We start from the raw sequence: 69,770 nt of genomic DNA on the forward strand, positions 1-69,770 counted from the left end.
AAGGGAAATACCATCCAGATGAAAGATGGATGTAAAATTAGAGCAAATAAAGCACCTTGATCTGGTGACAAGAGCTATTCCTGGCTTACAGTCAGACTAGAAAGACATATACAGAAGGTAACCACATGAAAATGGTCCTGGCTTTCATACTATTCATTGCTTCCATACTGTGGGTCAGAAGTCATGATATACTGTCTTAGAAATATTGTGGATAATGTTAAAAAAAACAAGGCCAGAGGAATGCCAGAAAGTAGATCCATCAGACAACCTTAAAGACCTGGCAAAGACAGAATTTTATGTAATCCAGATGAAATTCAACAGAAGTCAGGTATAAAACACTTTGAAATTGGATCAATCCACCCCAAGGAGAGAAAGGGATGTGGGATCTGCTGGTAGGAAGGCTCTGGAAGTATGAGATGTATTCTGAAGTATGAGAAGGCCAAATACTGGGTCCTACGTCTTGGCCACAACAGACTTTGGCCTCTTCAGGAATCTGCTTTGCAGAGGCCTGAAGGGAAGAGGGACAGAAAGATGTCTAGTATTCAAGGATAACCTACAAGCTCCAGAGTAATGCATCCCAATGAAGAGAAAGACTGGCAAAAACGCCAGGAGGCCCATGTGAATGAACATGGAGCTCCTGGACCAATTCAAACCTTCATGTAGGGAGGCCACATAGGGTGGCAGCAAGGCCAAGCAGCCTGGGAGGAATACAGATAAATTGCAGCCAGAGATCAGGTTAGGAGCTGCCCACCCTGACAGAATTAAACCTGACCAAGGCATCAAGAGCAACAAGAAGAGCTTGCACAAATACATCAGTAATGAAAGGGAGGAGACTTGATTACCCAGGAGATAAGAAGGTTGAAGTGCTCAATGATTTTTTTGCCTCAGTATTCACTGCCAAGTGCTCCAGCCACATTAACCTACTTGTAAAAGGCAAAGGCAGGGATTGGGAGAATGAGGAACTTTTTGTTGTAGGAGAAATGGTTTGAGATCATCTCAGAAACCTGAAGTTGCACAAGTCCGTGGGACCTGATGAGATACATCTGTGGGTCCAGAGGGAACTGGCAGAAGAAGTGGCTAAGTCTCTATCTATCTATATTTGAGAAGTCATGGCAGTCTGGTGAAGCACCCACTGACTGGGAGCAGGGAAACATTTTTTAAAAAAGGAACTAAGAAAGACAGAGGTAACTACAAGCCTCTCAGTGTCGCCTTGGTCCCCAGCAAGCTCATGAAGCAGATCCTCCTGGAAACTGTGCTAAGGCACATGGAAAATAATTAGGTGATTGGTGACAGTCAACATGGCTTCAATAAGGGCAAATTGTGCCTGACAAATTTGGAAGTCTTCTACGAGAGGGTTACAGCACTGGTGTAAGGGAAGAGCAACTGACATCGTCTGCTCAGACTTGTGCAAAGCATTTGACACTGCCCCATGAAACATAGTTGTCTCTAAACTGGAGAGATGGGGATTTGGCAGATGGACAACTCAGTGGAGCAGGAATTGGCTGGATGGTGGCACTAGAAGACCTGTGGTCATCTGTTCAATGTCCAAGTGGAGACTGGTGAGGAGTGGTGTTAAGTGGTCTTGGCTGGGGCCAGAGCTGTTTAATGTCTTTGTCAGTGACAGGGACAGTGGGATCAGGTGTATTCTCAGCAAGTTGGCTGATGACAACAAACTGTGTGATGTGGTCAACATGCTGGGGGGCAGGGATGCCATCCAGAGAGATCTGGGCAGGCCTGAGATGTTCAACTAGGCTAAGTGCAAGATCCGGCAGTTGAGTTGGGGCAATCCCAAACACAGATACTGGCTGGGTAGAGAATAGATTGAGAGCAACACAGAGGAGACAGGCTTGGGGATTTTGGTGGAACAAAGAGCTGAATATGATCTTCAATGTGTCCTTGCAGCCCAGAAAGCCAACTTATCCTGGGCTATACTTGTAGCAGTGTGGGCAGCAGGGGAAGGGAGGGGATTCTGTGCCTCTACTCCTCTTTGGTGAGACCCTACCTGGAGTGCTGCATCCTGCTCTGGGACCTCCAGCATGACAGGGACATGGACCTGTTGGAGCAAATCCAGAGGAAGCTCACGAAGATGATCAGAGGGCTGCAGCATCTCTCTTTTGAAGACAGGTGAAGAGAGCTGGGGTTGCTCAGCCTGGAGAAGAGAAGACTCTGGGGAGACCTTACAGCAGCTTCCAGTATCTAAAGGGGTCTACAAGAAAGCTGTCAAGGAATATTTTACAAGAGAATGTAGCAGTAGAAGGTGTTAATGATTTTACACTGAAAGAGTATAGATTTAGATTACGTATTAGGAAGAAATTCTTTACAAGGAAGGGGTCGAAGCACCAAGCCTGCCAAAGTTCAAGAAGTGTTTGGACAATGCTCTCAGGCGCATGGTATGATTCTTGGGGTTGTCCTGTGCAGGGGCAGCAACTGAACTGGATAATCCTTGTGGTTGCCTTTCAACTCAGGATATTCTATGATTCTATGCTGTGGGGCTGGTGAGTCACTTAAACAGTTTGCCCAGAGAACTGGTGAATACCTTATCCCTGAAAGTCTTGAAATTAGATGGGGTTTTGGGCAACCTGCTCTAGTGTAAAAGGTTCCTACCTGTGGTGGGGAAGGTTTCCTCCAACCCAAAACATTCTGTAACTCAATGGGAGCAAGATGCAGCTATCTCTCCATCTGCAACTATTAGAGTAAATTGCCATAGACTAGAAGTTTCACCATTCCTCAGCCTCCAGAACAAGCACAGGGCACAGGTGTCTCCCACCCAGGGCTTTCTCAAGGGGAAAGGTTTAAGCAGGTCTTTTCTACTGTGGCCTTGGCCATATGTCCAGTGCTTTGGCTCACAAAGCTGACCAAACTCCCAGCAAATACGTAAAGGCACATGCATAAGCCATCTGCGCTTTGGTTTTGGGCGTTTCAGCCCAATGGGAGATCAAAGTCCATGCAGATGAGTCACATTTGCAGTGTAACGAGATGAACCTCCATCATGGAGCACGCTGCTTTTGCCTTGCCAGTTGCAACATGCTGTGCACCCACAAGCATTAGCTTTGCCCTTTAGCTTGCAAGATCTGTGGCCCAGAAGCTGGACAAACATGCAGCTTCCACAGGCAGACACAGCTTTAACTGCTCTCTTATTCCTGTCTGCACCTCCAAAACAGCACATGTCTAAGCTACTCTCAACCATTCCAGGACTAAGTCAGAGAAAAATAGATATAGCTGCAAAAATGCATTTATTATCATCATTCTCAGAACTGAAAGCAGCACTGGGCAATCTGGCAAGTCCAAGTGCAGCAGTTTAGAAAGTGAGGGAGATTAATGGATGAGTGAGTAACTGGGGGGCATCTAATAAAGCTTTCAACAACTCATTCCCAGGATCCAGTCTGAATTGTGTCCAGACTCACAGCTGGGCTGCAGAAAGAGAGCAGGAACAGCCTCAGTGCTCACTGATGGATTTACTGTTCCCTGCAGGCATTACAGGATGCTGACCCCAAATTGCAGCTCCCTCACATTTTGAGCAGGGGAACCAGCCAAAACTTTAATGGCCACAGGTATGTTAAGCCACTACTGGGTCCCAGTGACTCACTGGGAGTGAGACCTGCCAGTATGGGTGCTTGCAAGCCCTTTGATGCCCAACACATCCCTGTTCTCTGATAACCCCTCTGGAGTGCATCCTCAGGGCTGCTGTACCACCATGGTCAGCCTGGGAGGGGGGGCAGGTCAATGGGCAAGTGGAAGGCAAATAAATCTGTTTGTGGAAGTGCCACCACAAAGGCTGGGTAGCTGGGGCATGGAGCTGCCTGATGGATGCTGACCACTGCTGTCTGCGCTCTGGGCAGCACACACAGATCTCTCTTCCCCATTCGACCAGCCAGGGGGATCACAGACCCTGGCCTGCCTGAGGCTCATCCTTGGCCTCCCAGCAGGCACAAAGACAGCAGTGTGTGTGTCCAGGGAGGAAGCTGGGAGCTGGGCCCATTGCAACTGCAGCTGTTTGCACAATGCAGAGCGTGTTCCAGTTGCACTCACATGCTGCAGGGGCCATGGCTTGAGAGCAAGGAGAACCCTCATTTTGCAGTCTTAGAAATTGCCCCATGTGAAATGCTAGAAGAAAAGGCAGCAAAATTGAATGGCCAGAACAAAATCATTCAGCCTGGACACCTGGCTAAGGAGGTTTTCCTTTGGGATGCAGACTGAGGGGAGGCTTAGACAGCCAGGTCTAATGCTAAAAAGCACAGCATGGGCTGTTTGAGCCATCATGCTTTGCTCCCAGCCTGCAGGGCTTTAGGGTTTTGACTGAAAGGCAAACACAGATGGATAGTGGAGCTACTTAAGTGTCTAGACCAGAGGAAGTTGCAGCCCCCTAAGTGCAGGTCCTGCATGGTTCTCAGCCAGTTCCCATCTCCTACATCAGGCAAGACACAGGGGACTGCCACACTCTGCAAAGTGAATTCTCCTCAGGTGAGAGAGAGGACGAATTGTATACAGCCAGGGTCAAGTATTGTGCCTGCTGGCTACCTGCCAGTCACAGGACAACCCAGGGTGGCACAGCACATGTGCTGCCATTTGCCACGTCCACAGACCTGGCAGCCTTGTGGCTTGGTGTCCAGCATGGGCTGAGCCCACTTTGAATCCACGAAGGAATCAGGTACAGTATAACTTGCAGGCACCGTGCTGGTATGGGGGCACCTTGCCATATGTGACACAGGCAAAGCCCCAGGGTCAGTGGGATGTAAACAGGAATTACCAGCTGCTAAACAGCCCTGGCCTCAACTGTTCCCCACACAGCAAACAGGATGCTGAGAGATCCTGCTGCTGCTGAGGATCCTGCTCCCACAGCTGTGAAGGGAAGGGAGCCAGAGTAACCTCCTCATAAAGGACCCCCCTGCCCCCAAGTCTCAGTGCCATGATCTCAGCTGATGACAGAGGGGCAGAGCTAGCTTTCGTGCAGGGAAGCTTTTCTCTCCAGAGACACATTTTGAAAGCTCACTTGGGCCTAGAAGTCTGATCAGACTATGGATCACATAGGAAGCTGTGGAGATTGTTGTGTGCATGTGCTCTTTGGCAATTGCTGGCATCAGGCAAACTCTGCTCAACTGAGGTGACAATGGGGTAACCCAAAAGCTACTGCTCCTATCCACACTGACCTCACACTGTCACCTAAGAGACAATAGCACTTGTCCAGTCTAGGGTGACATCACCACCAGTGGCTGGAAGCAGACAGCTAGACAGGCAGGGAACAGGTTGAACACAGGAATATTGCCTCAAATTCATTCTCAGCCTTCAGTGATGCAGGTGTATCTGAGGCTGGAAGAAGCAACTCAACTAAATACCTCATCATGTTTTGTTTTTTTTTTAATTCTTCCTTGGAATCAGTCTCAAGTTCTGACTATCCTGCCCTAGATCTTTTCCAGGCCCAATTAGCTCAAGGCCTTCTGCTGCTCCTCCAGTTTACAATGGGGTGTTAAAAAATAGTAATAAAATGCAAGCCAACTCAGCCAGACCTGGATAAAGTTTCCATCACATTCTTAAAGAGATGACTATGACAATGTAGGGAAAACTAAGTCACAGCCTTGGAAAAGTAGGAAACACCAAGTAAGGTGGCTTTTCCCACTCAGTAGCTAGGGCAATGTGGGAAGGAAGGCAGTTTCAGACAGACCATTTTATCTCTGAGGCCAGATGGCTTTAAATGCTTCCCCAGAGCTTGGAAAGGGCCAGGCACTTCTTTGAATTGCTTTTCATACCACCTCATTAGAAAGTAAAAGGGAAGAAATGAACAATCTATAACTTTGTGGCAACGGGAAACAGCTCTGTTAATCCCATTTCCTTCCCCAAGCTTACTCAGGGCAGGTCGTCCAGCATCAGGGCCACATCACCTAATCTGCTTATCATTGTCCCACAGTCAGGAGCCTGGGCACCAGCCCAAAGGGCACATGCATCCTCCTGGGCATTATTGATAAATTGGAAAGGCACAGGTTTTTAAACCTACCCTGGTACACAACTGTGATACCCCTGGCACCCAGCTTCTACTGCAGCTGAAGATCCAAGGAGTGGCCACCTTCCAGACTCAAGCCTGCATGAACAAGGGCAAGAGGGGCACAGCACTGCTGGAGGAACAGATGAGAGAAAAAGGAAAGTGCTGCAGATAGAGGGATCCTAGGGCAGGCACTGCAAAGCCCAGGGTAGGCATTACCCTCAGATTTCTTAGCCTTTCTGGGTAAAATGTGGGCAAATCCAAAAAAATGGAGAGTTTCTCCCTTTCCATCAGGGTTGGCACACACCCCACCCACACATCCGGGATGGGGAGAAAAGCCCTGGCCAGCCATGCAGGACTCAGGGCTTGCTATCACCTGCTCACAGCTTGACTTGGCTGGTCCATGGGCAACCTGACAGCTCTGCCACCAAGCTGTGATTTGTCACCTTAGTAAAAGCCTCCTGAGCTGAGGGGAGGCAAAGGGCAGGCCCTCATCCATGGCACTGTGCCACCCAGCTTGCTACAGCCCTTTCCTTCTGCCCCACTCTCCCCCAGGAGCACTGCATCTCACAGCCAACTTCCATGTGGTGTCCAGATGGAAAGGTGTCCAGCTACAGCCTCACGAGAGAGTCGGGACTGTAAGGTTTCAGGGTTGCAGCACCTGCTCCTGTGCAGGGATCCCATGGCAGAAGGCGGACTCGGGAAACACATCAGTCCAGCAGTGTTTGGTGTGTTGGTTGGACACAGAGCTCCCAGGGCAGTAGTGAGTGTCTTGGCACAGAGTCAGTGGCCAGAGTAGGGTAAAAGTTACAGAACTTAATTGGACAGGAAAGGAATCAGCAACACCTAGCTTAGATTCCCAGACGAGGAGTGCCAAGTTTTAGCAAGCTACTGTCTGCGGACAATAAAGCCAGGTGTTCCTGTTCTGGAGCTGTGCTCATCTGGCTGCTCTGCAGGCATGGCTGGGGACATGAGCCTTTGGCTGAGTCCAACCCACTCCTGCCTTCCAGCTGGACTAAGATCCAGTCTTCAACAACTTCAAAATCCCTCCCAAGAATTATCTGGCACCCATAGAGCTGAAGGGCTTCAGGACTTGGGGAAATAGCTGTGGAAGCTGAGGAGAGGGGAAGGAAGCCAGGAGCAGCTGGTCCAGCACAGACCCACCCAGCCCTCCAGGAGCCAGCAGTGCAAAGGTGCCCTGGGGCACGCACAGCCAGCCAGCCTTCCAGCTCAGCCGGCGCGGCTCATCCCAAATTGATCCAGAGAGGATGCTGCCCTCTCCTGGGCTCAGTGTGACTGGCAGAAATTCAGGGAAATGTGGTGAGGCCCAAGACGAGTGCTTTGCGGGGCTCAAAATCTCACACTGGGGTTCTCAAACGTGGTGCTTTCCCGTTCCTGTCCCAGTGGACATCTCAGGGACTCTGCCCACCGAGGCTGCTGCGTCTGCGGGTGCCCTTTAAGGGCAGCCTGGGACGGGAGGAGCAGGGCCAAGCTCAGCAGCTCTCCCTGAAGGACAGGGAGATGGGGAGGTCTCTTGAGCCAGTTATCAACTTTGAGATCTGCCAGCACCTCATCTTAATTATTCTCATTAATTAGATAATTAATTTGATAGAAAAATAAGCTCGCATGCAGTTAATGAAGGAGGGTCCCATGCCGCCCCAGCAACCCGGGCACGGTCCCCATCCCTCCACCTGCGACCGGCAGCGGAGGCCGGAGCTCCGACGGCCCTGGGAGGCGCTGTCCCTACGGCAGTGCCGGCCAGCCCTGCCCGGGCCGGCTCCGCCTGCCGGCACCGCGTCCTGCCCGCACCGCCCCACGGGCGGGCCGGGGCGGCTCCGCGGGCTGCGCGCCGGGGGAGCTCGGGGAGCGCCGGGGGAGCTCGGGGAGCGCCGGGGGAGCTCGGGGAGCGCCGGGGGACCCCTTGCCCTGCCTGCACCGGTGCCGTAGCTCCTGTCCAGCGAGCCCCGGAGCTCCCGCGGACCTCGGGCCAGCGGGAGCCCTCTGGAGCCCGCTTCACCCACCGCCCCAGCATGCGGACGCCGACGGAGATGATCGTGGGGCTGGTGCTGTGCCCCTGCGGGCTCCTGCTGACACTCACGGGCACGCTGGCACCCGCCTGGAGGCAGGTGAGCCTCGTACCTGACCAGCCCATGGACGTCGTCTGGGAGCAGGGCATTTGGGACATATGCAGGGAGCGGCAGAGCACCCATGACCGCCTCTGCGGACAGGCTGACGAGCTGGGCTACTTTGAGCAGGTGCCCGTGCGGGTGGCCCAAGGGCTGATGCCCTCCTCGCTGGTGGTCACCCTGGTGGGCTTGGTGGTGGCTACCCTGGGTGTTCGCTGCTGGCAGCCGGAGCCCCGGCACCTGGTGGCCGGCGTGGCGGGGCTGGTGCTGCTCCTCTCTGGGCTGATGAGCCTCGTGCCCAGCTCCTGGTACACGCAGGAGCTGTGGGCACTGCCTGCAGCACCTGGCAGCACGCTGAGCGTAGGCTACAGCTTGGTACTGAGCTATTTGGGAAGCTGTCTGGAGATCCTGGGAGGGCTGGCCCTCGCCCTCAGCTTCCATCACTGCTGCAAGGAGCGCAGGGCTCCCAAATTGCCCCCCACCCCTGTGACAGAGGCTGGGTCGTGCACCAGTAGAGCTTACAGCAATCCCTGGGATGTGCTGGAGGATGAGCAAGACGGACGGCACTGGGGGAGCAGACCACCTTGTGACTCTGACTTGTAGCCCCAGCACTGGGACAGCAGTCACCTCCCTGGCATCAAGAGCAGTGCTGGCCCCTGCCACTACAAGCCATGCCCTTCTCCTGGGGCCCCTCTGAACAGGCTGGAAACAAGACCAAGGACCTGTTTTGAATATTTGTAATGTAACTTCATCAAAAGCCTGCTGTGCTCCAGGATCTACAACCATGCCAAAGCCATGCTGGATTGAGGGAGGACCAGAGGTGGCTCCAGTCCCTCCATACCACGTTTACCTCATCTTCCTGTACCGTGCACAGCAGCTTGGGCAGAGACAGCTTTGGTGCTCCCATGTACTTACATGGGAACAGACAGTTCAGAAGTGTGTAACCTTCAGAGCTGGCAGTAGGGGAGGGGAGCACCTGTCTCATGTCTCTGCTCAGCTCAGGACCGTGCAAACAGCGAAATAAATGCAAAGCCATGGGTTTGTGCTGTGGGATGGTTATGGGCTTTCTGCCAGGCAGGTTGGGCTGAGAGCCAGTGGGCACGGCTCACCTGACTTCCCTGTGTTTTGCCTGAAGCAGGGAGGAAAGGTTTGTTAAAAGGGCAGAGCTAGCTTTTATAGCATTTTCCCAAAGGACTTTCCCCCCCATGGTCAAAATCAGATCTAGAAGAGATTTCTGCTTCCTTGAGCATAGCCACTTCAGGGTGCAGTAGGGAGGGTGGGGGGAGGAAGATCACAGAGAAAAAAATAGCATTTATTTCCCCTTTCAAAAGTAGCTTGGTGTGAGGTGGTAAAACTGGTCTCACTGGTTTGTAAGGGACACTCAGGAGGTCAGAATTGCACTATGAAATCCTCCTCAGCCCCCTGCATTACAAGGTAAGAGCCAAGTGAGCTTCCTTGTAGAGTTATTTAGCCAGATTCTTATACCAGGCAAGCCCAAAGCACTCTGGTCAGCAAGCTAAGCCTTGCTACAGAGGGACAGTACTCAAGGGACAGTCTCAGAGACTTACTGATAAACCTCCCAAATGTTTTTTGTCTGTATTCTTATGTTCCCTAGGTCTTAAACATCTAGAAAGATCAAACCAATCTCCCCTTCCCAGCCCACACACAAACCACAATGGCACAAGAGATGCTGCACAATGTTCCTTTATGAAAATACGGTGTTCTTGTGAGATGGTCCTTTCCTCAGCAGGGCTGGCAGCTCCTGCAGAAATCAGAGATGGGTGTATCAGGGGCGAGCTTGACAACTCTAAGCCCACCCCACACCTTTGCACAGGGGGTCCAGCCACAGCCAGAGTGGGACAGCCCTCTCAGACTCTAGGCACCCCTGGTCTTGCCCCTCTCCTTCAGCAGGAGGGCAGAGCTTGCCTCAGGAGTGGGCACCATGGGGCACTGCAGGGTGGCTGAGGGGTCCCTAGCAGGGCCTGCTCCAGATGCTACTCACCTCTTTCCCTTCATAAGCTTCATTCACAAATGTATCACTCTTGGGGGGAAGCTCTTCCTCCTCTTCCTCGTCCTCTTCCTCTGGATCACTTTCACGGTGGTACAAGGTCAGCACCCGAGTGGAAGCAGTGCTCGAAGTCCTGGGGAGGGAAAAATGTACACTGAGAATGGCACGGCCAACTTCTAGAGATGGGGCAGATCCCAAAGTCCTGCCACAACCCCTGGTAATAACTTGCTGGGGTGACTGGAGCTTTCCATATAACTTAGGAGTGCATTAGGACTCCACACTGTCCCTGGGCAAGGAGACTCTGTGCCTCTCTGTTCCCAGTTGTACCTGGCCTAGCTCAGCCCCAGAGCTCACCTCCTCCGCCTGTCCCGCCTCCGCATGTAGGCCAGGGCCCCCACAGCAGCAGCAGCGAGCAGCAGGAGCACAGCCACCCCCAGGACAATGGGTCCTGCCAGGGGCTGCACCTCGGCCTCCTCGCAGTAGTCACCACGATAGCCCAGGGCGCAGTGGCACGTCACTCGGCCAGCCTCGATGGCACAGTCCCCGCGCAGGTTGCATGTCTCGCTGCTGCAGGGCACAGCCCCCAGCACCTCCTCTGTGCTGGGGGGTACCACGAAGGGCTCTCCATGCTCCTGCAGGCCAGGGGCTGCAGATAGGCTGGGGAAGGGCTGCTGAGGCTGGGGTGCCGCTATGGATGAGACTGGTTTCTGTTCTACGTGGGACGTTCCTGATGGTGCCACTGCAGGGACCTGCGTCCCCACCTTCACCGAGGCGCCTGGAGGGATGGGCATAGATCAGCATAGGCTCGGGTAAGACCCCCTTCCCAAACTGGGGGCAACTGGGCAGGCTGCCCTGTGCCCAGGACGCCCTGGCTGTGGGCAGGCACTCACAGTCAGACTCGTCGGAGCTGTCAGCACAGTCAGGGTGCCCATCACAGACCTGCTCTCTGGAGATGCAGCTCTGGAGGTTGGAGCAGGCCTGAAGCGGGGCAGGGCACGGCGGTGCCAGCGCACACGCTGCCCCGTGCACCAGGTGGTACCCGGGAGAGCAGCGGCACTGCCGCCCTGCAGGGTTGGGCAGGCAGAGCTGGGCACAGCCCCCATTGCTCTTTGCACAGCCATTGGTGCCTGCCAAAACAGCGCTGGTTAGCACGGCCACCACAAGGCACAGCTGAACCCTACAAACACCCTGGGCTGGGGCAGTCCCAGACCCACCTTCCTGTGAGAACTGGCTGTAAATCCTCATGGCTACCAGCTCCTGCTCCATCGGGAACCACCAGTTCTCAGCCTGCTCCAGCCGGCTGTGCCAGACCTTGCTGGAGCCTGGAGACACACGGGGTCAGCACCACTCCACCTCCTCCCACAAGGGTGCCCGAGATGGGAGGTAGGGGTCCCCTAGCTTGCTCTTCACCCCACAGAAGGGCAAGCCTGCACCCTACAGGGACTGTCGGAACCTCGAGTCCTAGTGCAGTAGGAGGAGCTGGGCAAAGCACAGCAAACAGACCTACCATTGGTTGAGGTTGTGCTCCAGAGCAGAAAGCCTTCTCCTATGGCAAAGAGCGAGAGACCATGCAGCCCTTCCCGCACCACCCGGAAGCGGGATCCATCCAGCTCAACACTGCTGATGGTACCTCTCTCTGCAAGGCACAGATGGAGAGGCTTCAGTGTGGCGACAGAGAGGGCTCCGGGGGCTGCCCCTCAGGGCTATGCCAGGCCATGCTTTGCAGACTGAGTGCCTGCACCACTGCAGTGCCCTGGCTCAGTCCTCACTCACCGTGGTCTGCCCAGTACAGCCTGGTGCCAGCACCCCCAAAGGCAAGGCCAGCGGGAGCCCGGGCTCTCCTCCAGACCGCTCTGCGGCCAGTGCCGTCCATGGCCGCACACTCTACCATGGCACCACGCCCATGGCTGCCAGCTGCCGTGACAAAGCACATGGTGGAAGCACGAGGACACAGCGCCAGCCAGGCAGCGCCCTGCAGCCCCTCGCTGAGTAGTGCCAGGGCCCACCGCCCCCTGGGAGCTGCCACATGGATGCTGGGCGGCTGGCCCCCGATCCAGTAAAGGTTCCCACTCAGCCAGTCCAAGGCTAGGGATGTCACCGTGCCCTCCACAGCTACTGCCTTCTTCCAGGACAGCCGTCCCCAGTCCTTCAGGCGCAGCAGTCCGATGGAATTGCCTCCCACTTCTGCAAAATACAAACTCTTGTCTTTCACTGCATAGTCGACAGCTGTCAGGCGGCTCACCTTGGCCAAAGGCAGGGCCCGGTGCGGGGGAAGCCCTTGGGATCCAGCGGATGCAGGCAAGTCCCTCAGGTAGACCTGGAGGAAGGAGGCAGCACTAAGATGGGAACCCCTCTTCCCTGACAGCTGTGACAACAGCAGCCCCCAGGGCTGGCTCCATAGGATGGTACCTGTGTAACAGCTGCCGGTGACACCAGGAGGGCAAAGGCCGAATCGCGCACGGGCAGGCAGGTGGTCTCGTTGGCGGCCAGCATCAGCCCGGCGGGGCAGCGGCACTGCCCAGTGTGCCTGAAGCTCAGCAGGCACAGGTGGGAGCAGCCACGTGTCTCACAGGGGTTGGGGGCAGTGGGGCGCAGGGCTGGGTGCATCACCTGTGGGACAGCAGGCTCAGGCTCAGCTCTGTCAGCACACACCGGTAGAGCTGAGCACGACTGACACCACACCTTGCTCCCACGGCCCACACACAGCCCAGCTCAGGGCAGGATGGTGAGGCAGAGATGCTCCAAGGGGACCAGAGACACTTGGCCACAGAGACTGGGATGGGGGTACAGCTCCCAGTGCCTCCACACTCAGAGAACAACGGGGCTGTGCAGGATGGGAGATCAGCAGAGCTTGTACAGCAGGGTTTGGGGCTCCCCAAGAAGGTACCTGGAGTCCATGGGGCTGCCCGTGCCGTTTGAGCAGCACAGTCCTGTTCTTGCCGCTGGCCTTGTCCACCTGCTGCACAGACCACATCTTCCTCTCCGACCAGTAGAGCTGCCCCTCGCACACAGCTGCCGCAAAGGGGCTCTGGACCCAGCGCAGCTTCAGGACCTGTCAGAGAAGCTGTCAGTGCTCACCCTGGTCCCCATCAGGGCCCCATCACCAGTGCCCCACCACACCTTCACGCTGCTGCCATCCAGATGTGCAGAACCAACACTGCCCAGCTTCTCATCCAGCCAGAAGATCCTCTGGGTGGGGAGGTCGAGGGCCAGTGCTGTGGGCCAGCCCAGTCCCTGGGCCAGCAGCACATGCCGCCAACTCCCATCCATACTGGCCTCCATCAGCCGTGAGTGGCTCCCCACCTCTGACCAGTACATCAGCCTAGTGGGAAGAGAGGTGAGGGCCTATGGACCTGACACAGCACCATCCCAGCACCAAGGCAGCCCAGAAGAGCAGCCTGGAGCTTCCCCTCTCATCATGGGTGTATTGAGAGCTCCATGCAGGGGCAGGGGCAGGTGTCTGGGCTCTTTCTTCCTCTGTCATGTGCAGTCCCCACAGCACCAATGTGAGGGCCATTCCACCTCTTCCCCTGCTTCTCCCATCCTTTCCTCCTTCATGGAGGAAAATGGGGCACGGCAGGGATGGCAAGGGGATACCCATGTCCTCTTGTCCCAGAGACTTACCCTGCCAGAGGCTGGAGCACCAGAGAGTGAGGCTGGTCCAGGTCTTCATCCAACACCACAGTGTACTCTGGTATCCCTTGCCAGGCAGCCCCCAAGCGAGTGGCCAGCACCTGCCCTGCTACCCCATCTGTCCAGTACAGGTTCCTCCCAAGCCAGTCCACTGCTATACAGTCTGATCTCACACCTGAAATGTATCCGAGAGGCAGCATCTGTGTGTGGTGACAACTGCACAGCCCTTTGGCATAATGCTCCCAGCCCAGGTCCCTCCATCCCAGGAGCTCTGGGTCCTCCTGACCTTGCTCCCACTAGCACTTCTCCACCTAAGGGATCACAGCTTGGCACCCCACTGCAGCCTGGATACTGCTCAGTGTGGGAGCCAGCCCTGCTAACTCCATGTTGTCACAACCCACCTTTCACCAGTGTGCCTTTCTTTCCCGAGTTCCCAAGGTCCTGCCAGCGGATGCTCTCTGTGGCCAGATCCATCCAGAAGACTTTCCTCTCCACCAAGTCATAGTCAAGTGAGAAGACAACGCGATCCTTGTCAGTGGCCAGCACCACCTCTTCACGCCCACTCCGCAGGCCATAGGACAACACCTCGGATTGCACGGCCACCAGCAACTTGGGCTCTGGTCCTGGGGCAACACAGAGCCATACAGACCCTGCTCAGCACTAGTGGTCCCATGGTCCCAGCACATGCAGACGAGGAACACACAGACTCGCAGGCATTGGAGCTTGCTGAGACTCAGCCCTACCACACAGGATGTTCTCAGTGCAGATGGATTTTCTGACCAGCCATTCACAGGACTATGAGGTTTCCCATGGGCACCAGACACAGGGGGACAAGTACTCACAGCCCCTGGTGTATCTTAGAGGGCCAGGGATTCTTAGCGCAGCTTGGCCACCCTGGGACTTACCAGTGAGTTTGCAGAAGTGGCCGTCGGGCTCCAGCAGGTAGCCAGGGAGACAGCCACAGCTGTAGGACCCTGGAGCATTGAGGCATGTTTGGCTGCAGGCTCCCTTGCCCCACTCCATGCACTCGTCTATGTCCTGGCAGGACAGACCATCCTCAGCAAGCCGATAGCCTGGGCCACACCAACACCGCTGTGGGGAAAGGGACCATCAGCTGCCTGCCCTGGGGACACAAGGCTCCCTTCTGCAGCTGAAGCAGGGCATCATGGCATGATAAGCCCCTGCCCCAGGGCTGCTGGCACTCACAGGGCCCTGGGGCGAGGGGTAGCAGAGATGAGTGCAGGACCGCTGGCAGGGCACAGAGCAGTTCCCCCCCTCGTCTGAGCCATCCGCGCAGTCCTGCCGGCCGTTGCACACCAGGGATGCATTCAGGCAGGACCCCAGCCCACAGGGGTACTCGTGACTCTGGCAAGGAGCGGGGTGGCCTGCAGGGACATGTGGGGAAGGCTGCCCTGAGCCTCGTCCACCAGCTCCTTTTGCTCATTTGGGGCAGATTTAGCTGCTCCCAGAGACTGCCCAGAGCTCACTGCAGCCACATTCAGAGCTGTGCCAGTAGCCTGACTTCAGGCTATATTAAAGGCCACTGGCTTCTGCAGGGAGAACAGCTACTCAGGACCTGGAGCCACCACAGCTGCTGGGAATAGGCAACCAGCATATGGGGCCCTTCACCTCAGCACAGACACCCATCTCCCTCTGTGCTGGGCACCCACCAACCACCCCTGGGTGAGAAATAAAATAAAGGTGTTACTCACAGCCAGCCTCATCACTGCCATCTGTGCAGTCAGTCTCTCCATCACAGCGCCAGACATCAGGGATGCACTCATGGCCACGGGAGCAGCCCCACTGCCGGTCCTCACACAGCTCCTCCTCCCCAGGGCAGCCCTGCAAGGCAGAGGGTCAAAAAGGCTACCCCTGCCCTCCCGGGCACGAGTAGGGACAGGCTGTGTCCCCACTGCTCCACTCACCTGCTCGTCTGAGCCATCCCCACAGTCAGCAGCACCATCACAGCGCCAGGCCTCCGGCACACACTCCCCACTGTGGGAGCAAGTCACCTCACCCTCACGGCAGAGCAGCGGCCGGGGCACAGCACAGCCCTCCTCATCCGAGCCGTCCCGGCAGTCGTGGTCACCATCACAGCGCAGGGCCAGGGCCACACACTGCCCACTCCGACAGGAAAACTCAGCTGGACCACACTCCTTCAGCACTGTGGGCAACGCCAGGGCTGAGCAGGAGCACTGTCCCCACCTCTCAGCAGGGACACTGTCCCCCATCCTCTGCCCTGGGCAGTGCCTGCTCCTGGACCCACAAGAAACCTGGTGCATCCACCTGTGGGGCAGGCAACCACAGCAGTCCATCCCATCCAGCCCCAGGGTCTTACCACAGCCCTGCTCATCAGTGTGGTCCAGGCAGTCAGCATGGCCATCACACAGCCAGCTCCTGGGGATGCAGCGGGTGGCAGCGTCACAGCGCAGGGCACACTCCTGCGTGGGGGTCCAGCAGCCCATCTCATCCGAGCCGTCGGGGCACTGTGGCACCCCATCACAGCGCTCTCCCGCCCTGACGCACACGGCTCCGCTAGCACAGTGGAAGGCCCCTGGGGAGACAAGGGGCTTTGCACTGCCTGCAGAAGGCAGCCAGGGTGCCCAGACCCTCTGCTAGCTCTCCAGCAACCTAGGAAGGCCCCACAAGTGACAAGGCTTGGTCCCTCCTAGGCAGTGCATCTCCAGCAGCATAGGTCCTGAGCAAGGCAATTGCAGCAGTCTCAACTCAGCTACATCTAGGCCACTATGAGCAGTGAAATCAACTCCATCCCTTTTCCAACAGCACTTCAAGCCCAGTGCCAAGCTCAGAAGGAACCAGTATGTTGCATCACAAGCATCAGAGCCCAGGACACAGACTTTACCCAAACCTCCCCACTAGGAAGCAGCCAGAAGCCCTGGCACAGGGGGACCCAGCTGCACAGGAGACAGAAGAATGGCTCCTACCTGGAGTGTTGCAGAGCTGGGCACACCCATCCTCATCAGAGCCATCTGCACAGTCCTTCTCCCCATCACACAGGTACTCCTGGGCCACACACGCAGTGCCATCACGGCAGGGCACGTGCGTGCGAGAACAGGACAGATGGAGAACTGGGGTCAGGGGGTGTGCAGGGCTGGACCAGAGGGGTGGGGTAGGTGTCACTACCCGTGCAGAACTGTTTGAGCGTGAGGTGGTAGTGGTTGGCTGTGGGGCAGTGATCTTAGTTATAAAAGGTTGAGTGGTGCTGGTGGCTGGCTGCACGGTGGTAGTCTTGGTCAGTGTGGTCCAGGCAGTGGTTGGTGCAGGAGTGGTCTTCTTTGTTGTAGACTGTCTGGTGGTGGTTTGTGATGTGGTAGCCTTGCTGGTTGGTGCAGGAGTAGTGAGTGCAGCAGTGGTCTGCCTTGGCGGTGGTGCTGTGGTGGAGGTGGTAGGCTGAGCAGTTGTGGTTGTCCTCATAGTGGTGGTCACAGGTGGAAGGAGTGGCATGGCAGACCCTTTGCTTGGTGGCACTGGCAGAGGATTTGGGATTTATTTGGGCTGTGCCCTTCCCACACTCCAGACACTTCCCAGAGCACCCCCCCATGACCACCAGTAGCCAGGTACCCTGCCACATCTCAGAGTAGCACGGGCCATCCAGCCCCATCAGGTATAGCAGCAGTGCCAGGCACAAGGCCATGGCCACTCTCACCTGCCTGCAGCTCTGAGCCCACGAAGGCCACCACTCCCTGCACGCCTGCTGCCGGCATGGACAGCACGAGGGCCAGTGTCCTCCGGTCCCACAGCAGCAGAGCTGTCCCATTTGCTGACACCAGGTATGGCTCAAAGGCGGCCACGAGGCCATGGGACCAGCTGGGTGCCAGCGTGACTGCTTGCCGCTTGGTCAGACTCAGCGCCTGCAGGCCTGTGAGGTAGAGGCATGGTAGGACCTGGAGCCTGCCTGCACCCCTCATGGCTCACCCTGCGCCCCACAAGCCACAGCTATGGCAGGGACCTCATGGCTGAGAGCAAGATCTCAGCCACTGGACAGAGTGTGCCCCACGAGCATCCCACTGCCCAGGCAGGGACCTGCTGCCTGTAGGGCATGGCTAATCACTCCTGCCTACATCCACCACCTCCACTCCCTGCTCCAGATACCATCAGGTCTCACCCAGGGCTGAGCTCCAGAGCACGCTGAAGGCTTTGCTGTCCATGGCCGCAGGCAGGTCTCCAGGCCACGTCTCATTCCAGACATCCCATGGAGCACCCCCCGCCAGGCTCAGCGCCTGCAGGGGCTGCCCACGGGCCAGCCAGTACAGAGCACCACGCTGCCAATCCAAGAAGAGGTGCTGGATGCTGCTGCGGGCACGGTGCAGGATGCGCGGGGACATGTCAGATGTCTGGGTCACGCCGATGTCCCTCCGGTTACACGCGAGCCAGTACAGGTCCCCCGAGCGGATGTCCACACGGGCAGAGCAGACTTGGAAAGAGCAGGCAGGCGAGCAGTTACGAGGCTGTCCTGTGACCCTGCACCTCTGCCTGGGTGCCCCTACACCCTAAACCTGGGGCACAGCTGCCCAGTGCCTCGACATGGCCTCCCTGTGGGCACCACCAGACCACTGTGCTCTGCACCCAGGAGATCCTCAGGCTTCAGGGAGTATCAGGAAGGGGAGTGTGCTCTCTATCACCCCATAGGGTCTCACCTGGCAGCCCAGTCACAATGGCCTCTCTCCTGCCAGGGTGGCCCACGACACGCAGCAGAGTCCCACGGTCATCAGTCCCATAGAGCACGGACCTCTGCCAGTCCACATCTTGCAGGTGGAAGGGCTCCTGCCACTCCTGCACCTGTTTGGTGTGTGCTCCAGGGCCCACATGCACCAGGGAGATGGCCTTTCCCGATGCATACACAATGGACAGCTCTGCAGGGCATAAGGGCAGTGTGTGAGCACAGCCCCAGGGACACTGGTCTTGGTCACCAGAATGAACCAAGACAGAAATGTCACAGCACTGGTGCGTGCTGGGAACTTCATCCCACCAAAGCCACAGACCCCTTATGGCCCTCCTCCAACTCCCATACGGATATATACCATCCCAGAGAGTGGTATACACCCTACTCACCTGCACACTTCCCCGAGGGCAGGAGGAAGAGGCCCTCTGGACATGCACACTTGTAGCCCTGAGTATGCACAGGGGACAGGAGGCAAAGATGACTGCACAGGCCCAGAGCACATGCAGCAGTGTCCCCTGGAAGCAAGAAGGTGTTAAAAGCTCAGGCAGTCATGACCCCAGTATCTCTCCCAATCCCCAAAAACCACAGACTGTCCTGGGGCTGGAAGCAGGACAGCGATGTCACATGAGTTAAGGGGGCTCAGATCTACCCAAAGCCGTGGGCCTTGGTAGCTTTTCTACAGTTTTATAGGTCCCTTCTGTACCAGCCCCTCATCACAGAACCAGGCAAACCATTGGGCATGACTTGGTGAGCTCCAGGACCAGTGAGCCTTCCCTAGCATCCAGGGATGTAGTGAGGGCTGCTGCCATGCTGCCAGCCCTGCAGCAGTGCAGCACCTGCAGGGTACTCACTGGGAGGCTGCTGCAGTGCATGCAGCACAGTGAAAGCTGAGATCGAGGCATGGAGCAGCACTGCATGCTCCTGGGGAGAGGCCCAGGTGGCTGACACCAGCTCTGTGCCATCAGTCCAGAAGAACCGGCTCTCAAACACGGCCAAGCCCAGAGGCTCCGCGTGGCTCCGCAAAACAGCGTGGAAAGAGTGGCGCCCGCTGCCATCCACCCGCAGCGTCTCGATGGACTGGGGACAAGGCAAGGCACAGTGGCCATGTGGCATCCCCACACTGGCCTTTCTCCTCCCAGACCTAGGCACTGCTCCCTCCCATACTTCAGCTGTGGACACAGGGAAACCAGAGCCATGCTCCCAGCTCCCACCTCATCATCTCCCTGGGCAGGAGAGAGCCCTGCTGTCCCTCATCCCTACCTCCTTGTACTCGCTGATCCAGTACAGCCTTCCAGCCACATAGTCCAGGCTCAGCCCCACAGGCTCCTCCATGGACACAACCGTGAGCTCCCGCCGGTTTGAGCCATCCATGCCGGCTGCAGCAATGACTGTCCGGCCCCTCTGTCCACGGTTGATCCAGTACAGGGACCTGGGGGCAGGCACTCAGCACTCATTTCACAGCATAATACTAGTGCTGCCATAGCCCCACAGCAGGCATCACATGGTCAGCACCAGCATCGCAATCCCAGAAGCCTGGGCCAACCCTGGCTCATTCACTGCTCACCTTGCAGCTGGATGTACTGTCAGCTGCTCTGGTGCAATGTCCTTGCCCAGCACTGTCACATAACCCCGGCCATCACCCAGCCCTGCACAGATGGCTGGAGGATGGCTGCTGGCCCAGTACAGCTGCCCTGTGAACCAGTCCACAGAGATGCTGTTCACCTCTCTGGCATCTGTAGAGACAAAGCAGTTTTAAGGCACACCTGCCCAGGCTGTGTGGCAAACTCAGGCTGCCCCTTCCTCTGTATAGGAAAAGCAGTACTGGGTTGGCAGGCCGGCTCTCAGGACCCATCTCAGCCCTGCTACAGCACCCAGCACGCTCAGTCCTCCCCACCTGCATAGAGAGGCTGTGTGCCTTTCCCTGGGTGGTGAACACGGAGCTCTCCATCCTCTGTCAGCCAGTAGTAGGTTTCTCGGAGCAAGTCATACACCAGGGCACGGGGTTCGGTCTCAGTGGAGAGCAGGGGCCGGTAGGCTTGGGTCCGTACATCCAGAAGGGCCAGGTCCTGCCCCACAGCCACCAGGATCTGTGTTGCATTGTCTGTCAGGGTGAGAGTAAAGTCATTCATTAACTGGGGATGTGGCTAGCTAGGGGCACAGCCCAGCCCTCAGCCGGCCTGGGCTCCTCTCTCTCCCTACCTGCCACTTCACAGGTGGTGCCATGCCGCAGGGTGTAGCCCTGGAGACAGGCACAGCTGAAAGTGCCTGGGGCATTGGTGCACAGCTGGCTGCAGGGGCTGTACTCCAGGGAACACTCGTCCACATCTGCACGGAGAGGTGGGGTTGGCAGCCTGCCACAGAGCTGCTCCAGACAGCATTGCCCCTGCTCCCCTGGGACTACAGGAAAGCTCTCTAGATACCCTCAGCCCCAAAATGCACCAGCTGCTGCTGGGATATTATCTAGACACAATCTTTATGGGACCAGGTGTGACACACAGGCAGGAGCAGGGCAGAGGCAGGTGCTCCCCCAGAAGCACAGGCACCATGGAGACACTATCAGTGGCCAAGGCCACACGTGATGGAAGCACATGCACCCTGACCTCCCCTTACCAGCACAGCTTTGCCCATCTGCCTGCAGCGCCCAGCCGGCCCCGCAGGAGCACTGCACACCCCAGTGCGTGTCAGTACACGTCTCCGCACAGCCTCCGTTGCGTACAAAGCAGCTCCGACCTGTGGGGGCGCAGCAAAGGGTGACAAGGCAGGACAGCTCTGTGGCTCCCCTCCCCCTGGCCCCACCCAGATGGGCAGCAGCCAGCAGCTGCGTGTAACTTACCACATGTGCTGGGCTCATCCGTGCCATCCAGGCAGTCATCCTTGTCATCGCACATCAGGGACTCCAGGATACACTTGCCCTCATCACACCGCACCATGCCAGGCGTACAGGGGGCTATGGCACACACAGATCATGGGTCCCAGACTCGTGGGGAGGCCCCACAAAGCATCAACAGCTTCCTGGGAAGCTTGCCACCATCCCAAGGGAAGGTGGGACCCAGGAAAACAAAGTACTCCCTAATTCACACATGGCCCAGACAGGTCTCACCGCACTGAGGGGCATCCAGTGCTCTTGCTTACCGCAGACATCTTCATCTGAGGAATCACCACAGTCGTCAATCCCATTGCACTTCCACTCAGCCATGATGCACACCCTGTTCCTGCACTGCCACTGCCCAGGTAGACAGGGCTGCTGGGGACACCCCTCCTCGTCCCAGCCATCCTCACAGTCTTGGTGCCGATCACACAGCTCCCAGTGCGGGATGCAGTGGTGGGTGCCAGGACACTGCACCTTCTTTGTCCCACACACTGAGGAAACAGTGCTGCACTCACCAGCCTGCTCTGGATCCTCAGCCTCCCCCACTCAGCCCCCCTCAGCAGAGAGTACACACCACAGTCCTGCTCATCAGAGCCATCCAAGCAGTCAGCAGCACCATCGCAGCGCCAGCTGCTAGAAACACACCGGCCATCATCACACTGCCAGACATGGGGATCCCCGCCACAGGCAACATCTGCAGGGACAACAAACAGTCACTGGGACCTACTGCTATGGCAGAGCAACGAGGGTCTGCTTCATCCTGGCACAGGACAGGTGCTGGCAGTGCCCAAGGAGCATATGTGCCAGGATGTGTTCTCTTGCCACAGATATTCCCGAGAATCTCCGGAGCACGTATGTCCTTGCAGGACACAGGCAGAGCCAGCAAAGACTGAGGTGCCTCTGGCCTGTCCTGCCCCACCACTCCCCAGAGCACCAGGGCCCCGTGATGCCCGTGCAGCACAGCTCCCCAGGCCAGCCCATGACACCGGATGGGTGCCACTCACCGCACTGCTCGTCCGTGCCGTCAGGACACTGCTGCTCGCCATCGCAGAGCCAGGGAACGGGGATGCAGCCGGAAACGCAGGCGGCCTGGCGTGAGGCCGCACACGTGGGGCTGGCAGCCGCTGCGGGCAAGAGGGAGCCGGGCCCGGGATCAGGCGGGGCGGCCGCACCGGGGATCCACCTGCACAGCCCCGCTGCAGCTCCCTGCCTGGGGGTCCCGGCATAGCCCGGCGCGGGGAGGGACCGGTCCCATCCAGGGGCACCTCTGGATCTCCTCTGGGGCTAGAGGGAGAATTGCACCTCTCGTCCCCGCTCAGGGAAGGCAGGGACCCCCGCCCAAACCCGCTAAGCAGCGGTACAGGGTGACAAGTATGCTACAGGATACACCACCGGGAGATGAGTAGAACGGGGACATCCTCAGTGGCAGCCCCCCCCCCCCAGTGCCCATCACGGGGGGATAGGCAAGCTTCCCTGCCGCGGCGGGCGCCCACCGCAGCCCCTCGGGATGAGGCAGGGATCCCCCCCCCACCGGCCCGCCCCCCTCGGTCCTGGCTCACGGGCGCGGCGTGTCCCGGCGCCAGCGGCGCTCCCGGCCAGCGGCAGCAGCGGCGGCAGGAGGATGCTGGAGAAGACGAGCACCCGGCGGAGCGGCGGCGGGGGGCGGCCCATGGCGGCGGCGGGGGGGGGCGGCTCCGGGGGGCCCGGCCGGGGGAGGGAGCGCGGAGCCGCGGCCGCCGCTTTTATGTCCGGGCGCGGGCGGCCATTGGGCACGGCGGGCACCGCCCGCCGCCTGCAGAGACCCCCGCCCGCCCCGCCGCCGCCGCCGCGGGGGCTGCGCCGCGCTGCCCCGGGACCCCCCGGCCGGGATATGGGGGTCCCCGCCTCGGGCCGGGCAGCTGCGGAGCCGGGCCGGGAGCTCTTGGGACCCGCCGAGAGCCGAGGGGCACGGGAGGACCCCTGGCCCTCGCTCCGCCTCGTCCCGCCGGGCGGGGGTTGTTGTGAGAGCCGGCCGTGAGAACCGGGCCCGCAGCACCTGCGCCGGGCGTGGGAAGGCAGCGGCAGCCTTGAACGTGGGGGCACCCCCCGAAAACAAAGGGCTGCGCGCACCCCACAGCCGGCCGGCCTCGACCTTGAGCGCTGTGAAAGAGCCGCTGGAGCACAACAGGGAGAGGGAGAGCAGCGGCCGGGGGAGGAAAACAGCCCGGCGAGAGGATAAGGCACCTGCCGCTGCCTGGGAAAGGAGTCCCGTCCACCAGGCAAAGCGGGGGAATTGCCCAAACCGCGGAGATGGCCCCGGGGCACGGGAGTTTGTAGACCTCTCGCCACACACCTGAGGGAAACTGCCGGTGTGCTGCCCCTCCATCCCTGTTGGCTTGTCTCCTGGCCAGTGTGGTGGCATGAGTGTCTATCCACCCCCAAGATTGGTCTGTAATCCAAGCACATCCGTGGCCTGTGGGTGCTGTGTGCTCATCCTCTCCAGCCTCCCCATCAAACTTCCCTTGCACGAGAGCTGAGTCTAGAAAGCTGCTGCAGTGGGTGCACACTGACACCACTGTCTTTCTGTGAGACGTTCTGGCATGTACGCGTTTTCTGGCTCGCTCAGAAAGGGGAAGCTCCAGGATGATCTCCTGCGTGCTGCGGAAGATGGTACCAGCCACAGGGCTGGCACAGGAAAGGCTCTGACATAGCCAAGTCAGCTGGAAGCTCAGGGCAAAGACATCCTCAGGCAGATGGAAAGACCAGGGTGTTGCACAGCTCTGGGTCAGGAGGCCCAGAGCGCTGGCACAAGGGAGATACCCCAGGCCACTAGCATGACATTTGTCCTGAGGTACGGTGCCCATACCCAGCTATCCACTCTCTCTGGGCAGCATCCCAGTAACTCCAGGCAATTGACTTCCTCAGGCACTCCCCAGGAAACACAAGCATGCAGATCCCAGGGATGATGAGCATCCTTGTGGCAGGAACACCAGGCAAAGTGGTTTTAGTGGTCAGGAGAGAGAGTAGAAATGACAGAGCAGTATCCAGGCAGCCCCAAGACTATCCAGAAAGCTCCCATGCCCTCCTCACACCTGTAGGCTGATGCTGAGATTTGTGTTAGGTCCCTGGGAATCTGCCCTGTACCCTAGCTCTGCCACCCCACACTGGCTGTCTGGAAAGGGAAAGTGGCAGGAGAGGGACTGTGAAAAAGTGCAGAAGTTAGTGAGTACAGTAGAAAAAAGTGCACCTGAGCATTAGCTTGGGGAGCTGGGGCAGCAGTGAGGGAGAGGACACCTAGTGTGGCCAGCCTCTTAAAATGCAGGAGATTTTTTTAGAAGAATGATGTAAAATCAAAGTATTTTAAACACATGTGTACAGATAAAAAAAATACAGATTATATGTATGTATAGATAATAGCCCACTGTACATAATTATATTTATATGTACCTACAGTGACTTCTTCTCTATGAGGTGTTGGTTATTTTTTTTCCTGGACTTCTGGAGAGATTTTTTGGATATTTGCTGTTTTTTGTTTACAGTTGCATAAATAGGGAAGTCTCCTTTTATCACTGACATTTAGATTCTCCCTTCTCTGCCTGCAAAATTTAAGGGGGGGGGGCTTGATGATAGGAGAAGGCTGGCACCAAAATGAGAGGGAGCAAATCTGTGCTCATGTGAATATTAGCATGAAAAATGCTATAAAAAAAGTCCAGGACCATGTCCCAATAACACCTTTAACTATTCCAAGTACAGCAAAAACTTTTTTTTTTTCAAACATTCAAAGGCAGTTTCACATTAAATTGTATGATTGATTCTATAATGTTCATAGAAAATTATATGTATCCTTTCTGCTATATGATTGATCACACTCTCTTCTTGTTATTGGTGTAGTAAAGTTCCTTTCCAGTCACTTTTAAGCAGCCTTGTCCTAAAGATAAGAGACATCATTCTGTTAAAAAAAAATCTGTGTGACACTCTGCCTCATATCAGTTATCAAGCTTCTGCAATCTTGTTTCCATAAAGAAAGGACAACTCTACTTGCTTCTGTGCTGTGTGGCCTGAGTCTCCTCAAAATAAAAACTGTCTACAATCTGTTGAATAAAATTTATGCCAGTGGGAAAACTGGATTTCATGAAACACCTATTTCTTCCTAAGAAATCATCTTATTAAGTGCTTAAATTAAAAAAGAAATAAATTTGGAGAGCATTACAAACTATTTTTCAAAAACTGAAGCTTTTTCCAGCTAACAAAAACCTTTTTCAATCCTGTGCCCCCAAGAACTACAACTTCCATTTCAAGGACTGGCCCACAGCCACACTGACAGCAACACTTTCATGAGACTTGCAGAGTGGTGCCCTGGTCTGGTGTCCAGACTCCTTGACAGATCAGGTAATCTCAGTAACTGTCCCAGGACAGTCTTGCAAAGTGGGTGACAGATGCTCTCCTAGAGGGATAGGAAATGGCTGAAGACATTTTCATTTATTTGCCATTTTTCTACTTTGCCCTCTTAGCAGCATTGTCTTTTGCTTAAATGTCCCTCCAACCTACCCCCTCATGGCCAGCTCAGTGCCCAGCAAAAGCAAACAGGGGTGGTGGCAGCACCTGCCTCAGGGGGCATTTTAATGAGCAACAGAGTGGTCTCACAAGTGGGACCTCAGGCCACCAAGAGCCTCAGCATAGGCAGGAGGAGCACCAACATTGAGATCTCTGTGTGGGTAAATCTTCCCACATCCCTAAGGCCAAGCAGCCTTGAGAAATTCAAGTTTACAAACTCAAAGCACCACTGGAAAGATCTGGGAAATAAAAGCACCTGCTGTGATACAGCCTGGCAAGATGCTTAAAGAAACAGCATTGTTTACCACAGTATTCTTTCCCTTAATTACAAGGGGTTTGAGAGGAACAACATTCAGGCAATTTGGAGGACTAATTTTATGAATACACTAAGGAAATTATTGTTCTCTGCAGTAACAAGAGCTTCACTGCTTTCAACACCCTAGGCAGGTTGGAAATTTGATGTGTTTGCCTTCATACTTTTTATTTCAGAACACAACCGGGGAGGAAGATCATTTTAAGAAGCAAGTGAATTATCAGGATAAGGAAATCGAGACAGTTTTATGCTTTCAATGACTTGGAGAAATAAACCCACGAAGTATTGTCTGCTGTCCTCAAAGGTTCCAAAAGTGTTTGCTTCTTTTCAAAAAACTCTAGGCTTGTGATTATATCTCCCCCACATCCTTGTCACCCTACTGTTCCCCTGCCCGCTGAGAATTAACTGTGAGATCTGGGGAAGATGGAGAAAGAAATCACGACCTCCACTTAGAGATGCGACAGTTCCCCCACGGTCTCCCGTTCGGGGTTCCCCCTTCAGGATCCGCCTGTGGTGCCTCTCCACGCCGCCACTGGGGAGCAGCAGAAGGCTGCAGGAAGGTCCTGCCTTGTTCTGCTCTCCCATGCTCTGCGAGTTATCCGTGAGTCCTGGAGGGAATGGAGAAGGAATTCAGGACGTCCCCACCTGCAGATGCCCATGCTCAGCCTAAAAGCAGCCCTGTCACACATCCCAACTTTCAGCCTCACAGCTTGTCACCAAACCCTGCTCAAAACTTCCTTGCACCTTTGCTGGGAAGGTGGGACAAGGTTGCTGCAAGAAGGCCAAGCCCAGGTTTAGCCAAGGACAAGATGGTGGGGGTGAGTCTCCTTGACTGGGTAGCTCTGACCTGGCTCTGGGGTTCTGATCTTTCCACACTGAGAGCAGGAAGGAAAAATCACTGCCAGCCTGCACCAACAAGCATCTCCCCAGGACTGCAGGCGCCCAGGGCTCTGTGAGACAGCTGTGCTAAGAGGACATGAGGGACCTGTCACTTGGTGACACACACATTCATCTCTGTGTATACACACATACTTATTTAGACAGTCACCTATACAGATTCACACACACCTACATGGATGTTGAAGGACTGTTTCCAGTCCTTTGATCCCTTTCTTCACAGAGGTGTCTCCTGCCAGGCAGGTCCATGAGGTCAGCGTATCCTGGACATGATATTTAGAGCAGTGTGGTGTGCTACTGTTCCCCACTGCTGCAGGGCAGGGCCAAGGAAGGTGAGCAACCCATCCCTGAGCAGCTGAGTGTCCCCTGCACAGGAGAGATGAGGGAGATTGCCTGCAAAGGTTGAACCTGTGGCTGGAAAAAGAGCACCATTCACTGCTGCTTATAATGATTGGGATTGAATTAATCATTATGGAAGCCTTGTCAGCTGTAATGAGCAGTCCTGCTTTCAGGCAAGATGCCACCTTGGACCAATATGTTTCTAACTTTTGTGACCAGGATCTGGCAGTTTTTTCCTTTTTCCAAGGAAACAAACAGCTGGGCATACCTTGCTCTAATCCAAAGAAAATAAAACTCTTCAGAAACAAAAGGGAAAAAAAAAAAAACAAACCAACAACCAGCACTTCTCCTTCCTGTTCTGTTTTCCATTTCTGTTTAGTAAGTCCAAGTTCTTTTTTGTCCATACCCTGTCTCAGGTTGTGCACATATCCCTTCAACACAAGAGTGAACGGCAGCCCAGGTAAAGATGCTTTCTCACTGTATCCCCTGGCTTATCTATCAGAGTAAAAACTCAAATAATGGGAAAAGGCCTTCCTCTTCCAGAAGCAGCTAACCCAAAATTGTTTTGTCATCAAAGATCCCTGTTAGCATCACTCATCTGTTTTCAGCTGCTTAGTAAAGCATACCAAGAAAATAATTGTCTTCGTCATCTCTCTCTAGATGCATATAACTTCTCAAGAAAACATCTGATTCCTCATTGCTTGGAAAACTAGCCTGGCTTTAACATGCCCCCAAAACAGTTCCTCCGCACCCACCTTTGATCAGATCTCTTCAGGTTTGTTTAGAAGGGAATTTGGCTCTCTCATTTCTACCTGCCTGCAGATTTTTCCTCATTCTCTGTATAATGAAGGCTGCATCTGCACTTTGCCACTGATGCAAGGCTCAGCTGGAGCAGGTAGCAGGTATATCGTGGCTTCTCATCCAACCCACCCATCGTGTTCCCTCCATGAACATCATGGAGCAGGTTGGGATCTAGGTGCATTTGGTCCTTACTCCCAGGAGCACAGTTGGTGTCCTGGACCAGGATGTTCCCCTTGTCTCACGATGTTGCCCTGGAGCCACTGATTGCTGCTCTCAGTGTTTGCATTAAAGCCTCACCTACTTTGCTGCAGGCCTGGGGCGACAGTGCAGCCCACTGTGATGTGAAGCACATGCTGAAGCCACTCGTGCAGGAAGCAACAGCAAACCTCGTCCTCAGCCAACACTTTTCAGGGTAACTTCTTTAATGACTGAGCAGTACTGAGAGCTGCAGGGAGACAAAGGAGGCTATAAAACAGGCCAATCTGCCCTCCTCTCAGGCTGTCACAGGTCATCTTACTTACCGCCAGTGAGCAGTAAAGCATTATAACCCTGGGACAGCCTGTGCTCCACATATTATCTGTTTTCTGGTTCCCCAAGGAGCTTTGAACAAAATTAAGGGGGAAAAAAAAGCCACAATGAAGAAGAAATTGTGCTTAAGGAAGAGAGAACTGGGAAAAGGTGCAGTTCTCTCTGAAACCTCGCCCAGGTTTCAGTGATCAGTGTTCCTTGAGCCAGACATGGTGTCTCCATCTAATAGCCCTTGATGGCTTTTTCTTCAAGGTATTCCTTTTTGAACTCTTGCAAACCTCAATATCCCACAGTGGAGACTTCCTCCTCTCAGTTCGGCTCTGTGGAAAGAAACTAGCTCCCCTTGCTTCCTTTCTAACAGGACACCCAAGAGCTTAACTGAGTGAAAAACAGTTCCTCCTTGCCTACTCACATCTCCCCTCTCAAGGTCGAATGTACCTACCCTGTTCACGGTGTAGAAACCATCCCAGACCTTTGAAAATCCTTGGTGCTCTTTGGCTCTGGAGAACCCACTGTTGTGTAGAGCATCTGAGACATGGACACACCCTGGGCTGCAGATAAACTGCAGCATTTTCATTTTGCCCTTTTCCTGGACATTCCAAAGGCTTGTCTCAGACAGGACAGGGGTTAATCCATGCCTTGACATCCCAAGAGCTGCAGCTAGCAGCCAGGTACCTGTGAAATAGGGCATCCCTGCTGCAGCTGGCACATACTTGTGCAGCTTCCTGTGGACATCCTGCTGGGACATGCTGTGGCCAGCCCTGACTCTTCAGGCAGAAGCGGTGCTTCTCACCTTGCACCATCAGCCTGGCTCTGAGCCCAAGCCCAGTGCAAATACCAGATGTAGGATTTCATGTGTAGGAGTACTCCTTGCACCTCTATCTGTGTGTTCCTCTTACCTAGCAGATGGCAGGAAGGCGGGCAGTTGGGGCAAGATGGGCACCAGCTGAGGCAACTGCAGCTGTTTGTTACTGTAGGGTCGACATTTTGTGATGGGCTTTGGTGTGTGCTGCATTTAGTCTTTATTGTTGAGTGTCTGTTTGCCTTGAGCCTAGAACCAGCAGAGAAATCCCAGTATTCAAGCAAAGGGGAGGAGCACTCCATGAAAATTTGATGGGAGTGAGAGACATAAATAGAGAGGGTTTGTATGCCTCCCTGGAAAAACACTGCATAAATCCTTTTAACAAGATTCCAAAAGCCTCATGCAGGATGGGCATTTTGGCTTTATTTCATGATTTATGGCGTCTTTGCTCTCTGCCAGATCAAACTGCACCACACACAGCTTCACACTGACTCGGCTTTTAGCCCCATGGAAAACACTGCTGCTGCAGTACTGCCCAAAAACAGGCACCCAGGGAGCTGGGGCTGCGTCCAGAGCATCTTGCTTAATCTCGTGAATACCAGTCCCTACAAAAATAGAAACAATTGCCTTCTCACAGAGGAGCTTGCTGTATCAAGTTCCTACTGCTCACAGCAACGCAGTTAAATTAGTGTTATCTTTGTGGCTGGTAGATTAAATTGTTTCTTTCCTGTAATGTTAAATAAATAAGGGACTGCTTTTGTGTTTTAGTGAGGTAGGAGGTTTGGGTTATCTTCTTACCTTTATGACATACTGTACCCGCTTAATTTTTTGCGTTGATGACATGGAAATTGTGCTTGAAGCCAAAAATGGAGTGTGTTTGTCATACATAGCAAGTGTGTTGGCAGAGAGGTTGGTTCAGCTAATTAAGCAGCCCACATTATTTAAAACAATTCTAAAGTCCCCAGAGCTTAACATCTGGGACAACTCTGCTACTGCCATATCAAACTCACTGGGATAAGACTGGAAAGCAAGTGGAGCAGAGAGCCCTGTAGCCATGACTCTGACACTGCCTCAACTTTCTCATAAGAAGTATTCAAATGAGCTTTCTGCTTTAGAGGCTAATTCCAAGGGCAGGGCTTTCATTTCCAAGATGTAGTCTTTCTTTCATTTAACTGCCAGAATTTTAATTTAATCAACTTTTAATGAATAAATGCAAAAGATTTTGCCTACACTACTGCTCACTGTAACTTAACCTTGTCTCAGGTGGCTGTTGGTAAGATATCCCACCAGCTCTCCCTGGAAAACCTGAGGGAAGATTTTTGAATCTTCTGTAACCTGGCCTGTCTGTTCCAGTGGGATGCCCAGAAGCTACCAAGGTTCTGATTTTTAAAGCGTGCAAGGCTTTTCCCAGAGACTGGCAGTCTCCCAGGAGGTGCCCAAATGCATGGGGAAGTACTGACATCCACCCTCCAGGGCACAGCCACCTTTCTGGAAGTGGTCTGTCTTTGCATTTTTCCTTCAGAGCAATGTAGGAGTGTCAGCATTGAACATTTGGTTGTTCCTTGCAGGGACTGTGCCACTAAATCCTGGGCATGAAAGCACTGCACTCATTTTCTCCTTTCCGGGTGGCACCATCGTCCATTCTGCCCAGCTCACTCTGGTTTAACCTCTTTTCCTACAAGCAGGAGTTTGATACTGGCCAGTAAGTCTGCGAGTCCCCTTTCTCAAAACCTTTTAAACCCACAGGTCAACAGCCAGCCATAAGCCAGCATTAGACCCAAGCACAGGGTCTCCAAAATATCCTGGTTCCAGGAAGATCAAGCCCAGTAGAGGCAGCAGTTCTCCTGGCAGGACCTCACCTCATCTCTGCAGTGCCATCAAACAAAGAAATGGAGCATCAAGGCAATGGGTTGCTGGCTCTGCTTTCCAGGGGACTACTTGCTCTGAGCACCCTTGGGATGTGCTCTTGCCATTGCAAAGGAAGAGCTTTGCAGGGAACAGTAGCTTGTGACCTTCAGCACGCCTCTCCTGCAGTGAGTGGATGCCGCCAGTCCCTTTGGAAAGCCCTGGGGTTGGCAGTAGCAATATATCTACTGCAAACTAGAGCTCTGGGCAGCCACAGATTGCAGCATCTAGCACAAATACCTGGCCTAGTTACGTTCTTTTTCTGGGAAACAAAGATGTGTGATCTTTAGGACTAGCTTCATAGGGGTGTAGCTGTGCAGATCCAGCCAAATATGTTCTCTGTGGCCTTGTGGCTTTTTGGGAAGTACCAAGGGGCAGATGACACTACCAAGAGCGAACAACACTGCCTGAGCTGGTTGGGAGGGAGATGGAGATGGCACATGGGATGCTCTCATACAGGAGATGCTGGGTGTGATAGTCATTGCTTCCCTCGTGGCTGGGGTGAGAATCTGTCCTGAGCAGGCTGTATAGTATGAATATATCAGGAAAAAAGAGAGGGCAGACCAAAATTTCAGCATGTGTGAACTGTCCACATATCTAAGGTATGCCTCACCACAGTCTACAGCTTCCTCACATGGGGAGGAGAAGGAGCTGGCACTGATCTCTTCTCTTCTCTGGACAGAGTCAGAGGGAACGGCATAAAGTTGTGTCAGGGGAGGTTTATGTTGGATATCAGGGAAAGGTTCTTCACCCAGAAGGTGGTTGGGCACTAGAACAGGCTCTCCAGAGAAGAGGTCACAGCACCTAGCCTGACGGAGTTCAGGAAGCATTTGGACAACACTCTCAGGCACATGCTGTGATTCTTGGATCCTTGATTCTCCTGTGCAGGGCAAGGAGATGGACTAGATAATCCTTTGTCATTGCCTTCCAACTCAGTATATTCTATGACTCTGTGATTTTAGGCCAGGATATAAACTGCCTTATTTATGAAGAAAAAGTGCACATTTAACTTTGCACCCACCATCAGGGCCCCCCATCTCCAAGTAAGGCTTTCGCAGGCCTTTTTGGGGATGATAAAAGCAATAAAGGAAGCAGAAAGTAATTGGGAAAAGATCAAGGGCTGTGAAACCTTCCCCCTATTAGCTGCACTTGCATACAACCTGCCAGGCTCTTTGGTCTTTAAGAGATAACCCTGGGGTTACACACTCAGGAGCTCAGTCTGTCTGAGCCTGCCAGCACCTCCCAGCCTCAGTGAGAGCCCCAAACCCAGGCAACCTCCAGGGCAGAGCACAGCCCAGGAGGAGTTCCAGAGGCCATGTGGATAAATAACTGTGGTTTATTAAAACAGCCCCAGCCTGGCAGCAAAAAGTAAAACAGCAGGAGTGAGACTTTGGTCTTGCAGGACTATCATGAAACCAGCTACCAGGTATTTCCTTGAGTGTATCTGCTGAGCTCTGGAGGAAGGGATGAAGTAAGATGCTCTGTCTCAGTGCAGACATCTGGAGTTTGCTGTTATGTAGCTGCTGCTGAGCCATACCAGCCCAGCAGGGTGCAAACATTTCATCCTGAGGGTACCTGAGAGACAATCAAGTACCTGCCAAGGCCTGGTCCCATCCCAGCAGGATGCCAGGGAAAAGCTTCTTCACAGAGAGGAGACTGACCCCATTCACCCGAGAGGGACATGGGACCCTGGTGGCTCCTCTCTCCAGCTGCAGCTGAAGGTCTGGTAGGGGTCTGTGTTCACTTTGTGCTCTAGGGCTGCACAGGTACAAAGCTCACCACACTCTCCAGCAACCTTGTTCAGCATAAATCCGGTTTCCATTGGAGGCCTAGATATAAACTTGGAAAGTGTTGGGGCTCTTCCAATCACTCTGCCTGACTTCAAAACATTGACAAATAATTTACCTCATCAGTGCAGTATGGACTGGATTAAAACATTGTAATATATGATATTTCTGTGGATATTGGAAATAATGGCATTTATTGAAAGTTTCATGTACTACCTAACAATTCAATACTTTAAAATCAAGTGAAAATTGAACATTATAGAACACAAGAGAATAATAAATTCTGGAAAGAAATACCAGCCACATGGGGCCAGAGCTGCTAAAGAGCACAATCACATGTTCACCATCTCTATGTGGTCAGCAGCCAGCACAGACTTCCTGCTCCCCATGCAATGAGGGAAGGGGATGCTCCAAACCACCCCCACTGGGTCTGTACCACCTACCATAGGGGAGCCTCAAGACCCTTCTGCAGATCCCCTGTTTCACCATAGCAATCCCACCATTGGGCAAAGCAGAGGGACTTCTTCCATCAGATCAGCACTGAGGAGAGTTAAGGTGATTTAGTCTGAAATTTCTTAATGCTTCATCTCCAGATTTTGGCCACAGTCAGTTTTCTGCACATCCGTGAAGGTAGAAAAGCATTCCACTGCTTCATTCAGCCCTTGTTTCACTTTGCTCTTGAACACCACTATGTGGGGAAGAGAGAATGGAAGCAAAGTGGGCCAGGAGCAGATAAATATGCCAGGATACTGTTTGCAGTTGGTTTTCCAAAAATTTGAGTTTGTGGATAGAATTGATGGCAGGGAATTTTTGGCATGTTTACATTGCATCTCCACTGGATATGAAACAGGCAATTTACTCAATTGGATTATTTGCCAGCCTTTCATCCTCTGCTGGGGCTCCCATGTTCCTTGTGCATTTGCAAGAAGGGAAATATGGGTTTCTGTTTCCATCCTCCAGGCCTGCCTAGAGGAAAAGTCTGGGTTAGACTAAACTCTACGGTGACAGAGAGCCTGAGGAAAGGGCTGCACATAGGCACTTGATTAAGGTACAGCTGCTTGTGCCTGAGGTGGATCAGCAGTGACCTCCCAGGAAGCCCAGACATCCAGGGAAAAGGAAATCTTGCAGTCCCCAGAGGGATGACAGGGAAGCCACAATGCTGCTTGCTGGAGGCACCTTCTGGAAGGCATTTGCTCACCACATTTGTTTGAAGCCTGGAGCTAAGACTGAACTAATCAGACATGAGCCCTGTGCACCCCGAAGAGCATCCACCACCAGCACAGGGGACTTGGCAACAATGCCCATGGGGCACACATCCTTGTTGGCTACAACTGCTCAACATGAGCACCCAGTTGCTTTTTCCTCCAAGATGAGTTCAGGCTGAGACTGAAAGGCATTAAACAACTAAAAAAAATTAGAGAGAGTTTGAATATCCTTTTTCACAAGATGAAAGGAAGAGATAGGACGAGGTTTACTTAAAGGTTAAACAATAGTCTCCAATACTCACATGGCACACAGTAGCCAGCTGCCACATTGTTTGGTGCTGGGCTTATCTAGCATGCTGCTCCCGGATGCCAGCCCATGCCTGTCCCTTGCAGTCACTAGCTCACCCAAGAAAGGAGTTTGCCTTACCTTGTACTGGGACCCATGGATCAAGATATCTCAGACAACCCAGTAAAAGAACTCAGGAGAGCTCAGGAGCTTCTTTTGGAAGAACTTTGGTCACCGTCAGACCTGGTCACTGAAACAAATTGGGTCACAACCTCTAGTAAAAGCAAAACCCATCCAGCATAGGAAAGACAAAGCATGACAGAGCCTCCAGGCACTGCTCCATGCTTTGGAGCAAAAATCTGACTTTGATCTGCCCCTGAATTTGCACCTTGCTCTGATGGCAATGTCTGGACTGGCTTTGGGTCAGACGCTTCAGCCCAAATTTTGGATTGCCTGTGGACAGGACAATTATAAACACTACCACAGAGGTCTGTGACACACGGAAATGTAGGAAAAACATCTTTTCCCCTCTGCCTGTGATGTTCCCCAAACTAGGCCAACAGAATAGCAACTCATGATGAGAATGCTATGGCTGGCTGTATCTCCAAAACCTCATCCAAGGAGGCAAAGATTGAGGCTGGGGAACTTGGAAGGGCAGTGCCTCATCACAATCCTGGGACATTCCAGAGGGAGGCCAGGGAGGGCTGTGCACCTTGTGGGGCCCTACCATGGTGGCCAGGCTTGGGCACCTCTTAGATGACAGTGACAGCAATGTTTTTGCATTTGACACACAATTCTAAGGGCTGTGTGGCGTGTATGGCTGGGCAGGCAAGGGCCACTCTTCTTCGCTTGAAGTTCCAAGGAGGCCTGCTCAAGCTCTGGGAGCTGCTGGGGAAAATGACCCCACTGCTGCTGCAGCTCTGTGTAGGGCAGGCCAAGGGTGGTCTACACAGTGCCTTTGAGACACAGCACATGTCACTTGCCCCACGTGAGTCTCCTCGGGAGTGAAATGTGACACTGAGTGTGTGGGGCAGGTGTCATCTCCTTGCATACCAAGCCCCATTGCCCCAGCCCATGTATCCATATGAGGCATTCCCCAGCTGCCCTTATCCCTATTTCAGGACCACTTGCATTCCTGGCTCTTATCAGGCTTTTTCTAGACGCGTGAGCCCTCGAGCTCAAATGTCACTAGCCCACATCTGGGCCCTTCCCTGTCCAGGCACTAAGCCAGCTGCATAGAAATTGCGGTGCCAGTGTTGACAAAAGGGCAGCTTTTGGATGATAATTTGGGTTTTTTTCTTGGAGAATCACAGAACTCACAGACTTTTAGGTTGTTACTTCTCATGGTCCTGTGTATTATCAAGCAGAGACTCATTTCACCTGCCACACAGCAGGCATCTTTGAGTTTTATGCCAGTGGTGCTCACCTGTGCCTTTGCTGCTGGTCCCAGCTGTCCCAGTACAAGGTGGTTGGAGTTACCAGAGCTTCCTCAGTTCCCCAGCTGAATCATGTAGGTGGGGAAGCACTAAGATGCTGTCACTATTTGTCTCCACAGGTGATTTCAACTATTTGAAAACCCCAAGGGTTCACTGAAAAACTGTCAGTTCAGCTTATGGCCAAATTTACCAGAATGGTGCTATTAGTTTATTGGCTTCCTAGGAGCCTTGGTACTTTTAACACAAAATGGTCTTGTTTGTGATCATCTGACCACCAAAATCAGAGAATATGGCTTTCACCTGCTGAGTGTAACATCTAGAGGATATTAAAAGACATGTAGATATGGTTCTTAGGGACATGATATAATGCTGGATTTGGCACTGCTGGCTTAAGGGCTGGACTTGAAGATCTTAAAGATCTTTTCCAACCTCAACAATTCTATGATTCTACACAGTAGCCCTCAGGTAGGGAGGAGTTGGGATGTCTTGCTCTTTGCTCTGCACCTGTCCCTCTCTCCCCATAGAATTTTGCCTTCTGTGAAGATTTCTAGGGAGAAATTCCAGTATACCTGTGACACTGAGTAAGCTTTTTGTGAAACCTTAAGCTCTTAGTGTTGTCCATCTTTCCCCTCACCCTGTCTGGGAGAGAGCTACAGTAGATGCCTGAGGAAAAGAAATGCTGGGCAAGCCTGTAATGATTTCTCTTCTGATTACTTTCCCAGCCAGGTTGATTTGCAAATCAAGGATTTCCTGGAAAGGTGGGAGGGTCTTTGCAGGTAACAGTGGCACTTTTGATTCTGTGAATGTATCTGGTCCCTTTTTGATCTCACATTGGTTTTTATTAACTACAAGGTCCTGTGACAGGGAGTGACACATTTTACATACACCTCCTTTACAAGTGGAAAAAATAAGAGTGGGCTCTTGATAGCAGCTGATGAGTTGACAGGATCCCTGATATAATTTCATTCATGTAGAATTAACTTCATTCAGAGTGAGTAGTGAAACAAACCAGCCAAACTTACTTAAGACTGCAGTGCAGATAGCAGATGAACATGTTGTGGGGAACAGTGGTGCCCAGCAGGAGCCCAACTGGTCTGCAGTGGGAGCTAAGGCAGGCAGAAGTGCAAGAGTCACATTGTGCGCTGTGGGCAAAGGTCTGTGAGCCACTTCACTTTTGCACAGCTGGCAGAGAGGCTTAATTGCTTCATGCAGAATAAGATATCTCTGTATTAGTAAGGGATGAATGTGTTTACCTTAGACCAGGATATCTTGCTGGATATTAAATTACATTGAATATTAAATGTGACATCTTGCTGGATATTAAATGTTACATTAAATGCCATGCTGATACATGAGTTCTCCATGTCCTGTCTGCCTCTCATCATTCTGTATTTGTTCACTGTAGCACATACTCTTAATTTTAAGCACTGTAGAGTTTTGCCTGCTCCTGTGAGAGAGAGCATTGGTCCACTGAAGTGGGTCTGTGAGCTACCACAGACCACATCAGGGGACTCAGTAGCCATCAGTGCTTTCAGGAGGCAACAGTTTCCAGTGGGGGAATATAATCATACAATCATGAATGGCTCTGTGTGGAATGGTGCTCTGGAGGCATCTGTCTCATCCTCACTCCTTGTTTGAGGGACACTCAGTCAGCTCAGGTTGTTTGGGCCAAGGCAAGATTGGTTCCCAAGGATGGAGGTGCCACCACCTCTCTGGGCCATGCACTGCCATCCCATTGTTCTGGAGCAGTGGTTTCCACCTGTCTCATCAGAGGTCTCTGTGTTGCAGAAGTGCCTGTTGGCTCTTGTTCTTTCACTGGGCACCTCTGAGAAGGTTTGGCTCTGCATTCACCACCTACCTCTCACACAGTGAAAGATGCACCTGGGGCACTATTTGTTGTTTCTCCCCTGGGCTGAAGAAGAAGCCCATCTCCCTTGGTGTCTCCTTACACACCACATGCTCCACTCTGGTGGCAGCCACTGGGCTGAAGTCTGTCACCGTTTATCTCACACTGGGGTCACAAACTGGGCACAGTGCTCCATGTACAGCCTCGGCAGTTCTTGGCAGCAGGGAACACAGCCCTGACAATGATTTAAGAGGCTCACACTTTGGAATGACATGGAGAAAGCAATTAAACCTGGAGTGGTGTGCATATTACAACCACAATGTCTGATCATAAGACAACAACACACTCATAAGGGAGAGTGAGCTGCAAAACAAAGGAAGTCAGCTCAATGAATAGGATGTGTGCTCATGCAGATAAGAAATGCTGGGGGCCAGCAGCACCGTGGTAGGCAGTGATCAAACCCATGACAGACTATGCACTGCAGCATCCATACCAGGTGGGGACATTGCTGGCTTTGCAATGTTGGTGTCAAGCATCCTCCCCTCCCCAAGGCAGCTGCTTCCAACCCTTTATCAAGAGATTTATTGTAATTATATTATTCAACTTTAGAAATTACAGATTGCTTTGCACTTAAGTCTTAATTTGAAATTTTTGCTTTATATTTTCTCTTATGAACTGTATGTTGTAATTATGTACAAGCATTTTTATTGCCATATAATAGATAAATATTTATTTTCATATTTGGAGGTGTCAAATGGAACACATTCCCACTCCTCCATTACCCACACTACAAGGCAGCAATAAACCAGGAATACTGATGAACTTGGCCCTCAGTCAATGTGAGAGCTGAGGCTGTGGGCAGCCAATCACTCACACACTGAGCCAGTTCCACGATCAAAGCACTGGGTTAACCAGGGGCCACTGTTTGCTATTTATAGCTGCTCTAGCTCATGTTTAAGCAGAGGCTTTAAAAATCTTGGAGGCAGGTTGGGTGCCAGGGTAGCTCCATCCTGCACATGGTTCCCTGGACAGGAATGGTGCAAAGCCCCAGTCGTGCTGTTGCACAGGCTGGATCAGCCCTGGCTGCCAGGGAAGCCACAAGCAGCTTGGATGAAGCTGTTAATCAAACAGTACTTGGTTATTTAATTTGATTGAGCTAACTCTGCCTACCTCTTGGAGAACCTAAGCAAATTCCTTGAGCAAATAACTTGAGCAAACCCCACCACAGGCACAGTTCTAGAAGCTGTGGGACCAAGGGCTCTAAAGATTGTCCCAAAGCTGTCAAACAGCTCAAAACCAGCTCACATCAGCCACAACCTGAGGTGCATTAGGCATTGTAAAGACTCCCAAGGAGAATCCCCCAGAGGGAGGGGAACCAACCAGACCTTGTGGGAGAAAAAGTCAGAAGATTGGACTTGAGTAATTTCAAGACTAAGCAACCAAAGAGAGCTGAGAAACTTGGCAGGGTTTGAGGTGGGTCATTGCTCTGTGGGTCAGCCAGCTTAGATATACAGCCCATCTCCAGGATGTGACAGCAACTTCCTGTTTCTGGGACGTGCTCTTGAGGAAATCCAAAGCGTTCTATGAGTCTCAGATGATAAGGTTACAGCCACCAGCCTCAGAAAATAGTGTTTGGTCTTTTCCTGGTTGTTGACTCACTGGAAGCCTGAATATCACAGAAGACCTTGTATTCTGAAGTAACCCTTAGATGAATGGAAATAATTAGTGCTGAGTGTTTGGTAGTGTCTGCGGTTTTCCAGCACTGCACTATGAGTTTTGATGGAGTGGTACTGCACAAAATTGGACTAATGCAGTGGGGGTCAAATTATTTTTGAAAAATTAGGAAAGATGGCCTATTGTGGCATTTGGCTTTCAGGCAAAAGCACCTAAGTTATCACTGCAGTTCTGGAGGTGAAAAAAAATCAGAACCCAAGGTGTTTAGCTGCTATGCACTATTTCACCTCTTCTATATTTCTTTCTCCTTCATTAGGAGTAGATAAGTCAGTAAATTCAATTCCCAGCCTATTTGTGGAGACTTTCAGAACCATAATATTTATTTCAACCTTGTGATTTTTCTGCAGCCCCCAGCTATTGCTGTTTTTTACAGGTTTGCTGGTGTCACTGGATTCAAATCACGGTAAGCTGGTCTCCTTTTTACAAAGCCAAACACTTTCTCTTTCGCCACCTGCTGTGTCTGCACCATCTTGACTTGCTTTAACTTCTACTCAGGAATCAGTAGCATTCAGAGAAACCTGAGGGACACCATGCAGTTTGTCTTACTTTTGGGAGGAGGTTTTCAGCCACAGCAGGGTCCCAGTAAGCTGCTGCTGAAGGGAAGCTTGGTAGATCAGTAATATGAGATAAGCAAAGACTAGAGGAGGAGGAGAGCTGAAAGAGACATATAAAAATGCTCACAGGCTCTGTGGGCTTGGGACTTGAGCTATTCCCAGCTGTCTGCACTGTAACACTGCTTACCGTACCATTCGATGGCCTGACTCCCTCCTCCCCAACCAGAGACAGAGGCAGCCTTCCTATGAATAGCTAGCCTGTTTTCCAGATCCCGTTAGAGTTATTCCTGCCCTGGGTGTGCCTCTTGTCTGCAGGCACATTTCCTAAATTCTGCTTCATCCAATCCAAGTTTAGAAGTCCTTGCTGTGGTGCAAAGTCACTGTGCATAATCCTGTGAAGTGGAGATGAGATTAGCTGGATGTTGTAAAATCAGGCAGGGAGAGAGCTGTCCCTTCATGATCCTAAGTACTCAGGAGATGAGGCAATGCCAAGGTACCTGCAAACATTGGAGGCATTTGTATACTCCAAAGCTGGGATCTCAAGTGATCTACTTAGTGGCATTTATTGTGCAACTTCAGAAGTACATAATCCCCAGAGAGGGGTAATTTTGCTAGCAGTTAGTTTCTGCAAGAAGGATACTTCAAGATTCTGATTAATTGGGTAAAAATCCTTTAATAACTTCTGCCCACATGGGATACTTCCAAATAAAAAGGCCAGGTTACACTTGAAAAACATTTTCAAGAAATGCAAAAACTGATGACTGGAGTAGCTTCAGCTGACCTTCCCCTTCACCCTAAGCTTTTACCTTTATTGCTGACATTGCCTTTGGCACTTGCTCAGGATACTGTTTAAAAGTCAGGCATCTTGATCCTGCTGATTGTCAGATTCTTTCTATAGTGAACGCACAAAGATAGGCAGATCCAGAAAGCAACAGATCCCATCTTTCAGTGACACTATTCTTCAGATGAGGCAAAATGCTTCATGGAGAGATGGACCAGCAGAGGGCCTGAATATTCAGAGGCTCAGCTGAAGGACATGAACCCCTGAAAGGAGCTTAGGTACATATTTATCGTCAATTCACGCACTCATCAGTCTGGCTTTTTCTCTCCCAGCCTTCATCAGCATACAAGTAGCTTTCAAGCAAAGCTCAGCCTCTTGCGCCAAGACAAGCCCTCTGAGTCCCTAAGCCTGGATACATACAAGTTCCCAAGACAACTGCTCCACCAAACAAGGTTTGCAAACTCCGTAGGGCACCAAAGCTAAAATACATATTGCTTCACCATAACTTATGCATCTAGGGCAGGTTCAAGTTCAGCCAGTTGGATACCTGTATGGTATAAAAAAGGCAAGCTGTCAATGCAGCTGGGCTGATTCAGCCTGCCTGAGAGGAGCTGAGCATCCCTCTGGATTTGCAATCACACCAGTGTACCCACTGAAACAGAGTGCAAATTCCTTTGCATACTCTTGCTACTCCAGCCCAGTCCTTGCTGTCTCTCTCCTGCAGGAACACATGGGAAATTCGGAGATTTGAGGTTTTAGTCCAAGCTGTGTCTTCATGCTCCTTTCTTCCTTCCTGTTTACAGCTTTTTTTTTTTTTCTTTTTACACATAGTACCTGCACAACCAGGTACTCCTGCGTTCAAACAGCAGAAGGGATGGAAAACCACCATGTTTCTCTGCAACAGCTGAAGCATAACAAAGAAAAGTTTCTGGGAGGTCAAGCCAGGCATTTCCACAGTGCATGTTCGCTAGAGGAAGGGAGGCTCTCATGAAAAAAGAAGGATGGGTACACAGTTGTTACACTGTTTTATGCAATCTTAGCACAGACAACCAGCCCCCTTTCTATTGCTATGATTTTTCCAGAACCTCGCTGATGGGAATGAATTCTGTAGACTGCAGGAAGGCAAGGTCCTTCAGCAGCTCTCTGAAAAGAATATTATATATGTTGAAAAAGGAGGAGGTACCATTCTCTTCCTGCAGGGACTCACCCCCTCTTGTGTCCCAGTCTCTGGAGAAAAGATTTTTTAACTTGGTACCCAGTCTCACCTTAGCACTGATACAACATTTTCAACAAGCATGTTGTATGCCAGGCCACAGACTCCTCTCTTTGTTTTTCCTGTCTGCCTGTCATTTGGTTTCTCTACTGTCATTTGTCTCCTTGTGCTGCCCTTTGAGCTCTTCCTTTGCTGAAAGCCCATTCCCCTTTTTCTCTCTAAGTAGCAGCTTTCCTTAAAGCATTTGTTGTGGCTAATTTGTCTTCATTCGTTCCTCCATAATTTCCCTTTCTTTGCAACAATTTTTAAGGTCTCTCTTGTTGGGAATTTTGGATATTAAGAACCACAGTTTTGTAATACCCAGTCTTTCTCTACAGCACACAGTACCAGGCCAGGCTTTGTATCTGGCCCCACACCATCTTTGCTGTGCATGTTGGCCTGGAAGGGCAGGCGCCATGTTCTTCAGTGGGCACAGTACACATTCCTCGGGGTGTTTGACCATGGGTGCACACGAGATCCAAAGGGAGCCATGCCAAGATAAATACCTCACCTCGGGCCTGCAGCCTGTAAATTGAAGCAACTCCTCATTTCTGGACAGGAGAAGCAGTGGGCCCTCTGCTCTGAAGCACAGCTCCCCAAAGTACAGTCAAGAGCCTGAGCCAAGAGTGGGACTTCCTGTGATACTGTAGCACATTGAATGCTCTTTCCTTAATTTCCTGGGAGAGACACAGGAGTTCAAGACCCATGGAAAATAAAAGAGGAATCTTATTGCCCAACAGGACTTCTCAAGTCTGTCCTTTGGTGATGCTGTGTTTGCTGTGACACTGGAGGAGCCAGACCGGGGCCTGGGAGCACAAGGAGCTCTCAAGCAACACGTCAGGCTTCAGCACTCACAGATGATGGTGAGAGCTACCAAGCTGTCTGCAGTTACCAAGTTGATGGTGAGGGAATCCATGTTTCCTACAGCTTTCTGTCATGTTAGCCATAGCTGGCCAAGGGGCAGTCAGTGCTGGCTGGCCAGCAAGCGCAGACATTGATCAGTGGCCGTTGGCCAGCTGGCCTCTGCAGCCAAGCCCTACTCTTCTTCTGGTGAGCAAAGATGTCCCTGGGTCTCTCCCCATCAGCTGTTGAGTCTCATGAAACCTAAAAGGGGTGGGCAGGGACGGCTGATTTGAGAGAGAGCATGAGATATGGGATAGGCTGCCCCATGGCAGCAGCCCCTGCACAGCTCCCTGTTACATCAACCACTCCACTGGTTTACAGCCCTTGCCCTTGAGCCTTGGCCCTGCAGCTTGATGTGGTGTGGACACATTGCACAACACTCTTGGCCCTCTCCCCTTTTCCTGCCGGGGCTGCCCACTGGCTGGCTGCTGGGAAGCTGAGTTGTTGCAGCAGCCTGCAGATTCTCAACATGGAGGAGAAGATGCTCCATCCACCCATGTCTCCAGCAGGGCACAGAGGAGGTGGCAGGACCAGGAAGGGTCCCCGAGGACCTACTCAAGCCTGCTGGTAGAGTGGCTCCTGAGGGAGCATGGCAGGGGAAGGAGGGCCCCTCTGGAGGGTTGGAGAAACTCAGCCTCCCCTCAGGCAGCAAACCAGCAGGGCTGCATCCAAGAGGTGCAGGAGCCACCATGTCCTGTACCAGGATGTGCTGGGATAAATACCGATTGAATGAGGAAGAAAAACCAAGTGAGACATGATGGGAGAGTGGGACCCTCCTTCCAGAGCTGTCTGTCGTGGATGGGACCAGTTCTACAACACTCCCCCAGAGAGAAGCAACATGCAGCCTCTTCCTCCTGTCAGGGAGCAAGCTCTTCTCATCCCTCTGCAAAGCAGAAGGGGTGTGGGGAAAGCTGTGGGGAAATCACAAAGATCACCACACAAGGCCATAGCACTGAGCTAAATATAGCCACTATCTCAGCTTCCCAGAGATAAGAGCCTGTGTCCACAGTCTGCCACAATGCCCTGCCCAGACTTCCACCTACCTTTGCTTCAGGGGCAAACACTGAGCCAGTTGTGCAACACCCTGCCCCGCTCACAGCAAACAGGGGCAGAAATGCACCTTGAGCCACCTCATATGCATTCTGTGCCTGGAGCTGCGGGCTGCATGCAGCTGTGCAAAGCCCACACAGCGCAGAGGTGAACCCAGCACAGAGCATCTCCCTCGGCACCTCCGTGGTTCCGAGCTGCCAGCAACGCGCAGGAGAAACTTGTGGTGGACCAGAGACAAGTGTGAGTCAGGGCGGGGCTTCCACCAGTTTTGGGGCTCACCCCATCAAGTCCACCACTTCCACCCAAACCTCTCTGCACCAGTGATGCCTGAGCTAGGGTGCAATGGCTCTGCCTGGAGAAGGGGAAGCAACACTGGAGAGGGTCCATGGGCCATGACCACCTCATGACTGTCTTCTGGGGAAATCTGAACATGGGTCCCTTCTTTTCTTCTGTAAACCCTGCTATTAAGTAATTCATGCTAAAATCCCACCATACGCTCAGCACATTAAATATTACTGTAAATCTGCAATGGGTACATTTTTCAGCTCTCTCTCCCCAACTTTAAATACTACAATTGCTTTTATTAAAAAAGAGTTTATTAAACAAAAAGAAGAATTTTTTTTTCCCCAAAAAAACCCCTTTTGCCTTGCAGAGTAGTAAGTTTATTAAATGGCAGCTTCCAGCAGGAAGTCTCCAGCTTTAACAATAGCTGTCTGTGTTTCCACAAGTTAATGGAAAACAAATGTTGTCACTTCAATCCTGCTTTTCTGCTTTGTAAGGAAGGTGAGAGAGAGCAGCATTGCTTGTAGCTGTGCAGTTAGAAGCCAGATGTGGCACAAAAAGTATCCCTACTGCTACCATGGGAAGAAGGTAAATGCACCATCCCTACCTTCCAGCAGGCTTTACAGCCTCTGCTGCTTTCCCATGGAGGCGACATTTGTCCACAGAGCCACCCCCCTAACAGGGAGGCCAGCTCCATGCACACTTTCCAAATGATTGAGGACAATGTGCTCTGTGCTGGCACTGACACAGGAGCAGCCCAAAGGAGCAGAAATGGGAACTGGATGCAGGAGGACACTTGGGAAGACCCCTTGGCCTAGCTGGTCCTGTAAAGAAATGGGGTCTATGACAGAGCATCAACTCACCTGGCATGATGTTTTCAGGATTTTGGAAACACCTTTTCAGCTCTGCACATGTGCTGGATAGGGATTCCCATGGAGCTGATCTCTTTGCCAGCCAGAAACAGCCTGTTGGTGTTTTTTCCTCATAGATAGAAGCCACCTCTACAAAAAAAAGGCATTTTTTTCCACTGCACATCGTAAATTGTCTGGAAAACAGATTTTTGATTATCCTCTGGAGATTTCTATCCAGGGCCTGTGGCCCTGGCACTGTGGCCACAAGATACGAGTGTGAGCGCTACACTCCTCCCCACCTGGCCCTGAGCACCCAAGCACCCTGGGCCAGCTCAGACAGGAAGACAGGTGCCCCAAAAAGGCTTTCCTGTCTCAAGAGCACATTCCCGTGGGTTTAGCTGCTTACTTGTGCCACCTGGAAAGCCTATTCTGCCCTTCTCAGTTTTGGCCCCTCAATTCACGAAGGACACTGAGGGGCTGGAGCGGGTCCAGAAAAGGGCAGCAAGGTAACTGATGGGTCTGGAACACAAGTTCTTTGAGGAGTGCCTGAGGGAGCTGGGGATGTTTAGTCCGGAGGAAAGAAGGCTCAGGAGAGATCTTAATCACTGTCTACAAGTACCTAAAAGGAGCCTCTCCTCCCAGGTAACCAGTGACAGCACAAAAGGACATAGTCTTAAGCTGCAGCAGGAGAGGTTTAGGTTGGACATTAGAAGGAATTTCTTCACAAAAAGGGTAGTTAGACATTGGAATGGGCTGCCCAGGGAGTTGGTGGAGTCACCCTCCCCAAGGTATTCAAGGAAAGACTGGACCTGGCATTTAGTGCTATGGTTTAGTACACATTGTGGTGTTCGGTCATAGGTTGGACTCGATCTCAGAGGTCTTTTCCAGCCAAACTGATTCTGTGATTCTGGACACACAGGGACAGCAACCTGGCGAAGGAACCGACGGATAGTGAGGGACTGGGGGCAGCCGACGCCTGACACAGAGCTTGTCACTCCGACCACCACGACCTTGCCCTGCCGCGGAGGGAGTGGTGGCGCTGGCTCAGGGAGGTTCCCCCACACGGGAGCCCCGGCGCTGGCTCAGGGAGGTTCCCCCACACGGGAGCCCCGGCGCTGGCTCAGGGAGGTTCCCCCACACGGGAGCCCCGGCGCTGGCTCAGGGAGGTTCCCCCACACGGGAGCCCCGGCGCTGCTCAGGGAGCTCCCCCGACAGGCGGGCCCCCAGCCCCGGCGTGGCCCCTCAGGACCCGTCGGCCACCGCGGCCCCGCCCACCGTGCCGGTCCCGCCCCCTCCCGTGCCGGGTTCCCGCGCCCGGAGCACGCTGATTGGCTGTCGCCCAGCGGGGCGGGGCCGGGCGCCCTTAAGAGGCCGGCGCGGGGGCTCCCCCAGCGCGACGTGGTGCTGCCGGGCGGGCCCCATGCACTGCACCAGGTACGGGCGCGCCGCTCCCGCCCGCCGCGACCCCCGGCGCTGACGCCGCTCCTCCCCTCTGCCTTCCCCGCCTGCCTCCTGCTCGGTATCGCAGCCTTCTCGTGTGCGCGGGAGCGGATCTGGCGCTCCCCGCCGCGGTGCTGTTCCTGAGGGAAAACGGGATCCTGCGGCTTGGCTCCCGCAGCCCCCCGGCTGAGGCGGAGCAGTAGCCCCGGGGTGGCGGGGCTGCCCGTCCGCGGGGCTCGCTCCTGCTGCCTCTCCCGGGTCTGGGCGGCGCGGCTTGGCTGGTGTTGCGCAGGGGGCGGGCTGTAGCGAGTGAACACCGCCCGGGCAGACGCCTGTGGGGAGCGGGCTGTGCCCGCGGGGCGGCCCGGCCTGCCCTGGAGCGGGGAGTGCGGAGCGTCCGAGCGCTGCTTCAGCCGTGTCGCGGCTGCGAACTTTGACTCGGCAAGTGCTGCACGCCCAGCCCTGGGCAAGGGGTCACCTGTCCCCAGGTAGCGTGGGGAAGCAGAGCGGAGGCAACCGAAGGGGTTCGATAATGGAGGTGTAAGTAATTCCTTGGCTCTCCTTCCTAATTCTCCTTCATCGAATGACAGGAGGGAGGAATGAGTGGCGACGGACATCCTTTTCTGGAGAGGGTAAAGCTACAAGAAGGAGTCCTGGCAGAGTCCAGTTTGCTCCCCTTTTGAAGGGTGAGGGAAAGGAATTAGCCCCTGTACCTGCAAAGGGCTCCCTGCTTTGCACTTTTTGCTTCCCGAAGCTGTATTTCCTGAATGAGCTCTCAAAGCTATATTCCTGCTCTCACTTTCAAAGCATTCAACCCTCCTCAGCCCTAAAAGGGGAAACCTGCCTCTGGCTGAGAGCTGGGCATCAGCAGACTCTCCAGTGCAGAAAAAAGTTGTCTGGGATATCAAATGAACTGGCAGCTCATAAAAGCACAGGGCTCACACTCATAATTGGTTATGAAAAGCTCTTGCTATAGTTTTTAGCTTGGAAAAAAAGCTCTAAGTTATGCAGCTGGGCTGGGTATTTTATGTCTCTTCATTCTAAAACTCTGAATAACCAAGGCTTACTATGAAACCTGACTTCTGAGAAGTTACAGGAATTCAGCTGAATAAATTTCCCTGGGAAAAGATGCAATGCAGATGAAACTGACGCAAGTAAGAGAAGAAGCATTGGAAGCTGCATTAATTTAAAAGAGAAAATTACCTGTATAAACTGTGTGTGAGCAAAAACTTGGCAAAACCAGGTAGAGATGAGCAGAATAGTGTTTGCAGACAGGTGGATCTGAGGTGTCTGTCTTGTGCAGCTGCCCTTGAGCTGAAAGGAGGCACTGCAGAAGGAGTTGGCTGGTGGGTGTGTTGGGATGCAAGCCTTGGCACATGTGCTCTGAATAAACAGATACCCTTGCTGAGTAGATGCTGTGAAAGCCTGCTCAGAGCTGCTGTGTTGGTGTTAGAGGGTGGGGAGTTAAAGGAGAGTGTGGCTCTTGCTTTTTCTTGGCACGGGAGCACCAATCAAGTCCTAGAGCTGGCTGTGCATGGCTTTGGCAGCCAGAACTCTGCTACATCACAAGGCCAGTGGTTCTGCTACTGTTGCTGCCTCATCTCTCTCTGTGTGGTGGGAGCAGCTTTGGAGCCTGGCCTGCAGCCAAGCAGGATTTCTATTAAGGGAATACTCTGTGTTTAAAGTCAGCTGCAATACAGTTGAGTTAAGGGGGATGTGTGTGATAAATCCATCCAGCGATTTATCCAGAGCCAGGCCAAAGAGAGTCTGCCAAAAGCATCCATCTGAACAGCAGTGTAAGGGCAGGAGTGATAGGTGCAGTGTTCCAGGAGCTGCCTGGCTGCAGAGGCAATTCCAGGGCTACATCTGGCAAAGTGCCCTACAATAGATGCATGGAGGGAGAGATAGTGCTGCATCACTGGAGGAACGGGCTGGGTGCTAGAGGAGAGGCTGCAGTGGAGGGGCACGTGGCCTGTGCCTTCTGGGAGAAGGACTTGCTTCCAAAGTCTCAGTGAACCTCGAGCAGGTGAGTTGTGTTTGGCAGAGCCCTGTGGCTGTATGGATGTTTTCCAGGGGCTTAGCACAAGCCCTGTGGAAGCTGGAGGTGTAGACTCTGTGCTGGAGGTAAAACTAGCTGATGTACCTTCTGAGCTGATGTTTGTTTTAAAGTGGAGGGAAGAAAGCTCCAGAGCAGTCTTGGCTAAGCCTGTGCCCTGCTTCTATGTCATACTGTTGCTATCTTTACAATACTACTTGGAGGTACTTTGGATGGAGCAGTTCTGGGGGACAGTGATGAGCAAAGTGTGTAGTTCAACTGAGCAAGTGTTTTTTGGCTGGCATCTGGGGTTCTGTGAGAGGTGAAGTCAGTTGTGTATGGCAGCTTGTGACAAACTGAGTTCTTACTCCTACAAAAGCTTGTGAAGCCCTGGGAAGAATCTGTCCTGGAGTGAGGAAAGCACAGCAGGAATACTGCTTTACGTAGCACTGAAATTTGATAATCTGGGCGTTTTGTGAGCATTGGCAGGACTGAGCCATGGGCTTTGCTTTGGATTGCAAATGCTCTGGAGCCTGCTATTGCTAGCCTGGTAGGACAGTGCCTGCGTGTGTGCCTTCAAAAGGGGGACTCTGTCCCTGTAGCAGTTGGAAGAGCTGTTCAAGGGCACAATAGGCTCTGGTCCTGCCAATTCTGCTGTAGTGTGTTTATCACTGTCTGTAAATCACACCATGCAAGTACCTGCCTTTAATTAAGATGCAAGCTTACTTGGGATGGCTGGGGGAAAGTGATATATCAACTGTCTGACAAAACTTGTATTAAAGTGCTTTTCTGGCATCAACTGACCCTTCTTCTTGTCTTCCAGAGTATTAGACTATTTCCCTCACAAGCAAGCAATGGCTGTGGACGTTGCGATGCAGCTGTACTTGTGCTCCTCACCCATGCGAAGAGAGAAGTGTGCCTGCAAAATTGCTCCAAAGCCAAGCAAGCCGCTGCGGCCCTGCATCCAGCTGAGCAACAAGACTGCACTGAGTGGACCAGAAGAGGCAGCCAGCTCCTTCACACACATCAAAGCAAAGAAGAAGGTGTCGTTTGCAGATAGCAGAGGCTTCTCTCTGACAATGGTGAAGGTGTTCTCAGAGTTTGAAGATCCACTAGATATTCCTTTCAACATCACAGAGCTGATAGACAACATCGTGGGTTTGACAACAGTGGAGAAGGACAGCTTTGTCCTGGATTTTGTTCAGCCCTCTGTAGACTACCTGGACTTCAGAAACCGCCTCCAGACAGACTGTGTCTGTCTGGAAAACTGTATGCTAAAGGAGAAATCTATTGTGGGAACAGTGAAGGTGAAGAACCTCGCTTTCGAAAAGATGGTGAAGATCCGGATGACATTTGACACATGGAAAAGCTTTGTAGACCACCCATGCCAGTATGTCAAGGATATGTACGGAGGGTCAGATCAGGACACGTTTTCCTTTGACATCAGCTTGCCTGAGGGAATTCAATCACACGAAAGAGTCGAGTTTGCCATTTCCTTTGAGTGCAATGGGAAGGTGTACTGGGACAACAACAGGGGCACAAATTACAGGATCATACGGTCAGAACTGAAGTCTGCCCAGGAAGCCGTCCGTCCCCCACAGGCTCCTGACTTTGGCAGTGCATTTGACCGGTTTGGGAGCCCTCGGTGCTCCTATGGCCTCTTTCCTGAGTGGCCCAGTTATTCAGGCTATGAGAAGCTCGGCCCCTACTACTGACGCAAGGACAAAGGTCAGGCTGACTAACTTGCTGGTGTGTCTGCAGGCCTTGGGGCTGGTCTGAACACAGGTGTATGAATAGGTGGAAGAAGTATGGCTCTCTGTAGCTTAGCCTAAGCCTCCCAGCAAAACCAGATGTGCAGTGCTCTGCTGGCAAGGGGCTTGTAGTCAGAGAAGCAAATCTGGCTCTCCCAGATGATCAGAGTACCAGGGATTGTTCATGTCTCTTCAGCACTTCTTCTTCCTCTTCAGTAAAGATGCCAGTGTCCAGGGAAACACTTCAGTGCTTATATTGCCTGTTCAAGCTGTGTAGTGGTGGCTGCTTTGTATTGCCTGCCTAGTATTAAAAGGCTCTTTCAAAATATGTACTAGTATTATATTGTTAGTGGGCTCTATTACAGCTGCAGGTTTCTCTTTGCAAAGCCAGCCTGTGCCTGTCAGGAAATAGTGTGATTGGATTGCTGGGAATGGAGTCCTCTTTGCACATATCCTTGTAGTGAGGCCCTTCCTACTGGAGGCAGAAAGCATGTTTTGGAAGTGAAAATGCAATGTGATGACAGGAAGTATGGCCCTACAGCCTGCCATGTTAGGAGATGTGCCTGTGGGAGAGGATCTGATATGCTTAGTCACTGGTTGTTATATCAGATGATCTTGAAAATCTCTCATACCGTTGGTGTTACCAAAAATAGAGATTAGCTGTAGCTCTGTGGTGCTTGTAACACAGCTGTGGGTTGACATCCTTGGCTGCCTTCTTCAAAACCTTCCTGTTTCTTTAATCACAAGTGATCAATGATGCTTTTTCCCCTTGATGGACATCTGAAGTTGGCTGTGCTGGACCCTGAAAATGTATTTCATTCTCCTGTGGACTGTAAACCACGGTTTTGTCCAGCTGGGGCCCAGGGTCCTGTGCAGGAGACTCTGCTGAGGTGTTACAGGAGCTAAACACAAACAGACCCCATGGCTGTCTGTGTTGTGTCCTGTACAGGAAGGTGACTGTTGTGTACCTACCGTGGTGGAAGTGCCTTGACTGAGAAAGGGGTGGTATATGCAGTCCCAGCAATGCTTTGGGATGAACAGGCTTTGGAATTGCTTTTTAAGATCTGGTGATGATTTGCTACTCTGTGCCATGGACTGCTTGGCAGATAAAGTTGTAGCACTGCTCACATCTGAGGGTGCTGTGGCTGTCCTGGATGAATGTGCTTGGGCGTCCCTTGCTGCTGGAGCAGTATCTGCCTGTTTGACCTGCAAATGCCAAGACTTTGCATTTCAGACCATAAAAAGTAGCTCACCCCACCTAGGCAAAGAACTAGCCGTGAGGAGAATGAGATGTGGGGTTATCCTGACAGCACCCCTGCATGTGAGACAAATCACAGATGTGAACCATCCTGATTAAAGAGGTGTTTCGTCTTCTGGATGTGTGCTGAGGTGGTGAGCTCAGCAGTGCCAAACAGCCTCACAGAGCTTCTTGGGTGCTAACTGAGCAGAATAACTTCATCTCTCAGCTCAAAGAGAGAGTGCTGAGCAATTGGTAGAAATAGAGGTCAAGGGAATGCTACTTTTTCTAGTGGATAAGCTTTATATAATTTTGTGTGCCTCTAGTAGCCTGTGGATGTGCTGGAGACAAGCAACAGGCTAGACTACTTAACTTTGGTAGCATAGCTTTTAATTCTAGAGACTACTGTATAAATACTTAGAAGCTGTTTTACCCTAACCTAGAAGGGATACTGGGATCACTGTTGGATATCAAAAGGGACAGGAGCTTGCAGGAAGAATAGCTGGCCTTCAACTGCTGCTTTTCCAAAATACAGAATCAGTATGTGTCTTCACTGTGCCTGATCACTTAGTCGAGGTGGTGAATCTACCTGCTAGCCCAGAGCTCATCAGGTTGGGTTCCTCTATTCGAACATCTTCCCAAGTCAGCCCTTAGAGCCTGCATCTGGTCTCTCTGTAAGGGACTGTTGCCTAGCTTGGCAAACTGAAGGCAAGTTTGAGTGACACTGATACTTTTTATTTATTTAGTGTATGGTGTTGATGTTGTAAGACACTAACTGTAGAAAAGTCTTGTTCTCCTGGCACCTTCTTGTGCCTATGGAGAGCTGTTTGGGAGCCAAAACAAGGCATGTGGGTCTGGGGTGCTGTGGATGGTGGTATCTCCTTGCAGGCTTGTTTTCAGGCTGGGCATCGGGTGTGCTGAGGGAGGAACATGGAAGATAAGCTAGAAGAGCAGTGCCATAAGTAAAAGTTAGGTTGGGAACTGACTACTTGATCAATACAGTTTAAAAATACTACTTGTGGCCTTTCCCCTTTTCCCTTTTTCCATTGCCAATGTGAACATAGAAGTGAGGGGGTTGCTCTCCTTGCTCTATGCCTGGAAGTGCCTTGTAGGATGTTTTGCATGTTTGTTTTTAAAAGATATTTTTGTACACAACATTCAAGTGGAAAATGCACTTTATAATTGCCATGTAATGACTCTTTTAAAAATGTGGCTCTGTTTTTATCTGATTGTTAAAATAAAGGTGGAACAAAATGTTGGCAGTGTATCTTACTTAAGCACCCATGGGGCTGGGGAGACGATTTGGACACGGGTCCAGCTTCCTGCAAGTGGCGATGGGCAGGGAGGAGCACACATCCACTCTGAGTTCTGCTGCCCGAAACAGGAAAGAGCTGCCTATTCCTGCTGCCTTCCTGCCGGCACAAATGGCTCCACTACTTCTGCAGCCCTGGGATGGGAGGAGCCCCGACCCTTTTCTCAGTGCTCCGAGCTTTCCCCCATTAATCACTCTGTTCCCCAAGTAGTCTTCACCATTCCTCTGCTTTGCAGTGCTCGGAACAGCCTTTTCGGGTTTCTCTGCTTTTGTTTGGAGTCTGTCTCCGTCCTCCCTCTTGTCCCCTTCCCCCACCCCGGCTTGATCTGGGATCAGTGCTTTACCTCTATCTGGGTGCTGGATGCTGGGAGTGGGGTTGCAGAAGGGGGGCAGGCTCTTTTCTTAATACCGGGGTCAAATGAAAGTTAGACCCTTCTTTACGTCCAAGTAATTATCCCTGTGGTCACTACAGTAAGAAGCAGTGGCAGGAACCGTGCCCCTTAGCAGCGAGGGGGCAGCTGCAGTAAATGCCAGCCAGGGCCAGTTTCGGCATTTGACCTGGCTTTCACCACAACCATTGAGCCTCGGCCATGCTCTGAAGGTGTTGTATTTCAAACAATCAAGTGCTGAGTTGAGTGGGATTTGCTGCTTACAGATAAAGTAGGACAGAAAGCTGTGGGGGAAGGGAAGGAAGGTGTGTGTGTTGCTGTGTGCTGGTTTGGGCAGCTCTGTGGGCTGTGCTTCCCATCCTACTGCAGAGCCTTGCACAGAGTGAGCTTGGCCTTCGCTCTATACAGCGGTAAAACCGAGCACCTTCTGATTGTGGCTCTTTTCAAGTCTCCTGCTGTCATAAGATGACTTTTTTAACCACGGCAGTTCTTTCAATCAAACATACAACACAGGTCTCTTTTAAAAGGTAATTGGATTGTTTTTCTGGCTGCATTAAAAAAAAATAAAAGGTGTTTGTGCCCCTGCTTCAGGTGATTGGGGTGGCTTGGCCAGGGCTGTTTTCACGTCTGAATGCTGGCCCAAGCTCATGAATGAGAAAACTGCAGCAGACATTTCCTGGAACAGCTTTGTGGCTGAAAGCCCCATGTGAGGACAGTTTCAGTTTAGGACATAATGGAAGTCCAAGGCATCCAGCACAGCTGAGGAGATGGTGCAACATTAGAAGGGCCAAGAGAGCTCAGCTCTGGGGTTTCTTACCTAAACCAGGTGTTATATGCTAGGTGATACAGATATTGCAATTGCTGCATTCATAAAGCCTTTGGGTGACAGGTGTGATTGTGTGCTTGCTGGTTAATATACGAAGATTTCTTAGAATGCTCTTGCCATTGCACCCCCTCCCACTTTTGTCTGGAGTTCCCAAGCCTCTGTAGCCTGAGGGATTTCAGTGCTGCCTCTGGGTAGAGATAACTAATCTGTGGTATTGTCCTGGGGTGACTTTATGATACTGGTATCCCCAATCGTCTGGTTTATGTTATATATTAAGTTCTGCACCTTTAAGACTGGCTTTGAGAGCAAGAGAGGGGGAAGAAGCGCGAAGTTTGTGTTAAGGAAAAACATCACTCCCACACATCCCGCTCCTGGACTGTGGTGTCTGCAGCACAGACAGACAGCGGGACAGAGCTTCTCTCTGGCTTTTAGTTAGCTCTAGCTAGCTGAGGCAGAGGAGTTCCCTGGACCTTTGTGGTTTTTTTTCCCAATTTTCTTGGATCTGTGCAAGCCTGCTCTGGACTGAACACCCAGCCAAACCCCGGGAGCTCACGCCTGTGGCCCACCGGGGCCTGGGCCTCGGCACTTTCCAGCGCCGGAGGGACTGATAAGAACCTGAGCGAGCCGAGCTACACCACATGAAAAGGACTTTTCTTCCTAGACTTGCCATCCCATCGAACAGCAAGAGGTTTTATTATTTAATATTATTCAATTTCTGTTAAATAAACAGCTTTTTCCACTTCTCTCCAAGAAATTTTTTTGGTGTTTTTTTTTCCCTTTCCCGGACCAGGGGTGGGGAGGGGGCATTTCCCTGAAGAAATCCCCATTTGGAGTTTTCCTCCCTAATTTGCCCTAAACTAGGACAGGTATCATGTAGATGTTGGATGTGTTTGGAGGTTCAGGTTTCCAAAGTTTGTGTTTCGGGGACAGTTTGGTAAAGGAGACGAGGGCAAGTATTTCCCTGCTCCACATCCACCTCCCTTTGCCAGTCTCCCATCAGCCTGGGGATGCTGTCCTACAGAGGAGCAGCTCTGCTGAACCACTGCTGTCACAGCAGCCTCTAGAGTATGCTGGATTGCAGGTCCTGGGTACAGTGAGGAAGGCAGGACGCTGGCTCCCTGCACCTGCAGCCTGGCAGAGCAGGGTCCACAATGTCATATGAGCACCCCACATTTCTTGCCTCAGATGTTTGCCAGGGGGACCCATGTGGGGATGCTCTGGGGAAAAACTGCCCAGAATGAGATCATATGCAGAGGCATATGTCTCTTCCAAATCATGAGAAAGTAAATGTGTCCAGATAGTACTTTGCTGCTGGACCAAACTTTTCCTTAGTTTTAAATGTAGCTCTTAGACTCACTTGCAGTGAAGAGTGAAGAGTATGGAAGATGTGTCTGCCTTGCAACTGGAGGGCAGCACAAGAGGGGAGAAAACTAGAGCGTGTCATTTCCCAACAGCAGTCAACTGTTCTTCCTCAGTTTCCTCTCCACAAAGTAGCAGGAAATGAGCCTCTCTAAGAGACTTGGTCTTTGGGGGGAAGTCTCTTGACCACAAGGCAAGTGATAAAGGGGGCTTTCAGCATGTCCCATGGAGTTTTCTGTTGCTCTGTAGTGTCTCCCTTGCTCAGGCACTGCCCTTTTCTCTCTTACACACCATGATGCTGTTTCCAGTGTAACCATCACCAGACTCAAGCATTGGTTTGATTTCACAGTGTTTTCCACAAGCTTGTGTGTGGTCACAGGGGGCAGGAAGGGCACTTGTATAGTGGGAGGAGGCTGTGCTGAGGACACAGCTCTCAGCAGCACCAAGAGCACCCTGTACCCCTGGGAACAGCACAGAGCTTTGCCAAAAAGCCAGCAGCATGGGGCTGGGTTGCGATGCTCCCAAACTCCCCTGGTGTTTCCACAGACTTGTTCCTACTGGGCAGTTCAGCTGGCTCTAAACTATTGCAATAAACCATATTTATGTCCTTGGGGTTTTTTTGATGGAACTAAGCTTCAAATCAGCTTCTCTGGCCCAGCAAGGTTCTGCTGCTCTGCAGCCAGAGAAGCTGCCTAGCCCGTCTTTATCCTCCCCCTTGGAGGGGTACCCTGCCAAACAGTTAGCTGTCTTTAAAGACTGGTTATTGACATTTACACAAGGCTTAAAGAAAGAAAAAGGGTGTCTTTGTGGAAAAATAATTGCAGCTGGCCTGTTCCTTTGGCACAGATAAGTCAGACCAGTCACCAGTTTAAGTACTTTGGCTCCTGGAATGGGATATGGGCAAGCCCCTCCAGCCAATGCATTAGTCACAGATCTCTTCACTCCGATGCTGCTATGCAGTCTCAGGAGAAGGGAAGGCTCAAACTCTGTAACTCAGGAGAAATATGTTTCAAAGGCATAAGAAGAGGGTGAAACATGCCTAAATGCTTTTATAGTTCTCACTATTTCTGGTGTAGGAGTCTTGTTGAGACCATGGTCATGTCTTCTACCTAATGAATCCTTGACAGGCTCAAGGAGGAAGTCTCTAAGATGTCTGCTCCAAACAAAACCACAGCTAACTGCAGTCACTCAAGGCCTCATCCATGTGGGTGAATTCAATGATGTTGTAGTCTTGACAAAACACCTGGTTTCTTCCAGCTCCTGGACAAATTCAGGACATGGAGATGTGGGGGTACAAGGTAAGCAGCCACAGGACAAAAATATTTCAGGGCTGGTCAAGTCCTGATATGTGTAGTTTGGAGCAAGGGAGCAGCTGCTATGTGCATGCAGCAAGGCACTTGCCATCCTCCAAGGCATCCTGCAGTAAAAGGTAGAGCAGTATTCCCAGTATAGTTGCTGGAAAACCCCACTGTCAAGAGTCAAAGGCCTAAACTGACCTACAGCCCACCTTCCAGTCTGAGCAAAAGAGCCCAGTTCCCTTCCCAACACTCAATATTTAGCAGTTGGGAACTCATCATCTCCTGCACCTGCCTTCCATCATTATGGCCCCTGCCAAAACAAAACTGGAGCATTATCAGCAGGAGTTTAATTCCATGGTGTTTGTGTGGTGACACTCCAGTGCTAGAGAGACAGTCACTTTCATAGGAAGAAATACAATAGCCCTCTCCAGTCCACTGAGGGTTTTATCCCCCTTTCACATGGTGTTCCCATGGACACCTGGCAGGTGCTGCTTCTCCTGCATTTTTCTACTTGCTATGATTTATTGGCATCTGAGTGGCCATCAGAATTGCAGTGTTTCTTTATCCATGAGCTTGGCAGAATGTGTCCCTGATGGTGTTGCAGGCCAGGGTTCAGGGCAGCTATAGGCGATGTGACACCTTCCACCCCTCGTGCAATAGCACACTAGGTCACTGGGATAGGAGTCACAGGAACAGGTCTCTCTCTTGGGCTGAGGACTGTCACAGTCCAGCTTTATTTCCTCCAAGAAGCTGTCTCTGAGCAGATCAAGTCACAAAAAGGAGGCAAACTAAAACCATATAAATCTACCAAACCCTCTACTCCTCCGTAGTGGCTTTGGCAGGAGAAGAATTTCACTTCAGAAACCAGAACAATTATCTCTTGAATGTTTTATAGCCATGCAAGCAATCATAGCAGACACACACTAACATCTAAGTTGGTGATCAACAAGATCTCTTAGACAACCAATGAATCTACACACAAATCTTTCAATGCTTCTAAATGCCCTGCAATAACAGCCCAGTGCTGATAAACAGTGAGCCATAAAGCCAGCAGGGATGCACTCCTGGGGGTTAATAGCAGGATGACTGAGCATTTTAGTAATTTTCCCTTTTTTTACAGGACAGCAATGCAGCAGCAAGGCAAGTTACAACAAGCACTCAGAGATAATGCCTGGTCTGGTGGACATCTGCAGGTGAGTGATGCAGGCTGCAGGCCTCTCCTGGAGTGGAGAATATAGTTTCTCAGTGTAGGGCCTGGGACAAGCTCCTAATGCTGGGTTACATAACCTGGCATCAGAAACACTCACTGCTCTTGCTTTCTGTGTGCTGGAAGGGCTAAATCTATCAAAGCTGCAGCTGGAAACAGCTTGGGAAAATCCTGCATCACATTTGAATGTCTGGAATGAAAGGGTGCCAGCATGCTTGCACATCATGCCAAGCTGAGCCAGCAGAGGCTCTCAGGTTTCTTCTGTCTTTGTACGATTAAGGTCATGCTAAGCATTAAAGCACTGCTCAGATCCCCAGACTTTGCAGCTGCACGGCCACACTGGAGAAGATGCAGCTCCTTTGAACACCTCTAAGCCAGCTGTCAACTTAAGCCATGCTTTTCAAGGGGCTGGGAACTGGCTGCAGGTCACTGCTGACTGATCCCCTTGGTCTTCTGTGTCTCAGTGGTCCCTTTGCTGAGTGGAGTCATGCTGGCATTCTAGCCTAGCACATGCAGTTACTCATCTCTTCTTACCATCAGCCAGCTCCCTACAGCAAAGCCCCCCAGTGATGACAAGCATCTTCCCCCATCCTGCAGAAAGAGCGAGAGAGAAAGACAATTAACAAAATGAGAGACCTGCCAGAGTCTGGAAAAAGCACCCATCTGGCAGGATCTAGCAGCTCCACCCTCAGGGAATCTGCATTTCTGACACTCAGTCTGCCTGCTTGAGGGAATACCCTCCTAGAATCAGCCACAAGCAGAGAGACTTGTGAGCCAGTTCTGTACAACTTGGTCTAAGTAAGGGTCCTCCCAGCTCTATCTCCAGCCAAACAAAAACAAAGGCTCTTTTCTTCTGAAATATACAGGAGGTCATGAGCTAACCTGCAGCTGTATTTTCAGCTCTGACACTGCTTTTCGGCTCTGCTGCTTGTGTTTGTGCTTGGCTGCTTCCTCCTTTCCAAATTCAGAGGTGGGTTGCCTTTGTTTCCTTAAGAAAGAAGGAAGAAATTTGGATACGGTCTTACAGGAAAAGATCAGATGCAGTTTATAGCATCTTGCACCAAAGGAGCACTGAGAACAACTAGAATCATCAAACGCATCTGAGCTTGAGTCAGTAGCCAGATTTTTCCAAGGTGCAGGTGACCCAGTAAGAGGGATAGGTGAGCAGTCACCAAGGCAGGTTCCCAGCTGCAGTATAGACCCTGAGAATAGAAAATTTTCAATCCTAGAGATATCTCCATAACTCAGACTTTTCCACTGATTGGAGAGAATGATCTCTTCTTTGGTATGGAGCAGCTCTGCAGCCCAGCAGACCAAGCTGTAAATGGAGCCCCAGGGAACCAGACTACTCCAAACTGGTGCAGTTTTTGAACTGTGGGGATGAATCATCCAAATAACTTTCTTCAGGCAATACAGGGAACAAATGTCACTAACCATGTGAAAATTGAGACCATATGCTTCTATGATGTTTTTAGAAAGGAGTATCCTTGACAGAGCTAGAGTGACTTCAAGGCTGGTTCCCAGGTCAGACCCCAGCAGAGCAGTCCCTCCTCTGCTGGTTCCAGGGAGTCTCTCTTGACTCTGGCCATTATTTTCACTGCAGCCAGTATCTATTTTTCTCCACTACCCGGTGAAAGGCTGCAAGTCCTTCAAGGCCAAGACAGAGCTTGTGTTTTGTTTGTTTGGAAAAAAATAAATGCCAGAAAAAAACCCAGATGTCTGAGAACTGCCTCTGGCATCTCCCATCTGTGCATGAAGGCAACTCCTCCACAGCAGCAGCAGCCTCTCCTTCCACTTGGCAGGTGTTGTCTGGACCAGAGCCATAGGTACAGGATCTATTATCTGTTGAGTACGCAAAGGAGAGGTGGTTGCCTGGCACAGCCTTGTACTTCAACAGCTGATCTGATAACAAAGAAGTGTTGACCTCTGTTCTCTGTGCTTCATTCCCTGAAGAAGCAGGGCAATCATTACTTTTTCTTTCCATGAGGAAGCTGTTGGATATAACCTGGCACCTGAAAGGCTTTTTTTCACTGTGCAATTAGGAATTTGGGGTACTTTCACATTCTGAAATGTGGCATTTTGTCCCCCTTGGGGGGCCTGTCCCTCATCATGCAGCTCTCTGCGTGCCACTAGTGCAACCACACGTGCGTGTGCCAGAGCCTCCCCAATGCTTTGACCTGGTTACCCCACCCTGAACAACCTTGGCTACAGCACCCACAGTTCCTGAGGGCATGCACCAATGGCTGGGAATCTGGGAGAAGTCAAAGTGAGCCCTAATAAGGCTAGGCAGCTAGTTATTACTAAGCTGCTATTTCTACTGCAAGAAGCCCTGGAGCAGCAAAACTGCTCACTTCATGTATGTTCATTAGCAGCATGGATAAGAGCAGCATTGATTGCAGGCTATAATTAGATCTCTGGGACCTTTTTGGGCCGGCTTTCTCTGGCATTGTGCTACTTTGAAAGGACTTCCAGTTTCTTTTCTGAATGGTTGGGATGGCATTTCCCTATTCAGCAGATTTGGGACCGTTTCTGTTTTCTCCATTGTGGCTCACAGAGCGCTCCCAACTTGGTGCCACAAGCCCCACTCCACAGAATTAGCAAAAGCTCCATTGTTTGACCACTCCTGGTCCCTTGAGTTGTAGAGTTGGCCCAGCTGCAGCTCTCTTCTTAGAACTGCATGGCCTACCTGCTAGGCAGCCCTCCCTGCTTCGCTTAGCTTGCCAAGATGTAGTTTTGTGAGTACCTTCCTGTAGTGATGACTGATTCTCCTGGAGCCACTTTCTTAGAGTGTTCTGTGCAGCCAGCCTAGAGCATTCCCAGAAGAAATGGATGCACTAAGCCAGCACTAAGCACGTACTCGGGGCATGGTGGCCTACGTGGAAATTATTACTCCTCTCTTGGAATGCTGGAAAACAGCCTCAGCATCCACTCTGTGAAAATCAGGGCAGGAAGAGTCAAGGGAAAGATGCACAGCATGAAGGACTGGAGTTGAGATATCAACAGTCCACGTGGCAAACGGGACCCAAGGGTGTCTCTGCTTGTGGTTTCCCCTTCCAAATGCTGGTGTGCTGGAGACAACCATTAAGCACGGCCCTGTGGTGGGCATCTTTCCTTGCCATGTTCACAGACCGTGCCTGGATCTTCTCGTGCACTGCCCACTCGCAGATGGCAGGCAGGGGCAGAGGTGCTGGCAGCCCGTCTGGGATTACAAAGCCAGAGGCAAACATGCACACACCAGGTCTTGGCTGACCTATGTGCTGAAGGAGGGTATCTGAGGAGGGACGTTTGCACCTCTGGTTTTGAACCCAATACATCTGGTCCAGGTAGCTCGGTTTGCAAACTGCAGTTTGAGATGCAAATTGAGCCCTGGATGGGAACCCAGGGAGACAAGAGGCCGCGAAATGCCCACCTTTGGGATAACAAAAGGCACAAAGACGGGTGGTGCCAGCCAGGTGAGTGGACACTTGGGAGACACAGCAGGAGCCGGGAATTGCTGACCTTTTTGATAACAGAGCAGATGAAGAGGGGTGATGCCAGCAGAGAGGAAGCTAGGAGCAGGGGCTCGGGAGGAAGAGCGACGACACTTGTGTGTGGGTAGATTTTGAGGGTAAAAAGGGCCAGAGGTTCCACTGTTGGGAATCCTCCTCGAAGGCACCAGCTCCAGGTGTTTCTGTGTTACTGTGCCATGTGTAAATGGCTTTATGGAAAGAGACGTCTGAGAGCACTATGGGAAAGCTGGGGTCAAACTGGGAAGGAAGCCTGGTCTGACAGTGTGTGAGTGGGGTGTGCAGGGAGTCAAGTGGGGCACCTGTTGGGTCACTGGAGCCACCGCCGTGAAGGGGCTTCGGTCCCAGCAGTCTGGCCTTGGGAGTGTGGCTGCCAGAGTCTCCTGGAAGGTCAGACTGGGAACTTTCCTTAACACCCGAGGCCAAACTGACTGAGATTAAAGCATATTTTTGAGTGGCACTCATTTGAGGACAGAAATTCACCCAGGACCAAACGTTTTGGAGATGAGCCTTTTTAGTGTTCCTGCCTTCATGTCGGAGACTTGTTGACCTCATGCTGATGTGTGACCTGAACCAGAAATGAGTGCCTGCCTCTTTGCAATACCTTCACACAGCAGTACAAACTCTGACCCACCCAATGCAAGTTAACCATGCTATTTTCTGCAACATCAACATGAATTTTATCTATTGTTTATCCTTCAAAGCTATGCAAATAATTTTAAATAAGTTTATCTTTATGCCATAGCCTCCCTTTCCCTTCTCTCTCTATTCCCTGATCTTAAACTGCTGCTCTACCAGCTTAAAGCTAAAGCAGTTTAATGTTAAAGCTCTGCTCTAGCAAACGACTTTGTGAAACTATTTGCTTACGTTTTATATTTGTTCTCTGTGTGAGATCTAAGCCAGATCTGCTGAGGTTAGTGGCTCTCACAGGGGTTTATTGCCTGTTACTCCTCTGAACCCAGGAAGAACCAGTCCAGCAAAGGGAGCAGGTGTTTTATTCTGATGGTTTTTTTAATTACCTATATCAGCTGTTCACGTGCAAACCACACTGTCTAGCCACAAGGTCATCATTGGTAGAACATGGCTTGGCTGGACCTGAGAAACTTTATGATAAGCAAGGGGTGAAAAAGAAATTCCAAGCCTGAGTTTCGGAGGCCAGCACAGGTTCTGACCCAATTCATGCTGATCAGCTGCCAAAAATTTAACCAGCAGAGAATGAGCTTCTCCCTGCCAAGACAACCGTGGGTTTTTGGCAAATTGGTCTGGCAGGATGAAGGGATGGCCACAATCATTTTGTTCCAAGGCATTTGATACGGCAATGCTTAGTTTGCACTGGAGCCAAAGTCCTTTAGTTTAGCAACAAAAAGCCGGCAGACTTTCTAATGTAACCTGATACCACTATTTAATGTCTACTGTGTCAATTATTAACAGAATTCCACCCAATGCCTTATCACTGGGATGCTGAAAAAATTTACTTCCAAGGGCAGGATCGATACCCTTTGCCTAACCTAGATTTTATAATTCCCCCAATACCTTAGTCTTACTTACACTTTTAAATTGTCAAGCACGATGTAACTTACAGCCCTTCCATGAAAACTAGAACAAGGGGAAGAAGGTCACTGCTCTGTGTCTGCTGGAAGAGAACAGGCTGGTGGGGAGGCAGAGAGGGCAGTTCCATTTTCTGTTGGTGTAGTTTGCACTGAAAATGCACACACCTAAAAAGAAATTGAATGTTTAAGGGACACTCAGGCAGGGACACGTTTACAAGGTAAAGACAAATCCTTTTCTGGCCGGATAGTAACTCAGGCTGTCTCTGCCTTTTCCAGGCCACTCTCTCATACTATCTCCTCCTTGCCCTGCACTCCTGTGGCAAATTCCCTGATAGAAATCCCAATTTCAATTCTTCCATTCCCCTCCTAGTCTCCTCTCCCTGCCTTGGTTTCTCTCTGGAAACCTACTTCTACTAAAGGAGCACATCATACCCTCCTCACTTCTACTGGGCCAAGCCATGCCCTAGGTTGCTCCCAAGATGTCCACAGCTAAGTGGTACCCAGACATCTGGGTGCTCCTGCTGCCATGCAGGCTGAGCAGCAAATCCTGCCCTGACGTGAGAAACGTGACAGCCATGCTGCTCAAGGGCCTGGCTTCTCACCCAATAATTGTCTTGAAGAAGGAGAAAAAATTGTTTGCAAGAGTATCATGGAGAGACATCAGGACAGGGTTATTAATAACAGGCAAGACATAACCTGCAGGCCACATGTCACAGGGCTGTGTGGTGAGGCCATCATGTGGGATGTGCAACTCAAAGTGACTTCATGGCAGGTGAGAGAGGCAGACCTTTCTTACTCCTGTGGACCTGCACCTACTCAGCCTTTACACTGAATATCCTGCTGCTTTGTGATGTTGTTAGGCTGGCAGCCTGCCTGCCTGACCCGTGTATCTGCTAACTGTCGGGGAAGTCCCTCTGTCCTCAGGACTCCAGATCCAGGTGCTTTTTCCCCAGAATATACTGCATTTATTTGTGGCACCTCAAGAATTTTCCTTTCCCTGTTTTCTGGCCAGCTTCCCAACTTTTCCACGACAGCTTGGATTATTATTGTGCACCATGTTCCAAACCCTAAAAAGTTACTTGAAGTGAGTGCACTCACTTGCCATTGAGACATGCCATCTCAAACTCCCCTTTACACAGCCCTCACTTTTGCACACAAACCACAGCTTTCTTTCCATGGGATCTGCTATCCAGCACCTCACATGTCTCTGGGGATAATCCACCATTGCTCACAAATCATTCCCCCATGGAGTTCAAGTGCATCCCTTTACTGCCAGCACTATGCTGGCTCCCGCTTTATAGCAGTGAAAACAGATTTCTTAATTTCATTATACTACCAAAAAGTGAAATTATTTCACAGTATTTACAAACTACCCTTCTTCCCAGACTTCAACATGACCAGGAAAGGGAGGAAGATGCTATTCTAGTTTCATTTACTTGAGGAAGTGTTTGGCATGAGGCTAAAGAGCAGAATATGGGATAGTTAAACAAGAACAGTGTATATCTATAGCCAGGCTGCCAACAGGACCAAACAAATCTGCCTAGACAAACAGCCTCTTATTTTCCATGGGGTAGCTTCCAGGAAAGACCCAACTGCCCATGTGGGAATCACCTTCCATGTGGACAGCTTCCTGTGCTAGGGACGGTCTCGGGGGTGACTCCATCCACATATCCACCCTGCTGAGACAAGATGCCCTGCACAGGGGCCCAGCTGAACACCTTGGGCCCAGCTAAACATCTACTCCTTTATGGAGAGGACATAGAAAGGGGCCAGTGATCTGGGAGGGACTGGCAGCCATGCTGAGGGGCAAAAAAGACAGCCTAGGAGAGGCTGGAGAAGGCTGAGAAGGGAAGGATTCTCCTTGGTGGCTTTGCTCTCCCTTCATGCCTCTTCCAATGCACAGTCACCAGGAGAGCAGTGGTGGATTGGTGAGAGGATGTTCTTGTGGGCTGGGGAGGAAAGAGGGACCTGGAGCAGGAGCCCCAAGGCTCCCGCCAAGTAGGCAGGTAGAGATGCCCCAGCATCACAGAATGGGAATTATGGGAGATTAAGGCTGAAGAAGTAAATAGCAGTGAGAGGCCTTTTCTGTTTCCAATGTGTGCCTTCACAAGTCTGAGGAAGGACAGCAGAGTTCCTCAGGCTCACCAAGGTTATCCTACTCCACCACAGTGTTCCACATTAGAGGAGAGTGAGGAACTAGTGAGAGGTCACTCCTCTCCCCAAGACACAGCAGCAGCCACAGACAAGGATGCCTCAAGGTGAGGCAAGCTGCACATTTCTCACCTAACCAGCAAGCAGCACCGTCCACCAGATTCCCCCAAGGAAAGGAGGAGAAAAATGTGTGTCACACCCTGACCAGAAGCCAGTCAGCAGCTCTCAGTCACAGCAGCTGTCATAGAACTGCAAAGTAACCCCGGGGTTTAGCTGAGCCAAACCCTGTTGCACCAAAATTACTTTAGTAAAGCATATGCTACTCCAAGTCAGAAGGCCCACAGGAAACACCCAATGAGAAACATAAAGTCACCCCAAAGTTGCTTGTAGGGTGGGTTAAGAAGCCTTTCCTTAGGTGGCCATGAATAGCCATCTAAACAGCAGAATCAGCTGTGGTTTTGTTGAAGTCAGCTTTTGCCTTTTTGGAGGCAAAAAGTTCTCCCCATGAATTAATATTAAGTCTCTTAGGACTAGGGTTTTCGTGAAAATAGTCTGGGCCAAGGAATGGGCTGGTTAAGAGGAAAATTAAGATATTTAAAAGGCCAAACATCAAGTGTTTGAAAACTGCATGATGAAACATGTGGAAAAATCCAAACCAAAGTATCCCCTGAGCCTTGATTCATGTTCTCTTTGACCCTCCATCCTGGTCTGGGGTGAGGAAAGAATGAAAACATTGTCATTTTCATGGCACAGGCAAACCCCTCCCTACAAGTGTGTTTGAATTCACCACGGGAGAGGCCTGAAGGCTTGCAGGGAGCAGTGTCTGCCTATGGCACAGCTATGTCTTTCTTCCCACTGAAACAAACCCAGGCATTTCACTTAGGCTTTTCATTCGCTCTTCAGTGAGTTTGTTTAACCAAAAAGAAAGATTAGAATGGAAAAAATGTTTCTGTGGGTGCTGCATTGGAGTCTTGGGGCTTCCTTGACTCATAGTGTTGGCAGAGCAAACCCTGGGCTTCAAAGTTGGACCCATGCCTTGGAGTCTTTAAAATCCCATTGGAACTCAGGCCCCTCTGTCTGGAAAGGCTCTGAGCCAGGCTCTAAGCCTGATGCTTCTTACCCAGGGCAGGGTTGTTACTGCCTGTTGGCTCCAAACCTTTCCCCTGGTGAGAGCAGTCATATTTTCCCCAGCTGCTTCAAGTTTCCTTTCCTCAGTTAACCCTCACACCAGAGGCAGCTGTGGACTCACAGGATACCTATCCTCTCCCTTGGTGTGAATTCCCTGGAGGGAGATGGGGAGAAGACAGCCTTCCTTCTCACTGCCTCCACAGCACAGGGTAACACGAGCATGTGCCAGTATTCCCCTCTCTGAGATAAAATGGACATTTTATTTGCAGACACAGAATGCGTGAGCCAGCCTTCCCACCATTCTCCTGCCTCCAGTAGTGTTGGGTCAGTGATGCTGTTAAAGCACGGAAACAACTGTCTTGCATGGAACGAACACAGATTCACAGGCCTTCACTGTGAGAACTGATCCCAAGAAGTCCAGCAGCAATCAGTGCTGAGACCCAGAGATGGGAGGAGCCTGGAAAGGTAAGGGAGGTGAGGTTTCCCAAGAGGCAAGGCATCTTTCTTCAGTGAGTTCATGAGGTTGAGATGGCAGCCTGCAAAGATGGGCAAGGATGTGCAGTGCTGGGCCTTGCTGTGGAGGATCTGTTCCATGACCTTCCCAGGCATAGGGGTGAGGCTGACAGGTCAGTGATTCCCAGGGTCCCCCTTTCTACCTTTTCTAAAGATGGGAGCAGTATTCCCCTTTTCCGGTCACCTGGGGCTTCAGCTGCCTGCCATGCCTTGTGGCAGGCGGATTGAGGGGTCGGTGCGGCTCTCAGCAGCCTTTGCACAAATGGTTTAATGCAGAGAGGATGAAGGTCAGACAGCACACAGAGAAGAGGGAAGCCTGGACAACTGCCCAAGACCACTGAGGAGCAGTCTGACTGGGAAAGATCAGCCCTACGAAGCTCTAAGGCCCAGCACTGCTTCTCTGGGTTTGCTCTTGCAGCAAGAGATGTGTGACAGTCTCCCCGCCCAGCTCTCGCTGATGAATGTGACCGCACAGGAATGCTGCGAAGCAAAGGCATTCATAAGACATGAAGGCTATGGTGGACTTTTTGGTGATGATCACCACGTTTTAAGCCTGTTGGCAATGTTTTCAGGTTTGGCATTGTCCCCATCAACTCATCTAATGAGCCTGTGCTGGAGTGAGAACCTCACCATCTTCCATATAGGCAATCAAACCTTGTGTCACTCCCTGCTCCCCTGCCCTTGTGTTTCTAAATCCTGTTTAAAAACAAGATGTTTCTGAGTTCAGACTCCCTTAGTGAAAGCCATATGAACTGCTGCTATCCAAAACAATTTGATTGAATTGTGTACACTGAAAGACTGTAAAACTGGAATCAGAAGGCCAGTCACCTCAGGAGTAGTTAAAATGGCTGCAAAACTATTCCCTCTTCATTTCTGTTGCTTTCTCAACTAGTGCCTGCCAAAGGAGACAAATGCTTTTTAATTATTAATTCCTCTCAGTTGCTAAGTAGACTAGTACCAAGCTAGCTGAAGTCTGACATATTTGCCTTTTTAAAATATGTTTTTAAATAAGCACACTACATTTCCTTCAAAAAACATCTTTGCTGTGCAAAAGAGCAAAAGCCAGCAGTCTGTGTTTAATTGAGTCCCTCTGTGTTTGGCTTACGTGCACTTTAGGAGACTGACAGAAATATGCAAACATGGGAACAGGGCCAACTTTTGCAAAGTTAATGAGGAAAAAAACCCACAGTCACTGCTTCCGCAGAAGCACTGCCTCCCATGAACTGATACTTACACAAGCAACAAGGAGAAGACAAGAGAAAAGCACACAGCACGGTCACTTGTGCTGAGTTCTCCTCTTCTCCCTCCAGCAGCACAGGGACATCGGGTCTGGGTATTTTTTTAGCCCATGATGATGTGAGATGGTTTGTTCAGCTCTCTGCACCTATCTGTAGTCTTTCTGTCAGTCAGATCTGCCTTGGTCAAACATTGTTCCTGGGAAAGGTCAGAAGTCTGCAGGAAGGTGAGAGCTGCTGCAGTAGGCTGTCAGTCTGTTGTAGCAGAAAACACACAGAAACCTGTGAAACTTCTCCTCCAAGCAGAAATCAAGGCTGAGCATACCAGTAGTTGGAATTCTCCTCCAGGGACATCACATTCCATGAGACTTGGTGCAGGACCACTGGTGGTGAGAGGTTCCCTGTGGCTCCTGAGACCAGAAAAGCCAGACTGGAAGTGTAGAGATCGAGGGTGTTGGTGTTGCTCCAAACACTTGACACTTGGCAAATCTGATGGCCCATTACAACAGTTTTCAGCTCTTCAACAGTTTTCCCAGGAACAGGGCCGGGGAGGAAATCTCAGCGCCAAATCTGAGATTACATGACCAAAAGCCAGAGCCTCCACAGTGACTAGAGGTGAGAACTAGCTATTAAACTCCTCAGGCAAGCATGGCAAGTATGGGCTGCTCTGGTCAGGCCCTTGTCCACATCAAGGCACCAGGGTTGCACAGGAGACCCCCCGAGAAGGAGTCACTGTGCAGCTGACAGCATGTCCAAGCTGTAAAACCAGTGTCAGTGCTCTCCACTCTCAGCTCTGAGCTCTTGAGCAAGGAGACCTTGCTGTGTTTCCCCACTCAGAGACCTTTTCTGTGTTGCTCTGAGGGTGAGCTAAGGACAGACCACCTTGCAGTCAAACACATGGCTATGGGCTTTCCATGTAAAGCATAAATCAGTATGAGCAGAGCTTTCCAGCAATTGGAAGCCCTTCTCAAGCAGAAAAAGGCTCTCAAAAGTGTTCAGAAATATCCAGAGCCCTACAGCCTGGTGTGGTAACACCAAGAAGAGAAATGCCAAAGAGATTTACTTCTGGACAAATACAGAAAAGGGACTAGCCTTGAATTTCTTAACAACTCTGAAACTCAAAGCTTCCTTCTCAGATGTTGTTTTCTGTTATGCACAATCCTTAAACAGAGAGTTTTCAGCAGTACAAGCAGAAACTATTACAGCTGGCTTAAGTGCCAGCATGTTGAAAATGCCTGCAGTGGCACAAGCATCCAGTGGGATCTATTTTCTGGAGCTTACTGACCTCAGATGTATCAGTGCTTTTCGACTCCTGCTGCTAGTTGTGCTTGCCTCTTTGTGAAAGATTGCCTGAACTTACTTGGCCAACATTTTGCTCCAGTTAGATCTGGAAAAAAGGACGCCTGAATAAGCAATGACCTTTCTCAAGGTGAGACCCTTATTGCCCCAGTGAC

General features: G+C 51.5%; 3 protein-coding genes across 4 annotated transcripts; 2 read left to right on the forward strand and 1 right to left on the reverse strand.

Moving 5' to 3' along the window:
• The first annotated feature begins 7,815 nt into the window (after positions 1–7,815).
• CLDN23 (claudin 23) lies at positions 7,816–9,139 on the forward strand. The gene has a single exon (XM_005517548.2). It carries the CDS (start codon positions 8,005–8,007, stop codon positions 8,701–8,703), a length of 699 nt encoding a protein of 232 aa, XP_005517605.1. The 5' UTR covers positions 7,816–8,004; the 3' UTR covers positions 8,704–9,139.
• A 649-nt stretch (positions 9,140–9,788) lies between these two features.
• On the reverse strand, positions 9,789–22,993 carry LOC148184162 (uncharacterized). Its single transcript, XM_088056824.1, has 33 exons — positions 22,854–22,993; positions 22,299–22,418; positions 21,869–21,988; positions 21,558–21,785; positions 21,259–21,372; positions 21,036–21,155; positions 20,625–20,750; positions 20,320–20,526; positions 19,990–20,158; positions 19,686–19,854; positions 19,277–19,502; positions 18,815–18,940; positions 18,400–18,615; positions 17,868–18,176; positions 17,409–17,621; positions 16,687–17,229; positions 16,080–16,295; positions 15,667–15,905; positions 15,454–15,583; positions 14,948–15,126; positions 14,647–14,833; positions 14,143–14,364; positions 13,733–13,916; positions 13,229–13,430; positions 12,996–13,160; positions 12,518–12,718; positions 11,882–12,425; positions 11,616–11,744; positions 11,323–11,430; positions 10,999–11,235; positions 10,463–10,883; positions 10,103–10,241; positions 9,789–9,862 (listed from the first exon to the last, which is right to left on the reverse strand). Exons 1-33 carry the CDS (start codon positions 22,963–22,965, stop codon positions 9,806–9,808), a joined length of 6,678 nt encoding a protein of 2,225 aa, XP_087912950.1. The 5' UTR covers positions 22,966–22,993; the 3' UTR covers positions 9,789–9,805.
• A 23,768-nt stretch (positions 22,994–46,761) lies between these two features.
• On the forward strand, positions 46,762–53,096 carry PPP1R3B (protein phosphatase 1 regulatory subunit 3B). Of its 2 annotated transcripts, none has more exons than XM_014263224.2 (2): positions 46,762–46,813; positions 49,678–53,096. In XM_014263224.2, exons 1-2 carry the CDS (start codon positions 46,800–46,802, stop codon positions 50,567–50,569), a joined length of 906 nt encoding a protein of 301 aa, XP_014118699.1. In that variant the 5' UTR covers positions 46,762–46,799; the 3' UTR covers positions 50,570–53,096. The 2 variants fall into 2 exon arrangements, with proteins under 2 accessions (XP_014118699.1, XP_014118700.1); XM_014263225.2 differs by lacking the exon at positions 46,762–46,813 and adding an exon at positions 46,885–47,359.
• The last annotated feature ends 16,674 nt before the right edge of the window (positions 53,097–69,770 follow it).

This window comes from Pseudopodoces humilis, chromosome 6 (genome assembly GCF_049639895.1).
Source record: "Pseudopodoces humilis isolate 2021_Gansu_Grassland_sample_001 chromosome 6, ASM4963989v1, whole genome shotgun sequence".
Taxonomy (NCBI): domain Eukaryota; kingdom Metazoa; phylum Chordata; class Aves; order Passeriformes; family Paridae; genus Pseudopodoces; species Pseudopodoces humilis.

What these genes read in the sequence shown, in the direction of transcription:
- CLDN23 (XM_005517548.2), top strand. Translation starts at nt 8,005, where the DNA reads ATGCGGACGCCGACGGAGATGATCGTGGGGCTGGTGCTGTGCCCCTGC.
- LOC148184162 (XM_088056824.1), bottom strand. Translation starts at nt 22,965, where the DNA reads ATGGGCCGCCCCCCGCCGCCGCTCCGCCGGGTGCTCGTCTTCTCCAGC. An exon ending in GGCAGCCCCATGGACTCCAG is followed by an intron (nt 12,719 to 12,995) that starts GTACCTTCTTGG and finishes GCTGTCCCACAG; the next exon opens with GTGATGCACCCAGCCCTGCG. An exon ending in AGGCGGGACAGGCGGAGGAG is followed by an intron (nt 10,242 to 10,462) that starts GTGAGCTCTGGG and finishes TTCCCTCCCCAG; the next exon opens with GACTTCGAGCACTGCTTCCA.